The 72,089-nt window shown below is 41.4% G+C and overlaps 1 protein-coding gene across 1 annotated transcript; it reads left to right on the forward strand.

Annotated features, from left to right (window-relative positions):
- Positions 1-2,434: 2,434 nt before the first annotated feature.
- On the forward strand, positions 2,435-26,981 carry LOC134338296 (stathmin-like). The gene is made up of 4 exons (XM_063034047.1): positions 2,435-2,509; positions 16,244-16,407; positions 19,647-19,838; positions 26,787-26,981. Exons 1-4 carry the CDS (start codon positions 2,497-2,499, stop codon positions 26,862-26,864), a joined length of 447 nt encoding a protein of 148 aa, XP_062890117.1. The 5' UTR covers positions 2,435-2,496; the 3' UTR covers positions 26,865-26,981.
- Positions 26,982-72,089: the final 45,108 nt, after the last annotated feature.

Here is a 72,089-nt window from a genome sequence, read left to right on the forward strand (position 1 = left end):
AATGCAGTTTCATGCTGTTTTCTCAGTTGAAAATTTGGTAGCAGTTATGACTGAATAGTGTAACTGCTAAATTAAAAGCATCTGTACAAGCTGAGAATTATTTGTCCTGCCATTTTCTAAATATTGGACAAAATCAAGTAAAATTGAGATTTGGGTCAATATTCTCTGGTACAGTTCTTTGTGATTGTGATTAAAAGTCTGAAATACAGACCTCACTAGGAGCTTCTGTGGAAATTATTTATTTCACTTTCCCTCCCTTCAAATTCTGATTGGTTTACAGTTCACACTTCTAATTTCTATGTTATTACTGGCAGTGCGTTAGTGAAAGAAGTAATTTTGGAAAGTAGGTTGAAGGCAAATTTGTTATTATATCTCTTGACCATTTGATTAACACCAGTAATATTATCATTCCATAATTAAGTGTGTACTTAATATTTTAAATTGACTCATGCTAGATTTGATCAAAATTGGAGAATTACGGAACTGTGCAGCAATCTTAAGCAGCACAGTATCTATAGGTAGGGGGTCTAAGACTTTAGAGAGCGAGTTTGTAAATCTGGTGGGAACAAAAGATGTTGGGAATGGCGAGCGTGGAGTGCCACGGGAGGGATGTGGTACAGGTGGCAGTGAAGGAGTGCCAATGGAGGAGGCAGCGCTGGTGCAGACATTCTCAGCTCTGAGAGACCAGGCACAGTCATTTGATTCTAAACAAATGGTTTATTCATCATTACAGAACGTCTCTCTGGTGCCTCCTTCTCCCTTCCCCTTTTCCCAACAATGATTCTCCTCTCCCACTCTCAGAGACCCATATCAGAATCTGATTCATCATCACTCACATATGTCATGGTTTTTTTTTGCAGCAGTATAGTGCAATGCATAACATTACTACTTTACTGTGCAAATGTCTTGGGCTCCTGACCTATATATATGTGCCTAAGATTTTTGCACAGTACTGTATAGAGAACCATGTAGGATCCATTGCATGGAAGAGAAGCACATGAGGATTCTGGGCTCACAGGATATTTAACTTGATATTATTCAGTTCAGAATTCAGGAGAACATTTACTTTCATAATCACAAAGAATTTTGCAGCAAACTGCCCAGACTGTAAGACAAATTTTATCCTTAATTTTCTCCTTATAGCAGATGAAAGGAAACTCTTAAAAATGAAGATATGACGTGCATAGTTATGTTTTTTTGGAGACAGAAAATATATTTCTTGGGAGTTTTATCTAATAGATTCCAGTCTGAGAATCATTAGCATCGATTCTCTTTCCACTCCAGCACTGGAACCCTAGGGATCTTTGGACTTTTATTTTCCACCCTGCAATCTGGATGAAGATCTTCACTGCCCATCTGTGTCTCAACAGCATCACCACTGATAGAATTGGCAGCCTGAATTATATAGTTTCCAGGCAGTAGATGAACCCTCATGAGGCATTAACCTCTTGAATTTGATTCGAGTGACCTGCCTGGCGTGCAGTGGCCAATCCTGCATTGACAGCAGTGACAACTGCACAGTGCTCTAAAGAAATAACATGCAGTGTGATGAAAGAGTAGTAATGGATGCACTAAAATTTTCAGAAAGCGTTTACTATAGTGCTCCATCAGAGATTATTGTACACAAAAAAAACATGAGGAAGTAATATATTGTGGAGGATAGAGGATTTACAGACTAACTGGAAATGGAAAGCAGATATAAATGGGTCTTTTGTTATTTACAAGATGGAATGTGTGGGATGTTATCTCGTAATTTGTACAAATGATGTGGTATAGTCCCTAAATTTGCGACTGCCATACTGCTATAATTCTACTGCCATAATTCTACCTCTGCAAAATGATCTGGCTCCAACACTACTTCAATTTATCTGCTGGAAACGATATCCATTCCCTGTTATCTCTCTACTCGACCATTCATCCAAAACTTTGTATCCATATTTTAATTCTTCAATTCTTGCGTTCATTTATACCTTTTTGTATGTTGGATTGCATTAGCTCTCAGTTCAAAACTTCATGCAATCTCGCCTCCATTTCTGTAATTTCCACAAATGCACAAATATTTCAGAACTTTGTGTTTTAACAATTCTGACTTCTTGCATTTTCCCTATTTTAAATGCTTAATGATCAGAGTGTATGCTTTTTGCTGCCTTGGCTGTAAAATTTGGAATTCTCAAAACCATTTCATCTGCCCTTATATTTTCTATGGCTCAACAATTTTGTTTTTACAGATGCCAAACTTGCTAAGTGCATTGTAACGTTTTACTGTTATGAAGTCACTTTAATATGCTTCATTGTTGAATCACTTAGTGATTTAACAATAGGCAGATTAGTTTTCAATGTAGCTTTTATTGTAATTGATTTAATCTGACTTGCTGCTTTGAACAAATTTCAGAATTGAGTATTGTTCTGATTTCTTTTATGCTCATTTTACAGATTCTCTTGCATTGAATCTTTTCCTGAATTGTAGAACTTAGTTCTGTGTTTTCTCTAAAGAACATGGCTTGTACTGGTAAGTGTGATCTCAGTTTAATAGATAGATAGATAGATATACTTTATTAATCCCGAGGGAAATTTGGTTTCGTTACAGCCGCACCAACCAAGAATAGAGCGTAAATATAGCAATACAAAAACCCCCACAATCAAACAATAAAATGTAAAACTATGCCAGATGGAAAGTAAGTCTAGGACCAGTCTATTGGCTCAGGGTGTCTGACCCTCTACGGGAGGAACTGCATGTTCGATGGCCACAGGCAGGAATGACCTCCTGTGCCGCCAGGTGTTGTATCACGGTGGAATGTGGCCGAAGTCCAACAGTAAAAAGTTCAATATCCAGTCTGCAAACACATTCCTCGATCGTAATATACCCCAGATTGCACCATCCGTTGTTAGCCAGATCAGTAAGCAACCCACTCCTTCACGCCGCTTACCACTCTCGGTGCACTTCAGGTCAGGCAGAACGGTATTACCCACCGAACTCCTCTTCTCCAAAAGTCTCTGTTGTCTCGACCTGGTCCTCCTTCCTCGGCTTTGTGATCCCACTCTGTGTGTTTTCCTCCGGATTTCAGCAGGGGTGTCTGCCGCTCTGTTCGCTAAGCTGACCGGAATTTGCTGGTCTGTGGAATACCCAATGCGACCTTGCTTCTGTCCCGCATGTCGGGATGTAACCATTTCCAGTGCTAAAGAAAACCCAAATAAAACTCTCTCTAGCAGCATATTAGAGAGGGTGCAGCTTCGACGTGATATCGTGAGAAAAAAATACAAAAAATAACGTAAATTAAAAAGTAAGAAGAAGAAAGTAAAAGAATAGATCGGAACGGCTGTACCAGGCTGCATGCACAACCGGCGCATGCGCACAAATGTGTGTTATTCTACATATTGGGATGTCCTGCTATAAAATCGTGCAATTTTCTTTGGAATTTCCACATCAGGATCTTTTGGGCTGATGTCATTTCCTGTGCAACACTCCTTTTGGAATATTGTAGGGAAAATTGGACTATGTTGGCCTGGGGATGCTTGTGATTAGGTAGTCCTATAACTATACGGTCTCGGACATGAGCAAGTTCATGTATTGTATTGTATTGTTCCTGCCCTTAAAGGGGGAGCCCACTGCACTGATGACTGATATTCCTGAATCTATTTATTATGTTTAGAATCACACAGCATGGAAACAAGTGCTTTGATCCACTGCTCTGGGGCCAAGATGCAAATCACAGTACCAACAGTCATTCACAGCCCAAGGCACATATAGCACATATAAGACTGCAGTAAAATACAGTCACACAAAAAAAATAGTCCATGTTCCTGAGTCCATTAATGTTGCAGCAGTCTGCAGTCAAATACAATACAGTTTGTCTTTTGCTGAGCAAACTCTGGGGGGCAGATTAGATGCTGCACCTCTTCACCCCAGCACTCCAGTGGAGCACACCAACTCCAATGCCTCTCTCCTGGGCGGCAGTAAACAGACGACACCGCAGCTTGATGTCTTGTCCTTGCTATAACCAAGGCCATGCATTTCCTCTACCGTCTGCCAATAGATCTGTGAAATGGATGCAGCATTTCACATTAATAATGTCCAACGGTGTCCTGTGATCACAAGAAGAGTGACTAAGACAGTCACTCGCTATTGGACTGCGCACTGCCTTGGTACACTGACTCCTCCGATGCCTCTCTGATGCAGGTAGCGGTACAATCTGCACCAATTCCAGCTCCTTCAGCTTCTCCACCAACAGGCAACTCACTCATGCAGTAGACCTGCAGTACTTTCAGTTCTTAATATCCAGCAAGGTCTTGCAATCGTAAAAAAATGTTTAAAAAAAGGCAGTAACATCTTTGGTTAGCCCGGTAGAAGCTGCTACATAAAATAATATTAACAGATTAAAATTTTTGTAGATATATGTACAAGTTGACATAAAGTACATATAAGACGTAGAGTAAAATATACAAAAGAATAATGCTACTGACACTGTCATAAATAATGGGTACCGGAGTGGTAGCAAGATGTTCAGAAGTCTCACAGCCTAACAGTCGTCCACCTTATACTTCGGTACCATCTGCCTGACGACAGAAGGTCAAAGTTACACACACACAATGCTGGAGGAACTCAGCAGGCCAGGCAGCATCTATGGAAAAAAAGTACAGTCGATGTTATGGGCTGACACCCTTCAGCAGGGCTGGAGAGAAAAAGCTGAGGAGTCGATTTGAATGGTTGGGGGAGGGGAGAGAGAAACACCAGGTGATAGGTGAAACGTGGTGGGGGAGGGATGAAGCAAAGAGCTAGGATGTTGATGAAAGAGACAGAAGGCCATGGAAGAAAGAAAAAGGGGAGAGGGAGCACCAGAGGGAGGTGATAGGCGGGCAAGGAGATAACATGAGAGAGGGACAAGGGGATGGGAAATGGTGGGGGGGGGGCATTACTGGAAGTTTGAGAAATCGATGTTCATGCCACCAGGTTGGAGGCTACCCAAACAGAATATAAGGTGTTGTTGGCCTTATTCCGACAGTGGAGGAGACAATGGATGGACATATCGGAATGGGAATGGAAAGTGGAATTAAAATGGGCGGCCACTGGAAGATCCCGCTTGTTCTGGCGGACGGAGCGTAGATGCTCAGCGAAGCGGGGTCTCCCAATATACGTCCGGTCTCACCAATATACAAGAGGCCACACTGGGAGCACTGAATACAGTTTATGACCCCAACAGACTCACAGTTGAAGTGTCGCCTCACCTGGAGGGACTGTTTGGGATCCTGAATGGTATTGAAGGAGGATGTGTAGGGGCAGGTGCTGCACTTGTTCCGCTTGCAAAGATAAGTTCCAGGAGGGAGATCAGTGGGGAGGAACGAATGGACAAGGGTGTTGTGTAGGGAGTGATCCCTGCGGAAAGCAGAAAGTTTCCACTTTGAAAGAACATAAGAAATAGGAGCAGGAGGAGGCCATCTGGCCCATCAACCCTGCCCTGCCATTCACTAAGATCATGGCTGATTTGTCCGTAAACTCAGCTCCATCTACCTGCCTTTTCCCCATAACCCTTAATTCCCTTACTATGTAAAAACCTATCTAACTGTTTCTTAAATATATTTTGTGAGGAAGCCTCAATTGCTTCCCTGGGCAGAGAATTCCACAGATTCACCACTCTCTGGGAAAAACAGTTTCTCCTCATCTCCTCATCTCCTTAAATCTTCTCCCTTGAATCTTGAGGCAATGTCCCCTAGTTCTAGTCTCACCTACCAATGGAAACATCTTTCCTACTTCTATCTTATCTATCCCTTTCAAAGCTTTGTATGTTTCTATTTGGGGAAGTAGTTGAAAGACCATAAGACATAGGAACAGAATTAGGCTACTCAGCCCATCGAGTCTGCTCTGCCATTCCATCATGGCTGATTTATTATCCCTGTCATCCCCATTCTCCTTTCTTCCTGTAACCTTTGACACCCTATTACAACTTTATATTCACTAAAGGAATGTAGGCTTCACAGGGTGAACCAGCATTTAATTGCCCTACCATATATGCTCATGAGAAAGTGCTGGTGAGCTGTCTTCTTGAACGACTAGTCTTTGAGGTGTGGGTATGCCCACAATGCTGTTAGGGAGAAAGTTCCAGGAATTTGACCCAGTGACAGTGAAGGAGCAGTGATACATTTCTGTGTCAGGATGGTGTGCAGTTTGGAGGACAATTTCCCATGCTCTTGCTGTGCTTGTTCTAGCTGGTCGAGGTTCTGGGTTTGAAAGGTAGTGTCTAAGGAGTCAGCCTGTAGATGGTACTAGCTACCGTTACTGTGCACCACTGAAGTGGGTCTCAGGAAAAATGGTGTCACTGAGGCAGCATGGAAGTGTAGCAGAGAGATCCAGATAGATCCTTTGGAACTAGTGTAATCATTGTCTGCAAAGGATAAGTGAGAGTGGGATCTATTGAGGGTTACCTTTGCAATTAAAGTTTCTGACTGCTAAGGGTTAATTTTGGATTTGTTTCTCTTTCTCCCCCCTCCAACACAATTTCCACCCCTTGTCATGGCTTCATTTTGTGTTGAATTTGTAGTGTTTATAATTAAGTGGCAATAAACTTGACTTAACTTGGCACAGTTTCATTGAACTAAACATACTTTGGTACTTTGGACAGAGCAGAAATCTCTCAGAAGTGTTGAAGGTAGTGGTGTGTGATGGGCTGTATTTAAGATGAACTGTTAATGATTTGTTGTGTTAAACATTGCAGTGCTTTGTTTCAACTCACTGGGCCTCTTGCTCTCACACTCTTGATTTCAACTCACTGAAAAAATTTAATATGACACTGCATAACATCTTTATAGTTTTACAAAAAAGCTGAATTGAAAGTGTGCTGGGTATCGGTTTATTATTGTCCCATGTCCTGAGATGCAGTGAAAAGTTTTTGAAGGGTACAACAAAGAAAATCATGTTTCACAATCTTTTTCTCATCTGCTTTATTACAAATCCATTGTCTATAAGCACTGCCCAGATTAATTTTGCATCCAGATGAAAGATGCATCTTAATCAGCATTTGATCATCCAGCTGTTCCACTTCTAGTCTATTTTTCGATTTACATTTGATTCAGTTTATGAATTCACTTTGTAGTCGGTACTAGAAGCTTGGAAAGTTCCAATGATGTCATCAAGAACTGATGGTTCTTCAAATTCTTCGTTTCTAAACACATAGTTCAACATGTCAGTAAGCGTCATAATTGAAAAGGCCTTAACTTTCTCAGAAACAACAAATTTGAAATCACAATATTGCTGCGATATTCTTGACGCAACAGTTCCATTGTAGTTCATAATACTAGCTGAGTATTTTTTGTCAGAAAATTTATGGATTATATTCATTAACACATAATTAGTTACAGGGTATTTCAAAACTATATTAACATTATATAAAATAAATTTCCAGCTGCATGGCAACAAAGGCCACAAGAACATGAGAAATAGGAACAGGAGTAGGTCATCTGGCCCGTCAAGCCGGATCAACCATTCAATAAGATCATGGCTGATCTGGCCATGGACTCATCTCCATCTACCTGCCTTTTTCCTTAATTCCCCCTGCTATGCAGAAATCTATCCAACCTTTTCTTAAATATATTTACTGAGGTAGCCTCCACTGCTTCATTGTGCAGACTGTTCCACTAATTCGCCACTCTGGGAAAAGCAGTTCCTCCTCATCTCCATCCTACATCTACTCCCCCGAATCTTGAGTCTATTTCTCCTAGTTCTAGTGTCAGCTACCAGTGGAAACAACTTTCCTGCCTCAATCTTATCTATTCCTTTCATAATTTTATATGTTTTTGTACGATCTCCTCTCATTCTTCTGAATTCCAGCGAGTACAGTCCCTTTGTAGTCTAACACCCTCATCACTGGAATCAACCTGGTGCACCGCCTTCAAAGCCAGTATATCCTTCCTCAAGTAAGGAGACCAGAACTGCATGCAGTACTCCAGGTGTGGCCTCACCAGTACCCTGTACAGTTGCAGCATAACCTCCCTGCTCTTGAATTCAATCCCTCTAGCAATGAAGGCCAACATTCCATTTGCCTTCTGATAGCCTGCTACTCTTGCAAACCAACCTTTTGTGATTCATGCACAAGCACTCCCAGGTCCCTGTGCACAGCCGCATGCTGCAATTTTTTTTTTACCATTTGAATAATTATCTGCTCTTTCATTTTTCCTTCCAAAGTGGATGACCTCGCATTTACCAGCATTGTACTCCATTCGCCAGACCCTTGCCCACTCACTTAACCAATCTATATCTCTCTGCAGACCTTCTGTATCTTCTGCACAATTTGCTTTTCCACTCAATTTAGTATTATCAGCAAACTTGGATACACTACGCTCGGTCCCCTCTTCCAGATCGTCAATGTATATTGTGAATAGTTGCGGGCCCAGCACCAATCCCTGCGGCACCCACTCACCATTGATTGCCAGCCAGAGTAACACCCACGTATCCCAACTCTCTGCTTGCTATTAGTTAACCAATCCTCTGTCCATGCTAATATATCACCCCCAACTCTATGTATCCTTATCTCATGGATAAGTCTTTTACGTGGCACCTTATCGAAAGCCTTCTGGAAATCCAAGTAAATAGCGTCCATCCATTTCCCTCTATCCACTGCGCTTGATATATCCTCAAAGAACTCCAGTAAGTTTGTCAAACAGGATCTGTCTTTGCTGAATCCATGCTGCGTCTGCCTGATGGTTCCATTTCTTTCCAGATACCTTGCTATTTTGTCTTTAATGATAGTTTCAAGCATTTTCCCAACTACAGGTGTTAACTATAGTTACCTGGCTTTTACCTACACCCTTTTTTGAACAGTGGCATGATGTTCACTATCTTCCAATCTGCCGGGACCTGCCCAGAGGCCAGAGAATTTTGGTAAATCATCACCAAAGCCTCTACTATAACTTCTGCCATTTCTTTCAGTATCCTAGGATGCATTCCATTAGGACCGGAGGACTTGCCTCTCTTTAGACCCACAAATTTGATCAGCACTATCTCTTTAGTGATGGCTATTATATCGAGGTACTCGCCTCCCATCACATCCTTAACATCTATCTTTGGCATATTAGATGTGTCCTCCACTGTGAAGACTGAAACAAAATAGTCATTCAAAGCCTCAGCCATTTTCTCATTACGCAATATCAATTTCCCCTTCTCGTCCTCCAAGGAGGACATTCACTTTAGCCACCTTTTCCCGCTTTATCTAATTATAAAAACTTTTACTATCCTTTTTTTTATATTTTGAGCTAGTTTATTTTCATAATCTAGCTTTCCTTTCTTTATCGCTGGCTTAGAGGTACTTCGTTGCTTTTTAAAATTTTCCCAATCTTCCAGTTTCCCACTACTCTTGGCGACTTTGTATACATGAGCTTTTAGTTTGATGCCGTCTTTTATTTCCTTAGTTATCCAAGGCTGGCTCTCACTACCCTTACTGTCCTTGCTTTTAACTGGAATATACTTTTGCTGAGCACCATGAAAAATCTCCTTGAAAGTCATTCACTGTCTTCAACTGTCCCACTATGTAGCCTGTGTTCCCAGTCTACACTAGACAAATCCTCCCTCATCCCATTGTAGTCTCCGTTGTTTAGGCATAATACACTGGTTTTCGATCGAACTATTGCACCTTCCATTTATATGAGAAATTCAATCATACTTGAATCACTCTTTCCAAGAGGATCCCTAGCTACAAGATCACTAATTTTACCTGTCATATTTAAGATGGAGCCGGCTGGTGGCGTAGTGGCATCAGTGCCGGACTTCGGAGCGAAGGCTCCCCAAGTTTGAACCCAGCCGACTCCATTGCACGCTTTCCATCCGTGCTGGGTTGAGCGTCGAGCTAGCAACTCGGCCTCGTAAAAATAAGAAAGCCTACTAAAAAAACGCCATCATGACGGCATCCCGATGACTCCACTGGGAATTAAGTGCTTTCTTCTTCTTCTTCTTCTTCTTCATCTAAGATAGCATGTTTCCTTGTAGCATCGCAGATGCATTCTGTGAATGATTAACCCAACCTATGTGCAAGTTAAAGTTCCCTATGATAACTGCTGCTCCATTCTTACATGCCTCAGATATTTCTCTGTTTATTGCCTGTGCCACTGTAATGTTATTATTCAGTGGCCAATAAACTCTTCCCACCAGTGATTTTTTTTCCTTTACTATTCCTAATCTCTATCCAGATGGATTCAACATTCTGCTCCTTAGATCTTATATCATCTCTCACTATCGCCCTGATCTCATCCTTAATTAAGAGCGCGCTACTTCACCTCCCTTACCTTCCTGCCTATCCTTCCATATTACCTGATATCCTTGGATATTTGATTCCCAATCCTCTCCACCCTGCAACCACGTCTCTGTAATGGCCAGTAAATCATACCCCTTTGTACTGAGTTGTGCAACAAGTTCGCTGAGTTTGTTTCGAATACTATGGGCATTCAAATAATGCCCTTGCACTCACTGTGCTTTTACAATCTTGTAATCTTTTACTCTTTTACACTTGACTTTTCTTCACTCCACTCTTACTTTTCTTTTTTATTTTTTGCTTTTTCTTTATCTTTATCCACACTTACCTTTTTTACTTTATCTATTCTTCTCCAATCTGTTGAACCCACCCCCTACTATTTAGTTTAAAGCCCTACCCACAGCCCTAGTTATGCGATTCGCTAGGATCCAGGTCCCATCACAATTCAAGTGAAGCCCCTCACATTGGTACAGCTCCCTCTGTCCCCAATACTGGTGCCAATTTCCCATGAATTCAAACCCACTTCTCCCACACCAATCTTTGAGCCACACAGTTAACTCTCTAATCTTCTTGACCCTATGCCAATTTGCACGTGTCTCAGAGAGTAATCCAGGGGATTACTACCTTTTTGGTTCTGCTTTTTAACTTGGTCCCTAGCAGCTCAAATTCCCTCAGCAGAACGTCTTTTCTCGTTCTATCTATGTCGTTGGTACCCACATGGACCCCGACAACTGGATCTTTCCCCTCCCACTGCAAATTACTCTGCAGGTCAGGTAAGATGTCCCGAACCCGGGCACCAGGCAGGCAACACAGCCTTTGGGACACTGTATCCTCACAAAAGAGAACTCTGTCTATTCCCCTGACTATACTATCCCCAATTACCGCTTTACATTTCTCTTCTTTCCCCCCTCTTGAATGGCTCCCTGAACTACAGTGCCACAGTTAGGTTGCATCCTTTCTACAGCCCCACTCTCATCCACACAGGGAGCAAGAATCTCAGACCTGTTGGACAAGCTCAAGGGCTGAGGTTCCTCCAGCACTGTTTCTCGGATCCCACATCCACCTCACTCACAGTTGCACCCTCTTGTCCCTGACCAGAGATCGAATTTGAGGCAGCTAATCTAATGGGTGTGACTACCTCCAGAAACAGAGAATCCAGGTAACCCTCCCTCTCCTTGATGTGCCACAGTGTTTGAAGCTCAGATTCCAGGTTATCAACTTTGATCCCAAGTTTCTCGAGCAGCCAACACTTGTTGCAGATGTGGTCACCAGGACCCACAATGGGGTGCACCAGCTCCCACATCGTGCAGCTACAGCACATCACCTGATCCTGCATCATCCCTACTTTATTTAATTAGCTGTAATTTAGTGACTTTTTATTCAACCACTACAAAAGCCTTATCTGTGCCTCCTCGCCAAAGCTCCAAGTTCCCACTCCTACACTGGTCCACTCACACAGTGGCCGCCCTGCTTTACTTCGAATTGGTCCTGCTAATGAATTGTGAATCGATTGGTCCACTGCTAATGCGCCGATCCTGTGAAACGCTCCTGTTTTAAACTCTTTAAACTCTACTCACCAATCTGTGCAAAGCGGTCTCTCCCTTTGAATCGTTTGGTCCACTGATAATGCGCTGAGCCCTGTGAAATGCTTGTTTTTTCAAACTCTTTTCCCTGACCTGTGCAAAGCTCTCTCTCTTTGAATCGATTGGTCTGCCATGTGCGTAGGAGCATTTTAGTTACTGCACCTGTGCAGCTTAGAGGGAGCGGTGTTTACTACTTTCCTGAGATAGTGGGAGATATAGACAGAGCTAGTGGCCAGTTTGCGTAATGGACTGGGCTGCATTCACAGCTCTGCAATTTCAATAGGAGTAACGTCCAGTAGTCTAGCAGTAAGATGCCAACAACCTTGTGTATAATTAAATGTGATCAAGCCCGGTTTAGAGAATTACGGTGATCAGCAACAATTGGCATGATTGGCCCCTTCGCTACCTGACCAGAGCAAGGGGCCAATCATGACAACTGCTGCTGAACACCCTAATTCTCTCGAAGAAGATTGGAGTCAATGCCTTGTATCATTAGGAGTGGGTGGAGTGGTAAGGATGCCCACAACCAAGGATTAGGGAAGGGATCCTGAGACGGAAAGGTGATGTGGTGGGAATTGGTGAGTTTTGAGATCATGATTAATCACAGATTGAGACATTCCTATATGTAAGTGGAGGGGAAAGGGGTTGTAGTTTGTATGAAAATTGTTGGCTACGTCAATGTCCCTAATTTGCACATCTGTGCATTGCAACTGAATACTCTTGGGGTTTGCCAGTGAATCCAGTTCCACCACCTGAGGATTAATTGGCATTCACAGAACTGCTCTGCTTCACAGCATGGCCACACCAGTGAGGGCTTGGATATAACTGCAGGAGGCAAATCTGCCTACATGACTAACTAAGGATATGTAGCGCATACTCAGAGGTGTTGATCATCTTGGGTGTGAAGGGTTTTGGTCCAAAACATCAACTGTACTCTTTTCCTAGATGCTGCCTGGCCTGCTGAGCTCCTCCAGCATTTTGTGTGTGTTGATTTGAAATACAAAAATAGGTCCCATATATCTGGTTAACCCCTTTTGGGAATAAATTTACTGCTCGATAATTTTGATTCTCTCCATGCATGCAGTGGCACCATTCTCCTCTCCCTGATACTCGATAAGTTTTAATTAGTATTTGTAGAATGAAGAACAAGTAACAGGAAGTAAAGCAGGTTGGGCAGCATCATGCAGAAAAAAAACAAACTGTTAAGCCTTTTATAAGGACTGCTTTGTAACAATTCATGTACCACAGAGTATTTTCAAATTAAGTTAAAGCAAGTAAACATTATGAGTAATCATTGAAACCGGTTTTGTTTTCATTATGTACTTCAACAATTTGGAAATCTCAAGGTTGTATATAGTATATATACTTTGATAACAAATGTACTTTTGAACTTTGAAGTTATCAAGGGAGGTTTATACTGGACTTCTATAACAAAATATATCAAAATGAATTTATTATTTTCCCAAATCAATAGCTGTAATTTGATGTTAGAGCTAACAACAATCAAGGCAAAAAGTAACATTTGAGGGCAGACTGCTGTAAAAGAGCCAGAATGTAAAACAGATTTTCATTCATGCACCATAAATGGACAATGGTTTATGAAAGCAAGAAAAGTGCACTGAGAAACTGGTTAGTCCCTATTCACCCTATTCAGTATGAAATGTTCAACTTAAACCAAATTATATAATACTTCATATCCTGTAGCATAACTGGCTCTTAGAATCAATGTGTCTTTTAATTGGTAAACCAAAAATACCTGGAAATTTGAAATAAAAAGAAGGATGCCAAGGTAAATTAGTTGTTAGTGCTCCTGTCTCGTAGCGCCAGGGATCCTATGGTATTATCTGTGGAGTTTGCAGATTCTCCTCATGATCATGTGGGTATTCCTCCCATATTCCAAGCATGTGCTGGTAGGTTAATTGGTGACTGTCAATTGCCCCTTAGTGAAAGTAAGTAGGAAAAGTAATTAAAGGGAATTTTGTGGTGGGCATGTGAGAGAAATGAGGAGGAAATTGAGGCCCTGGCTAAGAAAAAAAGAGGTGCATTGCAGGCTTAGGCAGGTGGGAACAAATGAGATGCTTCTGGAGTATAAGATGTGCAAGAGAACACTTCAGAAAAAAATCAGGGCTAAAAGAAGGCATGAGGTTGGTTAGTAAACAAGGTGAAGGAGAATCCTAAAGGATTCTACAGATATGATAAGAGCAAAAGGATTGCAAGGGACAAAATTGGTCCTCTGGAAGTTCAAAATGGCAGTCCATGTGTGGAGCCAAAAGAGATGGGAATGTCATAAATGCATTTTTTGCATCTGTATTTACTCAGGAGACAGACACAGAATCTATATAGGATTAAGGCAAAATGGCATCAACTTCATGGACTCTATATAGATTACAGAGGAGGAGGTGTTTGCTGTTTTGAGGCAAATTGGGGTGGATAAATCTCCCGGGCCTGACAAGGTGTTCACTCGGACCCTATGGGAAACAAGCGCAGAAATTGCCAGGGCCCTAGCAGAGATATTTAAATCATCCTTAGCGACAGGTGAGGTACCAGAGGATTGGAGGATAGACAATGTTCCGCTGTTTAAGAAAGGCTGTAAACATAATCCAGGAAATTATAGGCCGGTAAGCCTGACAATAGTAGTGAGAAAGTTATTTGGAAGGTGTTTTAAGGGACCGGATATAAGAGTATTTGGATAGATATGGACTGATTAAGGATAGCCAGCATAGCTTTGTGCATGGTAGGTCATGTCTAACCAGTTTTATAGAGTTTTTTGAGGAAGTTACCAGGAATGTTGATGGAGACAAGACAGTGGATGTTGTCTACGTGGACTTTAGTAAGGGATTCAACAAGGTCCCATATGGGAAGTTGGTCAAGAAGGTTCAGTTGCTCGGCATTAAAGATGAGATGGTAAATTGGATTAGACAATGGCTTTGTGGGAGAAGGCAGAGTGGTAGTAGATGGTTGCCTTTATGACTGGAGGGCTGTGGGTAGTGGAGTGCCATGGTTCCATTGTTGTTTGTCATTTATATCAATGATCTGGATGATAATGTGGTTAACTGGATCAGCTAATTTGCGGATGACACCAATATATGCAATAAGCATATACAACAGTTCATCTTTGTGCCACAGGAGAACACGCATCATAGTACAATAGTCTCTGTTTTATTATTTCGTACATTATTATTGCACATTGGAAAATTATTATTGTGTATATTATAATTCTGTACATTATTAGTTAAGTCTGCACACTGCTAAGTGTGTTTTTAAATGTTACTTAATGAAAGAATTTCCTACGGGATCAATAAAGTACTTATTATTATTATTTTTTTTAATTTTTATTATTAAGATTGGGGGTGTAGTGAACAGCAAAAAAGATAATCGTGGCTTGCAGCGGGATCCGGACCAGTTGGAAATGGTAGATGGAATTTATTGTAGAGCAGTGCAAGGTGTTGCACTTGGTAGGACCAAGCAGCATAGATCTTGCACAGTGAATGATAGGGCACTGGGGAGAGCAGTAGAACAAGGAATCTGGGAATACAGATCCTTAATTCATTGAAAGTGGAATCACAGGTTGATAGGGTCGTAAAGAAACTTTTGGCACATTGGTCATAAATCAAAGTATCGAGTGCAGGAGATGGGATGTCATGTTGAAGTTGTGTAGGACTTTGGTGAGACCTAATTTGAAGTATTGTGTGTGCAGTTTTGGTCACCTACCTACAGGAAAAATGTAAATAGGTTGAAAGAGAACAGAGAAAATTTGCAGGGATGTTGCTGGGTCTGGATGATCTGAGTTACATGGAACAATTGAATAGGTTAGGACTTTATTCCTTGGAATGGGGAAGATTGAGAGGAGATTTGACAGAGGTATACAAAATTTTGAGGGGTATAGACAGGGTAAATGCAAGCAGGCTTTTACCACTGAGGTTGGATGGAACTACAGCAAGAGGTCATGGGTTAAGGGTGAAAGGTTTAAGGGGAACACAAGGAGAAACTTATTCACTCAGGGTTATGAGAGTCTGGAATGAGCTGCCAGGGCAAGTTGTGCATGTGAGCTCAATGTCAACATTTAAGAGGCTAGATAGGCGGAAGGGCCTGTTTCTGTTCTGTACTTTTCTATGACTCTATGAATGGTATTGATTAACAGAAGGTGGCAAGGGCCCGATAGCTTCCTCCTGTATAGTGAATAAATATTTTAAGAAAATATCAGTTGGCCTCTTTCCACAGATGCTACCTGTTTTATTGAGTACTTCAAAGACTTGTGATTTCTCTTTTAAGGCTAGTTATTCTTAGTAAGATCCTCTCTATATTATATATCATCTACTACTATTCATATAACTATCAAATGTATTCTGTAGGTCCAAACCTGTGCAATTAATCAACTTAAGGACTAACCTATGTCTTTTATTTGTTGCGAAACAACTCTTATTTCAGATATTAAAGTAAAGGAACTAGACAAACGTTCTTCAGGCCAAGCTTTTGAGATTATTTTGAGCCCTACAGCTGAAGCAATTCCAGAGTTTCCCCTTTCTCCCAAGAAAGATCGATCACTTGAAGATCTTCAAAAAAAAATGGAAGCTGCAGAAAACAGACGAAAGGTATTAATATAGAATATGAGCTGAACTAATAAGAACTTAAACATAGACACTGAAGAGTCTGTCTAAGTCACAGTGGAGTGGAACTAAAAATACAAGACCATCAGATATAGGAGCAGAATTAGGCCATTTGGCTCATCGAGTCTGTTTCGCCATTTCATCATGGCTGATCCAATTTCTCAGCCAGAATCTCCTGCCTTCTCCCCGTATCCCTTTATACCCTGACCAATCAAGAACCTTATCAACCTTTGCCTTAAATATACATGAATACTTGGCCTCCACAGCTGCCTATGGCAAAGAATTCCATATATTCATCACTCTCTGGCTTAAGAAATTCCTCCTTATCTCCCTTCTAAAACGACGTCCCTTAATTCTGAGGCTGTGTCCTTTGGTCTTAGACTCTCCCAACACAGGAAATATCCTCTCCACATTCAATCTGTGAAAGCCTTTCACCATTCAATAGGTTTCAATGAGATCACCCCTCATTCTTCTGAATTCTAGTGAATATATGCCCAGATCCATCAAACACTCTTCATTTGACAAGCCATTCAATCATTTGAACAGGCCAATCATTTTTGTAAACCTCCTTTGAAACCTCTCCAGTTTCCGAACATCCTTTCTAAGATCAGGGGCCCAAACCTGCTCACAATACTCCAAGTAAAGCCTTGTCATTGCTTTATAAAGTCTCAACATTACATCCTTGCTTTTATATTCTAGTCCTCTTGGAATGAGTGCTAAGATCGCATTTGCCTTCCTCACCACAGACTCAACCTGCAAATTAACCTTTAGGGAATCCTGTACAAGGACTCCCAAGTCCCTTTGCACCTCAGTTTTTTGTATTTTCTCCCCCTATAGAAAATAGTCATCCCTTTTATTTCTTCTACCAAGGTGCACGTCTGTACACTTCCTGACATGGTATTCAATCTGCCACTTCTTGGCCCAACTTCCTAATCTGTCTAAGTCCTTTTGTAGCCTCTCTACTTCCTCAAACCTACCTGCCCCTCCACTTACCTTCATATTATATGCAAACTTTGCAAAAAAAATGCAATCAATTCCATCAACAAAATCATTGATATTTACATTTTAAAAATCGGTCCCAACACAGACTTACCAGCAGCCACCAGAAAAGGCACCCTTTATTGCCACTCTTTGCCTCCTGCTAATCAGCCACTGCTCTATCCATGCTAGAATTTTGCCTGTAATACCATGGGCTCGTAGTTTGTTAAGCAGCCTCATGTGGCACCTTATCAAAGACCTTCCAAAAATCCAACATCAACCAATTCTCCTTTGTCTATCCTACTTATTATTTCTTCAAATAATTACAACAGATTTGTCAGGCAAGATTGTCCCTTGAGGAAACCATACTGACTACAGCCTATTTTATCATGTGCCTCTAAGTATCTTGAAACCACATCCTTAACAATCGACTCCAACATCTTCCCAACCACTGAGTTCAGACTAACTGCCCTACAGTTTCCTTTCTTCTGCCTCTGTCCCTTCTTGAAAAGTGAGTGGAGTGACGTTTGCAATTTTCCAGTCTTCTGGAGCTATTCTAGAATCTAGTGATTCTTGAAGGATCATTACTAATGCCTGCATGATCGCTTCAGCCACCTCCTTCAGAACTCTGGGGTGTACATCATCTGGTCCAGGTGACTTATCTACCTTTAGACCTTTCAGATTCCCAGGAACCGTCTCATTACCCCGATACCTGGAACTTCCACCATACCACTAGAGTTTTCCACCATGAGGACTAATGCAAAATACTAATTCAGTTTGTGTCCCATTTCCTTATCCCGTATTATTACCTCTAGCATTGTTTCCTCCGGTACAATATCCACTCTTGCTTTTCTTTTACATTTTCTGTATCTGCAGAAACTTTTGATATCTTCTTTAATATTATTGGCTAGTTTACTTTTTGTATTCCATATTTACCTTCTTAATGACTTTTTAACTTGCCTTCTGTTGGTTTTTAAAGGTTTCCCAATCATCTAACTTCCCACTAATTTTTGCTGTATTATCTGCCCTCTATCTGGCTTTTATATTGGTTTTGACTTCTCTTGTTAGCCATAGTTGTGTTATCTTGCCTTTAGAGTACTTCTTCACCTTTGGGATGTATATATCCTGCTTCCAGAAATTCCAACCATTACTACTCTGCCATCATCCCTGCCAGTGTTTGTTTCCAGTCAATTCTGGCTAGCTCCTCTGTCATACCTCTCTAATTCCTTTTTCTCCACTCTAATACTGATACATCTGATTTTAGTTTCTCCTTCTCAAATTTCAGCGTGAATTTGATCATATTATGATCACTTGCCCCTCATGGGTTATTTTACCTTAAGCTCTTTCATCAATTCTGGTTCGTTGTGCAACACCCAAACCAGAATAGCTGGTCCTCCGGTGGGCTCAACCACAAGCTGCTCTAAAAAGCCATCTCCTAGGCATTCGAGAAATTCCCTCTCTTGGAATCCAGCACCAACCTGATTTTTCCCAATGTACCTGCATATTGAAATCCTCATGACCATTTTAACATTGCCATTTTGTCATGCATTTTCTATCTCCTGTTGTAATTTGTAGACCACACCCTTATTACTGTATACTTACTATTGTAAAAATATTGGTAATATTGTAAGTGTTGATTATACTGTTACTATTATCAGTACTCGGCAGTAGTTTTTTAAATTTGCATATTGTGGTCACCTTGGAACTAAACACATTCCAGAGTTTAAACATCCATAACGTGATGTACTATACTGTATGATAAGTGGTTGCATGAATACTGTTTTTAACTTGTGATGTGGACAGATGTACTCAGCATTATTGCATGCAAGACTACTGTGAAGATAAAGAGAAAGGTTTGATCTGAACCTGGAAATAAGTAATAGAAAAGCAAGTAGTCAAAGGAAGCACACCAGCATGTTTTTAATCTTGAAAGATTATGCAAAATATTTATTTCATGTTTCCCAAGTTTGTGTCTTTTCTGGTTCATTTCTGTCCTTAACGCGTACTACTTTTATTCGATTTTAAGTGGTTTCCTTCTATATGTTAATAAAGCTTCAGACACAGATTTGTCAGATTAAAAAATTCTGAAGATATTGAAGCATACCTATTGTAACTTTTCTGATTCAAACTATTTTTCTTCACTGAATGCTTTGTCCCATTTGGTGACTTGTATTACTAAATTAGTAAAACAACTCTTGTAGTCTCAATGTTCAGCTGAACAATTGATCTCTATTCTTCCCCCTAAGTCACATGAAGCAGTGGTTCTGAAGCAGTTGGCTGAAAAACAGGAACATGTAAAGGAAGTGCTTCAGAGAGCAATTGAAGAAAATAACAAATTCAGCAAAATGGCAGAAGAAAAGCTGATTTCCAAAATGGAGCTCATTAAGGAAAATCGTGAGGCCCAGTTAGCTGCTAGGCTTGAGCGCCTTCGTGAGAAGGCAAGTTAACTTTCATTTTTTTTTCCTAGTGGAAATAAAATTCAGAATGGCTTATTTTCCAGGGTTACTGCAAGAATTTTGTGTTCCAGTTTTTTTTTAAGCTTATTCCTCCAATTAAGCTTTGACAGTAAATGACATGTTTCTGTGGGAGCTAGCAGCACTCAGACCCAAACCTATGATGTTTGCTTTCATAACAATCGAGATGGATTCTTACAGCTTTTCATTGTTGCATTATCTAATTTCTAAAGATTTGGGTATATAACAATTAGTGGGAGCATGGATAAAACTTTGGACCTTACTCATCTGTTTAGTTTACTGTAGATTACATGTGGTCTTTGAAAGTGTATTGAAATGTTCCTTAATAATGCAGCCACAAGACAAATTGCACAATTGCCTATACTCATTGTACTGTTGATTATTACTTGGAGAAAAAGAATTTTAGTCAGCCTGGAACTATTGCTTAAATATGACACTACCTTGCTGAGAACCACCACAAATTAAAGTAATAGCAGTAAAGTTCTCATGCATTCCACCTGGGATGATAAGATGTGATTAATTAGCAACAACACCAAGTTGTAAGGAAGCATCTTGCTGGAACAAGTGATGTACCTTTGGAGAAACCAAAGAGGAATATTGTTTTTCTTCCTCTTAGCTAAGAAGGACCAGAGAGCTAACAAATCATTTGATTGCATCTCTTGGATTGCAGGTTTCATGTTAAAGAATTCATTTGGATCTGTTACTCATAAAGGCAAAGGAGAGATGGGAATATTTACCACAAGGCTATTAAAGTTAATCATTTGAAATTTTTCTTTTGGAATCAATGAAATCACTTTACTGAGAAGGGACACCTATAATCAGTTGAAAGAAAATTTGTCTGCGTATAGCAGATTTTGGCCACATCTCAAAGCGAATAAATCAATGATTTGCAATAGATATAAATAAACTTTGTGAGTGCTAAAGTCTTTAGTCATTAATGAAACTTTTGTTGCTTGAACCTGAAGTTTTTTTTTCCATGAATATTTAGGACACTTAAGTGTAAGTACGTACAATTTCAGTATTGCATTCAGTAGATAAAGTAAGATTTAATATTTCAGCAACTATATGTTTTGAAGGTTGGATGCTAGTTAAAAACAAAGAATTTCAATGTGTTCTGAGAATCTGAATAGGGATGGTTGTTACATTCAGACTTCATATTCATGTTAGTGAATTTAAGCAACCTGAAAATTTAGGTTTCCAATTCTAACTTCAAGTTTTGTCCATGTTCTTGACGAAGCTCCATTTCTTTTACTGAATATCCCAATATCTGCCACCATAGTTTTTCCCTCTGTAATTGTTGAATTGTTAGAGTACATGTGGGAAATTAATTAACTGATCTTTGTCCCAATTTGCTGAAGGAACGTGACAGTTAGACAAATAGAAGGTGTATGGTGAATGGGGAAGAGGAGTAGGTCTTTTTTAACTACTCCAACACTTAAATGATCCATTTACAAGCATCTATTTATGTATCGACCCTTCTTTTTGAAGAGTTTCCTGACTAAATTGTTAATATTAATGAAAATAATGCTGTTCAGCATTGCAGTAGTAGAGTGACTTTGAGTTCACTGATAATTAAAGATTAAACATAAATTAACGTCTCTTAAGCCACATAAACTCCGAGGATGGATTTCTATGCCTTTTTGGTGTTTGCCTTTCCAGTTCCATTCCTGAGGTAATGAGTCCTTTCTCAAAGCATGTATTGTTTGGTTGAAGTTGTTGATCTGAACACTGTTTAATAAAATGAATAATAACAATTCTATTATTACTTGAAGGCCTTTTAAGAAGTTTATAAATACAGTGCCTATAAAAAGTATTCACCTTCCTTGGAAGTTTTCATGGTTTATTGTTTTACATCATTAAATCACAGTGGATTTAATTTGGGTTTTTTTTACAGTGATTAACAGAAAAAGACTCTTGTGTCAAAGTGAAAATATCTCTACAAAGTGATTTAAATTAATTACAAATATTAAACAAAATAATTAATTGCAGAAATATTCACCTCCTTTAATATGACACACCAAATCATAACTAGTGCAGCCAATTGGTCTTAGAAGTCACATAATTAGTTAAATAGAGCTCAGTTGTGTGCAGTCAAGATGTTTTAATTGATTGTAGTAAAAATATCTGGAAGATCCAACTGCTGGTGAGCCAGTATCCTGGCAAAAACTACACTGTGAAGACAAAATTACACTCCAAGCAACTCCACAGAAACGTTTATTGAGAAGTGCAAATCAGGAGATGGATGTAAACAAAATTTCAAAACACTGACTATCCCTTGGAGTACAATTAAGTCAATCATCAAGAAATGGAAAGAATATGGCACAGCTGAAAATCTGCCTAGAGCAGGCTGTCCTCAAAAACTGAGTGATCGTGCACAAGGGGACTAGTGATGGAGGCCACCAAGAGACCTAAGACAACTCTGGAGGAGATACAAGCTTTAGTGGCTAAGATAGGAGAGGCTGGGGCATACAACTGTTGCCTGGGTGTTTTACTAGTTGCAGCTTTATGGGAGAGTGCAAAGAGAAAGCCACTGTTGGGGGGGGGGCGGGGTGGAATCTCACATGAAATCTCAGCTAGAGTTTGCCAGAAGGTATGTGGAGACTCTGAAGTCAGCTGGAAGAAGTTTTTTATGGTCTGATGAAACCAAAATTGAGCTTTTTGGCCATTAGGTTAAACACTATGTTTGGCATTAGCTAAACACTGCACATCATCAAAAACACAGCGTCCCTACCGTGAAGTATGCTGGTGGCTGCATCATGCTATGGGAATGCTTCACTGCATCAGGCCCTGGAAGGCTTGTGAAAGCAAAGGGTAAAATGAATGCAGCAAAATACAGGAAATCTTGAAGGAAAACCTGATGCAATCTGCAAGAGAACTGTGACTTGGGAGAAGGATTTGTTTTCCAGCAAAATAATGACCACAAGTATAAAGCCAAAGTTACACCGGAATGGCTTAAAAACAACAAAGTTAAGGTCCTGGAGTGGCCAAGTTAGAGTCCAGACCTTAATCCAATTAAGAATTTATGGCTGGACTTGAAAAGGACTGTTACTCGCGATCGCCATGCAATCTGACAGAGCTTGAGCAGTTTTGTAATGAAGAATGGGGAAGATTTGCAGTGTCTGGATAGATAGGCAAAGCTAATAGAGACCTACCCACACAGACTCAAGGCCGTAACTGCTGCCTAAGGTGCATCTAATAAATACTGGCTTGAAGGGAGTTAATACTTATGCAATGAATTATTTTGGGTTTTATATTTGTAATTAATTTGGATCAATTTGTAGAGATCTGTTTTCATTTTGACATGAAAGAGTCTTTTTCTGTTGATCAGTGTCAAAAAAGCCTAATTAAAACTACTGTGATTTAATGTCGTAAAACAATAAAACATGAAAACTTCCAAGGGGGTGAATACTTTTTATAGGCACTGTAAATCCTAGTACAGCACAGAGGGAAGATTATTGGTTCATAGTGGTTAAAGCAGGGGCTCCCTACCTTTTTATAGACAATAGGTGCAGGAGTAGGCCATTCGGCCCTTCGAGCCTGCACCACCATTCACTGTGATCATGGCTGATCATCCACAATCAGTATCCAGTTCCTGCCTTATCCCCATAACCTTTGATTCCGCTATCTTTAAGAGCTCTATCCATCTTTCTTGAAAGCATCCAGAGACTTGGCCTTCACAGCTTCTGGGGCAGAGCATTCCATACATCCACCACTCTCTGGGTGAAAAAATTTTCCCTCAACTCCGTTCTAAATGGCCTACCCCTTATTCTTAAACTGTGGCCTCTGGTTCTGGACTCACCTGTCAACGGGAACATGCTTCCTGCCTGCAACATGTCCAATCCCTTAACAATCTTATATGTTTCAATAAGATCCCCTGATCCCCTCTCAGCCTTCTAAATTCCAGAGTATACAAGCCCAGTCGCTCCAATCTTTCGCCATCCCGGGAATTAACCTCGTGAACCTACGCTGCACTCCCTCAATAGCAAGAATGTCTTTCCTCAAACTTGGAGACCAAAACTGCACACAGTACTCCAGGTGTGGTCTCACCAGGGCCCTGTACAGCTGCAGAAGGACCTCTTTGCTCTTATACTCAATTCCCCTTGATATGAAGGCCAGCATGCCATTAGCTTTCTTCACAGCCTGCTGTACTTGCATGCTTGCTTTCAGTGACTGATGTACAAGAACACCTAGATCTCATTGTACTTCCCCTTTTCCTAACTTGACTCCATTTAGATAATAATCTACCTTCCTGTTCTTACCACCAAAGTGGAAAACCTCACATTTATCCGCATTAAACTGCATCTGCCATGCATCTGCCCACTCACCCAGCCTGTCCAAGTCACCCTGCATTCTCATAACATCCTCCTCACATTTCACACTGCCACCCAGCTTTGTGTCATCGGCAAATTTGCTAATGTTACTTTTAATTCCCTCATCTAAATCTTTAATATATATTGTAAACAGCTGCAGTCCCAGCACTGAACACTGCGGTACCCCACTGGTCACCACCTGCCATTCCGAAAGGGACCCATTAATCGCTATTCTTTGTTTTCTGTCAGCCAGCCAATTTTCAATCCATGTCAGTACTCTGCCCCCAATAGCATGTGCCCTAAGTTTGCCCACTAATCTCCTATGTGGGACTTTATCAAATGCCTTCTGAAAGTCCACGTACACTACATCCACTGGCTCTCCCTTGTCCATTTTCATAGTTACGTCCTCAAAAAATTCCAGAAGGTTAGTCAAGCACGATTTCCCCTTCGTAAATCCATGCTGACTCGGACTGATCCTATTTCTGCTATCCAGATGTGTCGTAATTTCATCTTTTATAATTGACTCCAGCATCTTTCCCACCACTGACGTCAGGCTAACCGGTCTATAATTCCCTGTTTTCTCTCTTCCTCCTTCTTGAAGAGAGGGACAACATTAGCCACTCTCCAATCCACAGGAACTGATCCTGAATCTATAGAACATTGGAAAATGATTACCAATGCATCCACGATTTCTAAAGCCTCCTCATTAATTATCCTGGGATGCAGACCATCAGGTCCTGGGGACTTATCAGCCTTCAGACCCAACAGTCTATCCAACACCATTTCCTGCCTAATATAAATTTCCTTCAGTTCATCCATTACCCTAGGTCCTTTGGCCACTATTATATCTGGGAGATTGTTTGTGTCTTCCCTAGTGAAGACAGATCCAAAGTACCTGTTCAGCTCGTCTGCCATTTCCTTGTTCCCCATAATAAATTCACCCGTTTCTGTCTTCAAGGGCCCAATTTTGGTCTTAACTATTTTTTTGCTTTTCACATACCTAAAGAAGCTTTTACTATCCTCCTTTATATTCTTGGCTAGTTTATCTTTGTACCTCATTTTTTCTCCACGTATTGCCTTTTAAGTTACCTTCTGTTGCTCTTTAAAAGTTTCCCAATCCTCTGGCTTCCTACTTGTCTTTGCTATGTTATACTTCTCTTTTATTTTTATACTGTCCATTACTTCCCTTGTCAGCCACGGCCTCCCCTTACTCCCTTTAGGATCTTTCTTCCTCTTTGGAACGAACTGATCCTGCACCTTCCGCACTATTCCCAGAAACACTTGCCATTGCTGTTCCACTGTCATCCCTGCTAGGGTACTGTTCCATTGAACTTTGGCCGGCTCTTCCCTCATAGCACCATAGTTCCCTTTGTTCAACTGTAATACTGACACTTCCGAGTTTCCCTTCTCCACTTCCGAGTTTCCCTTCTCCCTCTCAAATTGTAGATTAAAACTTATCATATTATGGTCACAACCTCCTAATGGCTCCTTTATCTCGAGGTCCCTGATCAAATCCGGTTCATTGCACAACACTAAATCTAGAATTGCGTTCTCTCTGGTAGGCTCCAGTACAAGCTGTTCTAAGAATCCATCTCGGAGGGACTCCACAAACTCCCTTTCTTGGGGTCCAGTACCAACCTGATTCCTCCAGTCTACCTGCATGTTGAAATCCCCCATAACAACTGTAGCATTACCTTTGCAACATGCCAATTTTAACTCTTGATTCAACTTACACCCTATATCCAGACTACTGTTTGGGGGCGTGTAGATAACTCCCATTAGGGTCTTTCTACCCGTAGAATTTCTCAGTTCTATCCATACTGACTCTACGTCTCCTGATTCTGTGTCCCCCCTCGCAAGGGACTGAATATCATTTCTCACCAACAGAGCCACCCCACCCCCTCTGCCCATCTGCCATTGATCCTTGCCATTAACTGAGGGGTTTATGAACCCAGGTTGGGAACCCCTGGGTTAAAGAAAGAGACAATAAGATTCAAGTCCTCTAATTTTCCTTCTGTTACTTTGGACAGCACTTCTTTCACCAATCCTAACACAACTGATCCCTGAAACAACATATTCCTCCCGTTATTTTGGTTTCTGCTAGCTGTCCTGTTTCCTTCCACATCCTAAAGTTATGCTGGTAGGTTAAATGGCAATTTTAGATTATCACTTAGTATTGGTAAGTGGCAATAGGGATAAATGGGGAAATATTGGGCATGTTAGAGAGAATATTAATGAAAACAAGCCCTCTGAAGGACATCCCATTAATAAACAGCATAACATAGGTAAGGCTATTTAACTCCAAGCCCTCCCACCGCATGTTTGGGATGGGGTTGGAAATCAGAGCAGAGGCAGAAAAGGCAGTGTGGTCATGGGGAGACCTCCACACTGATGGATTCCTCGAACCATGAGGCAACAGTACTAATTGCTGTACCGTTGTGTCAGCCTATCAATTTAAATGTCTGATATGACCTAATCTATAAAATTTAGAATTGATCCATCCAAAATCTAGTTATTCACAAATTTGTACTTTGTACTTGTGTAGCAGAAAATAATATTGTTAAGCAGTTTTCCAAATAAAACTTCTCTTTGTACAATTTAGGACAAGCACCTAGAGGAAGTGAGAAAGAACAGAGAGAGCAAGGAAACTGAAGAAATGGTTCAACAATGTCTGCCCTAGTAATTGAATGTATTCAAATAGTTTTTAAAGAGCACTTGCAGCCAAAGTGTTGAGTGCAACTCTTTTACAATACTATTAAAATTGGTGGCCAAGAATAAGAACATACATAGTTTTTGAATTGGGAGGTGGGTGGTTTCGGGGAGGGACAGGGAAGATCAGAAGGGGGAAAATCTGGGATATTATTCACTCTCAGTATTGTCTGCGCTAGGGCATCTTTTCCACTTTTGCATTGCCTATAGTACACAGAAATAGTGCCATTTTCAACTATTCTGCCCAGGATATCTGTCATGCTAAATGTTCTATTTTTAGTCTTAGTGTGTACTTGTCCTAACATGCCTAAGTGCAATCTCTAAATAAAAGTGAATAATTCCAGCCTACATCGACTTATTTTTGCCTCTAATTCATTTTAGATTGTGCGTAGACAATGCATGCTTGTGCCTGAGACAAGTGTGGTGGGTGTTTTTTTTGGTGCCATTAGCATTCTGTCCTGTGGGCTTGAATTTAAATTGAAACTTTTCATGATCTAAATATTGAATGGTAGGAATTTTTCAAAAATTTGAAAGGTTTTTGGGGATCAGCAGATTAAGGTTTCTCAAAATTCAACATATTTGAATATCTTGATCCTAAATGTACATATAGTAGCTCCAAACATAAAGCCCATTTACAAAAGAAAATCCTGCAAAACTTCCCTATTTGTTTGTCGCGCATTGGTCCCTGCAGCTCAGGAGAATGTAGTTACTTGACTTCATTCTAATTGGGATATTGAATACGCAAACAGGATTTATTAATCATGGTTAATCTAGTCTGAGCACTGATAAATGGAAAGTGAAATACTACTGGTTTTGGAAATAGGAAACCGAGAAAATGTTGAAAACATCAATAGATGCTGCCTGATCCATTGGATGGTTTCAACAAGCTAACTCTGAGTGCAAGCATTCAAAACTGAAATAAGTGAGAGACTCTGTTGGTTGGGCCAACCATGGATGGTACATCCTAGCTATCATACACAAGCCGGGCAGTGCAATATGGAGGGCAAGTTGTTGTGCATGTGATTGGCTCCCCTTCTCCTCACAGCTGATGAATCCAAAGGAACTTCAGAGACTGATAACATTTGGCACCATCAGCATCGCAGTAGTTGCTAGTCAGTGTTGAACTCAATGTAGGACTGCCTTAGAGACTCCTGCTTCAGATTTTTTCTCAGGGATTATTCCCGAAGCCTTCCCCTTCAGTGGATATGGCTACAGGGCAGTGGAGACGTGAGATCAGAGTTTTCCTTCTTCTAGATGAGCTGTCAGCCACAAGCCCCATCTGTCCGTAGTGACTGGTTTTAAGGCACTAGTAACCTGCCTTTGTCCCTTCTCCTGTCAGTAGATACTGACAGGAAAGGGGGCAGGAGCTGAATTTGGTTGAGGGGCTATTTGAGACACACACCATTGGGAGCATTTAATTGATAGTGGGAGCTTATCCTCACTACCACCCCTATCTTTGACAACCTTGGGATCATGCACAAAATACTGGAGGACTCTGGGTTTCTTGTATTTGCATAATCTCTTGTGTTTATAGTTATATAGGTGTATTCATGCAGTCGGTGAAAGGAAAATATGTGCACTTAAAAAATGCATCTGATCAAAGTTCAAATTAAATTTATTATCAAAGTATATGTCTGTCACCATTTACAACCCCGAGATTCATCTTCTTGCAGGCAACTCAATAAAACCATAAAAGAATAATAACCTTAATAGAATCAATGGAATACTCCACTAGCTTTGGTGTTCAACCGGTGTGCAAAAGGCAGAAACAGTATAAATACAAAAAGAAAGAAATACTAATCACAAATAAGCAAGAAACATCGAGAACACAAGATAAAGAGTTCTTGAAGAGAGTCTGTAGGCTATGGGAACAATTCAATGAAAGGGCAATTGAAGTTATCCCCTTTGTTTCAAGAGTCTGATGGTTTAGGGATAGTAACTAGTCCTGAACCTGGTGGTGGGAGTCCTGAGGCTCTTATACCTTCTTCCCGATGGTAGCAGTGAGAAGAGAGCGTGAAATGTGTGTAGTCATCAATGATCTGATATAATATGTTAATTTTTTGATCAAATGTTGCCTAACATATTTCAATATTCTACATTAATATGCATTAGATATCTCCTTTTCTTACATTGAAATATAGTTGACCATTGTACGCAATTCTTTATAGTCAAACTTCATGAAGCCCATGTGTAAACCTATCTTTTTCAATCAAAAATGTTGATCTGTCATGCTGCACATTCCCAAAGTTGTGGGCTGCACAGTCTTTTATCAAAGTAATGACTCTTCATCATTGTTTTCACCTGTGTAACAGTGTGGAATGTAACAACTGAAATAAAGGCAGAAAATACTGGAAAAGCACAACACTTGAAGCACGATCATCCACGTTTTGATTTCTAATCCAACATTTCTCAATTCATGCTCTCTGACTTTGAGTATTTTCAGCATTTGTTTTTTGTTCCCAGAAAAGCAGAAATAATCGTAGAGCCATACAGCACAGAAACTGCCCAACCCCTACTTTAAACCTATACCCTCTACTTCTAAATTCCCCTGTCCTAGGAAGAAGTCTATCCACCCACCTATGAACCTCCTAATTTTATAAATGACAGTGCTATTGCTAAAGCACAATAGAATGCTTAATCTGTATCCTAATGTTTTAACAGATCATACACCAAACCTGAATATGATACATATAGTTTGTACTATTGGGTTTAGGTGGCAATGGTTACTTATCAATGTCATAGCAGTTGTGAGAATGAACATTTTCTTCTCTCCTTTATATATCAAAATATACTCACTAACTAGCAGACCTCTGCTTTATTATTTATATCAGAATATGCCAGTGATCAAATATGTATCTTTATACACACCTAAATCTGTTTGGATCCATTCTGTTTTTTACTGGTACAAATGGTAGGCTTCTACATGTTTTCTCTGTAATTGGCAGAAACATGAATTTTGAAATTATCCTCCTCGTGAAGAAGGTTGGTTGACAGGAGCTTAAAAAGCGAGATCATATGTGACTAGATCTAATTTGTGAAGCCTTCAGTAGCCAAATAGTATGTTGTCAAGGAGGTCCTACAATTTGGTTGAAGTATGGTAGTACACTTACACAAGAGTTAATATCTTTTTGTTTAAATGGAAGAGTTGAAAGTTAGTGGATGATAAAAATAGATTTCTCAACTGTAGTTTTCTAATTGAACAGCAGATGGAGGCACTTCCTAAAAGAAAAACATTTCAAAAACAGACTTATCTTTGAAATAACATTTCTTTTTTTAAAAATTCTCAGATTCATTAGACTGCAAATGTCTGTCTGGGTAAATATTCTGGTGTGCATCAGGAGCTCATGGTCAACATCAAAGTGAAAAGTTTTCTCCTTTGTCAATGGAGTTACTGAAATATTTTCTGAAATATAAGCCATTTCTTACTGGTTTTTTCAATAGAGATAGTACAAATCACCTGAACAGCTATTGCCTTCCAAAAGATTGTTTATTTTTTTCTCTTTAAGACAGTTGTACGTTGAAATTTTTGGCTTCTAATTCTAAGATATTTGCTATTACAAATGTACATACTTTCCAGGCCTGCTGCTAGAAGACTTGTTCTTTTTATTCTGTATTGTACATCTGGATTTAGTTAGCCAGTATTTATCACCCAGGGTTGAAGCATCTAACATCAGAGGGCATAATATTTAAAGTAAGAGAGGGTAATTTCAAATAAGATGTACAGGGCAAGTATTTTTTGTGCAGAGAGTGGTAGTTGTCTGGAGTGCACTGCTAGAGGTGTTGGGTGGTGGTAAATACAAATGAACAGTGAGCACGTGAGTGTTCAGGAAGTGGAAGAGTTTGTGTAAGCAGAAGGGATTAGTTTATTGGCAATTTGTTTATTAGTTTGATTGGTTTAGCACAAAACTGAGGGTTGAAGGACCTGTTCCTGGGCCGTACTATTGTACATTGGGTCGCACTGCATAAAACAAAGATCAGCAACATCTGTTTTTGCCTGTTTTTATATGTTCCCCACTTGTGCAGCATTTCTACCTCATGGAATTTTGAAGAACCAAGTGTGATCTTAATGAAACATGTAAGACTTAAGGAAATTTGACAGGATAGATGCTGAGAGGATGTTTCACTTGTGGGAGAGCCTATGGGGACAAGCTGGAGATGAGGGGGATTTCTATGAAGGCCAAGAATGTTTGGGCCTTGCTTTGGCAGAGAGCTGTACAAACAGAGATTGACAGATTTTTGAACTTTGGGCATGCTGAGCAAAATGGGGAGAGGACGGCTGAGGCTGAGCTCACCAAGAATGATCTTCTGGAATGGAGCAGACTCATTAAGTTATTAGCCTACCACTCTTGTACTTCCTGAACTTTCCTCTACAGCATCTGGATGCAGTCTACATGTCTTTGTAAGGCATAATGAAATGGTGGATGGGCCGAATGGCCTACTTCTGCTCTTATGGTCTTATGTTCTTATGTCCCTGATGTAGAAGTTCAAACTTTTTTTTTTATGCCATCGACTCCTACCATTAACCAAGGGGTCTGTGGACCCCAAGTTGGGAATCCTTGCCCTAATGTTTTCATGTTTGTTGTCCATACCCAACAGATTATTTCAGCTTTATCTTTCAGTTTGCTTTAACTTTTATAACAGTTTAAATTAGATTTTCCAGTTTGTGTTTTATTAATCTGGTCTAAGTTTTAAGGTTTTTCTTAGCTGAAAGTTTTTCTCTCTCCACCCTGCACCCAGCCATATCTATAGTTATCTAGTAATTGCTTAATCTCATCCCAGTTTATAATTAGAATTAGTTTGTTTCTTTGCAGCTTTTCAGAGATACACTCTTTTGATTTGGGCATAGCATCGATATTTTGGTTCTGCAAAGCAGTGTTCTTTCAGCTGTTTTAATTGTTTCACCAAATATTGAAAGTTTACTTTCACTAACAGTTTTGCCTCAGTGAATCCACTCCCATTCTTTATTTCTACAATGACATTTATTCAACGGAGCACAGGACTAAACAGCTATTGTTAAATTTCAGTTGCTGTTTGCTACCAACATTTGCATAACTGATATATTTCCTTTTGAAAAACAAAATTCAAACAGCAAATTCCTTTCGTACATCATTTGATGTTACATCAGCATTTTCTTGCTTAATTTTTCTGGTATCAATGTTTATGTTTTCTTTCAATTTCAAAGATATTTGAATCACTTAATGTCAACCTCTGAGGAACACCACTTATTTTGTCCTATCCTATTGTAGGGCATTGGATTTACATGTGTACTGTTTTCTTGTATAAAAGATTCCTTAACACTATCGGTACACCTCTAATTCTATTTTGAATCTTTGTTGCTTTTCAGTTAATTAAAAGTATGTAATGTGGATTAGACTTTGTTTAGTCTCAAATCAAGAAAGCATTTTAGATGGAATCTTTCCAGTTGCTATTGTGGTGGCTTTTAGAGTTCTGTCGTTAGGAACGGTTCCATTATTTGACCAAATATTGGAAAGCTAGATGGATTAAAATTGTCCTATATCTCAACAGATTAGTTGCCGATGATCTAATCCATCTCCGATCTCCTTCGGTCTGTACAATATTTTCTAATTGTGGAGGAGCATTGGTGGATCTAGAGTGGCAATAATTTGTTAAGCACCTCTACTGAAGGATTTGTAGAGTTATGCAGAAATCTTAAGCTGAGAATGTATGTTGTTTTCAGTGTGTTATTTTATATAAATTATTAATTGTACCACACACCAGTATGTTTTAAGAATTTTTGAGAACTATTCCCCCTACTCTTTTCTCTTGAACCCACACAATGTTCCAGGTCAGAACAGCACTGTGTTAAATAAATATGTGCTATAATTAAATGGATTTAATTCCAGAAAAGTAGGTGAATGGAACCTTTTAAGATATTGTTCTGTCAACAATTTAAACATCAAATGACTAAAATTTAACTCAGATTAAATGAACAGCAAATTTCAAATACTGTTTCCTGTGTCTTTAGTAGTTTTGACAATGAATTATGAGTCACATTTTGAATGAATGAATGAAATATGGAGTACTTTTTGCCAATGCAGTGTTCCTTTCCCTGTACCATAGAGTGCTGGTGTTCTGCATCAGTACAGCAGGAGTATTGTTTCCTTTGGGCAAAAGCTGTGGTATCAGCCAAAATACTGGCTTCAGCTGCCAAGTATAAAACAGCTAGTTACTTGTGAACTCCAAGATTTCAATGCAAACACAAGAAGTAAATATCACAACATTACTGAAGAGTGATTGCAATTTTTTATTATGTTATTAATCTTGAGCTGTACCATGAATATCCTCTGGAACAATACTAATGTCCTAGAATATAGAACAGGACAGAACAAGCCCTTCACCCCACAATATGACCTTAATGCCACATTAAACTGATCCCGTTTGCATGGAGATAATCTATATTCCTCCAGTCCTTGCCTGTTTGCATACCTGTTGAAAGGTTTCTTAAATATTATAATGGTATTTGCTTAACACTGTGCTGGCAGCATGTTCCAGAGGTCTACCATCCTTGTAGCAAGCAATCCAGGGAATACACTGGTAAACCACCTCTGCACCCTATCTAAAACCTCTGCATCCTTCCTGTAAGGCATCAACCTGAACTGCACGTAATACTCTAAATGTAGCCTAACCATGTTGTCTGCAGTTGCAAGATGACTTCCTGATTTTTATACTCAACATACCGGTAGTGTCGTGGTTAGCACGATGCTTTACAGTACCAGTGACCTGGGTTCAATTCCCACCATTGCCTGTAAGGAGATTGTATGTTCTCCCAGTGAGATAACCTCCCATAGTGTCCTAAAACATATCAGTTTGTAGGTTAATTGAGTTAATCCCGTGATTAGGCTAAGATTAAGTTTGGGTTGTTGTTGGGCAGTGTGGCTGGAAGGCAAATAAATCAAAAGAAAGCTGGTATACCAAATGCCTTTTTTATCACCCTATCTACTTTCAGGAAACTATAGACATGGACTGCAATATCCCTCTGCAGATCAATACTCCTGAGGCGCTTGCCATTTAAAGCATAGAGCAGTACAGCACTATATGATCCCTTTGGCCCACAATATTGTGCCAACCTTTTAACCTACTCTATGAACAATTTCACTCTTCCCTCCTCCATAGGCCATAACCCTTCATTTTTCTATCATTAGAGTGCCTGTCTGAGAGTCCCTTAAATGTCCTTAATGCATCAGCTCCCAGCAGCACGTTCGACATCCACCCCTCTGTGTATATATAAAAAAACTATCTCTGACATCTCTCCTAAACATTCCTTTACTCACCTTAAAAGATGTCCTCTGGTATTAGTCATTGCTGCCCTGGGAAAAAGCTGCTGGCTGTTCACTCTATCTATGCCTCTCATGTTCTTGTACACCTCTATCAAGTCACCTTTCATCCTCCCTCATTCCAAAGAGAAAAGCCTTGGCTTGCTCAGCCTTTCTTCAAAAGACATGTTCTCTAATCCAGGCAGCATCCTGTTAAATCTCCCTTGCACCCTCTAAAGCTTCCATGTCCCTCCTATAACCAGAACTGAACGTAATACTCTGAGTGTGCTTGAACCAGAGTATCATAAGAGCTGCAACATTACCTTACAGCTCTTAAATCCAGTCCCCTGACTAATGAAGGCTAATACACTGTATGCTTCCTTAACCACCTTATTAGCTTCAATGGATCTATGGACTTGGACCCCAAGATTCCTCTGTTCCTTAACTTACACTTTCCTTTTATATTTGACTCTCAGAATGCAAAACATCCCCCTTGTTCTGATAACACTCCCATCTGCTGTATCTCTGTCGATATCTCCTACTGGTGAATATCCTGCTGCATCATTTGGCAACACTCTGGATTCTTTCAAGAAAGAGTTAGACAGAGTTCTTAAAGATAGCGGAGTGAAGGGTTATGGGGATAAAGCAGGAAAGGGGTACAGATTGTGGATGATCAGCCATGATCACAGTGAGTGGTGGTGCTGGCTCGAAGGGCTGAATGGCCTACTCTTGCACCTATTGTCTATTGTCTAACACTGCTCATTATCCACAACACCACTAATTTTTGTGTGTGCAAACTTACTATTACGTGAAGGGATAGTTTACTTGTCGGTCGAAAGGCGCTTCTGCTGTACCAGTTATCGATTGGCCCATCCGAAGGATGCAGCAGCTCTTTCCCAGTGGTTGCACTGTGTACCATGGCACCAGTGTCTGGTTTCAGGCACCTCAGGGGCTTTTTGTTTGCCTCGGAGCATTCATTTTCACACTAAGATCACAGCCAGTGCTGAAGAACCATTGGGAGAGTATGCTGCAGACAAAAGAGGGCCCACATGCTCTCTTAGCTAACTATCTGCTGAATGTTTAATTTTGTAGTTGTGTAACTTGGGGAGACTTAATGAGGTACCTGCTGAACTTGAGGTGTTACTGAATGTTTCGTATTGCAGCTTATATAACTTAGGGTGGTTTGGATGTCTGGTTGAATGCTTTACTATTTGTCTATAAATAAATGATTCGTATGCTTATTTGTAATTAGTGTCCTCTGTCTCACTTACCAAACCTGTGAACCTGCTTCCTTGTAACACTTACCAATAGGCTCAACTACATTTTTGTTGCAAATCGCAAGCAATAGCGATTCCACTGGTTACAGAACTCCAGTCAGAAAAATACCCCTCTGTCACAAGTCAATTTTGAATCTAATCTTCCAAGTCACTATGAATCCCATGTGCCGTAATCTTTTGTATCTGCTATCCATGAGGGACTTTTGTGTTTTTAACTATACTAGCTTTTGTATCCCTCATCTTCATATCATGTTGATAGTGGACATTCTCCAAATGTGAGCTGAGCCCTATTAATGGTAGGTGGAAAGTCAAAGGAACTGCAGATGTTCTGAGGTCTGGAGGCACAGATCATTCTGTATAAACATCACTTCCCGTACGTACTGTAAGCTGTTTCTTTAATATCATTTCCTGCACGGATATTGTTTTGAAGCTCATGGTAGGAAAATATGCATCTCCATCCCCTCTATTTGCCCTTGAAACAATACCTTTGCATCTTAAGTTTGTTATTATCAGTAGACATTTAGTAGATATATTTTGAAGGAAGTATTATGTTTATCGCTTATTATTGTTTAAATATTGTTGTGCCACGACCTTACTCTTGTTCACACAGCATGATTATGGAGTGTTGCATGTGTGTATTACCTTGGTTAATGCCGATTGTGAGAATAATCAAGTTCAAGTTTAATTGTCATTCAACCATACATGAATATCCAGGAATACAGTCTAACGAAACTGTTACTCCGGAAACAAAGTGGAAAACACAGTACCGACAGTTACACACAGCACAAGGCTCATATAGCACATATCAGATAGCGACCACATATAAGATACCAGTAAAATACAATAACACAAAAAATATAGTCCATGAATGTTGCAGAAACCTGCAGTCAACCATATTAGTATATTCAGGCATGTGGCGATTCTGTATTGAGTTTAATACATATTTTATGTAACTTTCTGCAGTTTCACTGGTAAGATCTCATTAAAAACCCTGAAGGAAGTTTTCGTCTCGCGTGATTTTTTGAAAAGGTGTTTGACTCACTGCATAGTTTTGTATATAAGGTAGTAGAACAGATGTTACAAATAATCTGAAATAATTGCAAAATGCTGGAAAACAGCAGATCATACTGCATCTACATCAATAAGCTCACATTCTCTCCTCGATGTGTGCAAGCATGCACACCTCGCTGCTGAAATCACTGAACAGCCATGAGACCAGCAATTCTCCCTTACACAGAGTTCTAAGACAAATTAACCTCTTTCTGTACCGTGTGGCTAAATTCATAACTGTCATAATATATGGTTCAAACCAGAGTCTTTCAGGTATGCATAGCTGAGTACTAGTGTTGGTGGTGTGAGTCCTTCCTCTAACTATTGACTAAAGTTTGGTCAAATTTTAGGCATGGTCAGACTGAAAAATATCCATATAAAACCTATCATCTTCCCTACGTTCATCACATCACTAACATTCTTTGTGAAATCCAGCAAGTCAAGGAAAATAAGCATCTTCCTGTTTATTGAGACCTCACCAATATCTGTCACCTTCATTTGAAGTCATACAATTGTTCCTGGACACATGCAGATGGATCCTGACTTCAGATGTCCTCATATCCTGGGCATCGCTGAATCACACACCACAGGCTATTCTTGAGACTGGAATGTGAGGTCATAGGTTTAGGGTGAAAGGTCACATATTTAAGGGATGTCTTGGGAGAAACTTCTTTACTCAAGGGTGATCTGAGTGTGGAGCGAGCTGCCAGTGGAAGTGATAGATATAGGTTCAATTTTTACATCGAAGACAGGGGTTCCCAACTTGGGGTCCATGTCCCCCTTGCTTAATGGTATTGGTCCATGGCATAAGAAAGGTTGGGAACCCCTGATCTAAGAGATGTTAGTATAAATACATGGATGAGAGAGGTTAGATGGGCTATGGTCTGAGTGCGGGGTCTATGGGACTAGGCAGAAGATCAGGTTGCATGGACTAGATGGGCCAAAGAACCTGTGATACAATGACATGGTAGAATCCATGATACACAAAGGAAAAATAAATCCTCCACTACGGTTACTAGAACAGCTTATGAAATGCATGATAACTCATTGCCTTATCAACAAACTTGATGGTGTATTGCACTTGCCATCACTGAGGAAATGATGTGGTTTAACTGCACTTTTACATTTAGGCTTTGCTCATCAGTTAAACCTATTCTGCAAAATGCAAGATAATTTTTTCTGCTGATACACAGTATACTGTGAGTGATGTGGAACTGATGGTCTGTACATAGATGAGGCTGCAATGAATTTACAGGACTATAGAAGTAGACCATGAGACCCTAAGACCTAGGAGCAAAACTAGGCCACTCAGCCCATCGAGTCTGCTGATTTATGATCCCTGTCAACCCATTTTCCTGTCTTCTTACTGTAACCTTTGACACCTTTACTAATGAAGAACCTATCAACCTCCAATTTCAATATACCCAATAACTTGGCCTCCACAGGTTCATCTGCTCATATAGCTAAAGAAATTTCCTCCTCATCTCTGTGCTAAAGGGACCTTCTTGTATTCAGAGGCTGTGTCCTCTGGTTCTACATTCTCCCACTATAGGAAACATCCTCTCCACATCCACTCAATCTGAGGCCTTTCAATATTTGATGGGTTTCATTGAGATCCCACTCATTCTTCTAAACTCCATTGAGTACATTCCCAGAGCCATCAAATGCTCCTCATATGTTAACCCTCTTATTCCCGGGATCATTCCCGTGAACCTCCTCTGGATCCTCTCCAGTGCCAGCACATCCTTTCTTAGTCAAGGGGCCTAAAACTGCTCACAGTACTCCGAGGATGGTCTAACCAATGCCTGATAAAGCCTCAACATTACATCATTGCTTATACATACATGTTAATATTTGAAAACTTGAGAAGACATTTTTGTATGGTAACATCCAACATGTACTGAGTGGCCACTTTATTACATACACTTGTACACCTGCATGTTAATGCAAATATCTAATTAGCCAATCATGTGGCAGCAACTCTATGCATAAAAGCATGCAAACATGGTCAAAAGGTTCAATTGTTGTTCAGAACAAACATCAAAATAGGGAAGAAATGCGACTTTGATCATGAAATGATTGTTGGTGTCAGACAGGGTGGTTTGAGTATGTCAGAAATTGCTGGTCTGGGATTTTCATGCACAACAGTCTTTTAATTTTACAGAGAATGCTATGGAAAAACAAAAAAAAACATCCAGTGAGTGGCAGTTCTGTGGGTGAAAACACCTTGATAATGAGAGAGATCAGAGAAGAATGGTCAGACTGGTTCAAGCTGAGAGGAAGATCACAGTGACTCAAATAAGCACATGTTACAACAGTGGTGTGCAGAAGAGTATCTCTGAATGTGTGTTGATCCTTGAAGTGGATGGGTTACAGCATCAGAAGACCACAAATGCATACTCAGTGACCACAAACATGGGTTGAGTGCATCTGCTGACTCACCTCTATATTTAATTTTCTTTTGTCCCACCATCAGTAGCATAATGATAGCTGCCTCATTAATATTCCTTTCCTGAGACCCTGTTGTCACGCCTCTACTTCCCCAACAACGCTTTGAAAGTCCATCTCTTTGACAAATCCCCTCTGGGTCTTTTTCTCATGGATTTCTCACGACTTTCTAAGGAATGCTTTACGTATGCAGCAAATTAATTTATTCAAAAGTTGTTGGATTGGTGGACTGAATTAAATTTTTGAGGACTGAAAAGGGTAGCGTTTGGATCCCATAGTTACGGTATGTTAGTGAGTTGCATATTGTTATAAGCATTACACTGTATTCTAGAGCTGATGCAGTATTTACGCATGTCCTTGTTTAACATTCAAGTCAAGCTCAAGTTCAAATTCAAGTTCAAGTATATTGTTATTCAACCATTAACATGTGTCCTGCCAAACAAAACAACTTTTGTCCTGACCAAGGTGCACAACACAGTACATATAACTTACACACAACACATGAAGTAATATTACCACAAATAAATTAACAAGTAACAAAATATATTCCAGAAGATTAACATTTACATTAGATGCATTTGTAAAGAAGTAAAAAAGTAAATATTATAATATTACTGGTGCTTCATTTCGGATGGGACCTGGGTGGTGACGGGGAGTTCAGTAGTCTCACGACCGGAGAGGAACCAAGCTGTTTCCCATCCTAACAGTTCTTGTCCTAATGCTACGGTACTTCCTGCCTGATGGTAGGGGGTCAAAGAGATTGTTGGACAGATGGGAGAGAGTAGTGACAATGCTAAGAGCTCTACATACAAAGGGCCAGTAATATCATGAAGGATCCCACCCACCTTGTTAATAGGCCATTTGCCCCACTCCCATCAGGGAGGAGGTCACGCAGCATCCATCCTAGCACCACCAGACTCAAAATCAGTTACTTTCCCCAAGCAATAAGGATGATCCCATTAACTCCACCACTACTTTATTATTTCCTGCGAGTCACCCCATGTACAGCCGAGCGTCACTTTATAAAATCAGTCTATGTATATAAGCTATCTTATTGTGTGTTTTTATTATCATTATTATTGTGTCCTTTAACTTTTGTGTTCTTCTGTATGTGCTGCATCAGATCCAGAATAGCAATAATTTTGTTCTCCTTACCCCTGTGTACAGGAAATAACATGAAGCAATCTTGAATAGCAAGCCTCTCACAGATGAGGATGTCTACTTAAATTCACGCACTCAAAAGGCACCACCCCTTTTCACCATCTCATTGAACTCTCTCCGATTCTAGGATTTTACTTCCCGTCACTGTCCAGAAATGAATTCTTCGTTTTGAACACAGGAACCGGTAGAGTTGGCTCCACTCATCGGCCCAATCTCTAGTTAGTTAAATCCATTTCGACATCATTTACCTGCTCTCATTCTAGGATCCTACCCAACAAAAAGTAATCAATTATTAATTTCAGATGTTAGCTATGTGAGGGAGATGAGTCCAGATTTTGAGAGCTGTCTGAGATTACCCCGAAATTACTCTAATGTTCGAACTTTTGTTGTGGAATTTCCACCTGCAGAAATAATTTATCCAACCCTTTAATTATCTTTAATACCTTAAGTGGATGAACTGTCTCAAATTTTCTCTGCTCAAAGTCCCTTGGGCCTATTTAATGTAATCTAGTTCATTCCAGAGTTCTGTGCAATTTCATCCTAACAGTCCTATAATTCCCTGCTCCTAACACACACAATGCTTCTTCCATCTGTTTGCCCACTGTTGGTATCGAATGGACAGAATTTTTTTCTAGGATGATCTTGCAAAACCCTTCCTACTCATCCATAAAAATCAATTCTTTAACAAGATCTTAAGACACTTCCCCTCTCTCCTTTGGGTCTACTGTTTAAATTCTATTTTGTGGCCCATTTCTGCAATAGTAGCTGTAATATTATTTGGTGATGTTGCCGCCATGGTACACAGAAAGGAGAACAAACATGCTCTCACATTATTCCTGCTAGTACATATATCCTGACATATCACTATCAAGACCAAAATGCAACAGATTTGTTGGGGATTAAGCAGATTAATATTTTTAATTAAGTAACTAAAATGGAGGACCCATGGTGCGATTCCATATTTCCCTCTGCATACTTTCAGCAGCAAAACACTGCCATCTGGTGTTGTTGCAATAAGTGTTCTTTCAATTTTAATCATTATCTTAACATGTATGAACCCAGAGCCATAACACAGGACACAAACCCCTTACAGATGCTGGCCATGGTTTTAATTTATCCATAAAACACTATAACACTGAATTAATTCCACAATGTAAGTGCAATTACAAAGCCAGCACGTCAGCACTTCTACTTCCTTCAGAGTTTGTGGACAATCAGCGTGACATCTAAAACTTTGATAAGCTTCTATAGAAATGTAGTGGAGAATATACTGACTGGCTGTATTACAGTCTGGAATAGAAGCACCAATGTCCTTAAGTGGAAAAATCCTACGAAAAGTAATGGATATGGCTCGGAACTTCACAGGTAAAGCCCTCCCCACCTTTGAGCACATCTACGTGGAGTGCTGTCACAGGAAAGCAGCATCCGTCATCAGGGACTCCCACCACCCAGGACATGCTCCCTTCTCACTGCTGCCATCAGGAAGAAGGTACAGGAGCCTCAGGACAAACAACACCAGGTTCAGAAACGCCTCAAACGTCAGGCTCTTGAACCAGAGGGGATAATTTCTTGCCCCATCACTGAAATGTTCCCACAACCAATGGACTCACTTTCAAGGCCTTTTCATCACACGTTCTTGATATTCGTTGCTTATTTATTTATTTACTTATTTATTATTGTTTCTTCTTTTTGTATTGCACAGTTTGTTGTCTCCTGCACACAGGTTGAAAACCCTAACTGGGCAGTCTTTCATTGATTCTGTTATGGTTCTATAGGTTTGTTGAGTATACCCACAAGAAAATGAATTTCAGGGTTGTATATGGTGACATATATGTACTATGATAACCATATAACTATTAACAATTACAGCATGGAAACAGGCCATCTCGGCCCTTCTAGTCCGTGCCGAACTCTTACTCTCACCTAGTCCCACCGACCTGCACTCAGCCCATAACCCTCCATTCCTTTCCTGTCCATATAGTTGTCCAATTTAACTTTAAACGACAACATCAAACCTGCCTCAACCACTTCTGCAGGAAGCTCATTCCACACAGCTACCACTCTCTGAGTAAAGAAGTTCCCCCTCATGTTACCCCTAAACTTTTGCCCTTTAACTCTCAACTCATGTCCTCTTGTTTGAATCTCCCCCACTCTCAATGGATAAAGCCTATCCACGTTAACTCTATCTATCCCCCTCATAATTTTAAATACCTTTATGTTCCAAAGAATAAAGACCCAATTTGTTCAACCTTTCTCTGTAACTTAGGTGATGAAACCCAGGTAACATTTTAGTAAATCTTCTCTGTACTCTCTCTAATTTGTTGACATCTTTCCTATGATTCAGTGACCAAAACTGCACACAATACTCCAAATTTGGCCTCACCAATGCCTTGTACAATTTCAACATTACATCCCAACTCCTATACTCAATGCTCTGATTTATAAACGCCAGCATACCAAAAGCTTTCTTCACCACCCTATCCACATGAGATTCTACCTTCAGGGAACTATGCACCATTATTCCTAAATCCTTCTGTTCTACTGCATTCTTCAATGCCCTACCACTTACCATGTATGTCCTATTTTGATTAGTCCTACCAAAATGTAGCACCTCACATTTATCAGCATTAAACTCCATCTGCCATCTTTCAGCCCACTCTTCTAACTGGCCTAAATCTCTCTGCAAGCTTTGAAAACCTACTTCATTATCCACAACTCCACCTATCTTAGTATCATCTGCATATTTACTCATCCAATTTACCACCCCATCATCCAGATCATTAATGTATATGACAAACAACATTGGACCCAATAAAAATAATAAAATTTAATTTGAACTTTGAACCTATGAACTCACTTTTAAGGGCACTACAACTTATGTTCTGGATTTTTATTGTTTATTTATTGTTATTAAAAGTTCAAAATTCAAAGTAAAGTGAACCTCAAGGGATAGGGGCTAGTTCTGAAGGAGAGGAAGAGCCATGACCCTGAGGAATGGTAAAGCAATTTCAATGAGACACGCAGTCTAGTCGTACTGCCCAGAGACTAACTCTGAGTGTTGAATTAAGGGAGAGAATGCCATCCATCATCTCCTGCCTTTTGCATTATTCAATCAAACCGTAGTAATATGCATTTCAACCCTGTCTGGCTCAAAGCATTTTCTGAAAACCCTTAGATAATATCCATCTTGGGCTGAATATTTTCTTTTGTCTTTTCAGTCTCAAATTTCAAAGTTCAAATACATTGATTATCAAAGTATGTATACATTAAACAACCTTGAGATTCGTCTCCTCCATGGAGCCACGAAAGAAGAAGCACTAAAGAACCCATTAAAAAAGACCGTTAAACGCCCGATATGCAGAGGAAAAGGCAAATCATGCAAACAATAAAAGTAAGCAAATAGCATTCAGAACTGAAGTGCACAGACGTGAAGCCGGGCATTACTGCAGCCAGAGGAGTCCACAGCCTCAGTTCAGTGCAGAGCTGAGTGAGTGTTGCAGTACAGCAAGCAGAACTGCCAGTTCCTTGCCTCGAGTCCTGCCACCCTGACCTTTTCAATCTGGTCCAGCAATTAAATCGTCCAAGCGTTGGGTCATTTCTCACTCTCAGGGCAGGTCAGGACTCTGACCCGAATCTTGTCTCAGCTCCGCTCTTCTCAACTCTATCTACCTATCCAAATGACTCCTCCCTGGTGCAATTGTATGATATCAAATAAAACCACTTGTCGATCCTGGTTAACTTCTCAGAGTTTATGCCTTGATTCTGCTCTGAAAGTTCAATTTGAAGAACTATTCTAAGGTAGCTTATTTCAATCCCGGTGTTCTCTGTAAGGAGTGTGTCAGTACTATCCACTTATTTATCATTTCCAGATTGTCTTCTCTTGCACATTGTTTGTTTGCCAATCTTTGTGTGTAGTTTTTATTCATTAATTCTACTCTATTTCTCTGTTCTACTGTGAATGCCTGCAAGAAAGTGAACTCGAGGTAGTATATGGTGACACATAACATATTTTGATAACAAATTACTTTAAACTTTGACTATCATTTGGATTGACAAGGATGCTAATTAGAAATCCTCCACACTTCAATAAAAGCTGACATGGAATAACTTAACATTCAAATTATGCTGAAGGTCCTATGGCTGTTCATTACTAATGCTTTGCAATAAAGAGGGTCACACCAACTCCCAAAGGGGTTTTGATTTAATCCCTCCCCCCTTTATTGTGATGGACACTTGCTTCCAGAGCCAAGGGACCTCTTGCGTTTGCCAAGCATGGCTTTCTAAGCAGCAGCTGCCACTTGCAAAATCAAACAGTGTAAGTTAAACTTCCAACTATATCCTTTGTTTTCCTTCTGGTCATAAACGGGGGGCAATCTTCAGTTCTTAAAAAGTAAATTGCAAGCAGTAATCAGCTTTAAGTTAAAACAAAGCACTGGCTAAAGAGCACCTTTGCAAGCAAGCTCTGTATATAGCAAATGCACTGTCTGTAGAAAGTAGGATGTTAGTCCCTGCACCTGGTTTATCGCTGCTCGTCAGTTGCAATACAAAACAATGTTTTTTTTAAAAATTTGGCTTGCTTCAAAACAGACAACACTGTCTAAGTTGTTGAGTTCAAAGAAGCTTGCAGACCAGATGGAAACAAATCACATAGCACATCAATAACAGATCTATCAATAAATTGGTATTTTTGTGTACTCAGGAAGTTAACTTCAAAACATTAATTGTGTCTAGCTGGCATCTCTGTCTCCAAATAGGTTTTAGACCATTTGTGTAAACAGGTTATCTGAAGAAATATTATATAGGTGTGAAGTCACCCACGTGACAAAGAAACTGTATAAATGTAGATGGGAATTCAGGCTTCTCAGGAATGGGGTAAGGAACACCACGAAGCACAAGAGAAACATGGGGTGAACTAGAATCCATTCCCTTAGTTTCAATTTCTGTGATGGATGAATAATTCATCTGCATCATTGGTATGTCTTTGTAGTGTATAGGAATTGTACCTGTGTTTTGGAAATCCTTTGAGCTTTGTGCATTATATTTTGTGTTTTAGAAATGTTTTGTAATTTGTAATTGTTTAAGATAGAGATCCTTTGTGAGTTTTAAATGTTTTAAGAGTGTTGTTTGGATTCAAATGTGTATCACTGAAAATAAGTAAACTGGATTTTAAAACTACTTTGATAGCTGGAAGTATCTTCGCCTTGGTAACGAGGGGGACCCACCACTCAAATAGTGGGTATTGTCCACCGCTCTGTTCACTAAGCCGGCCGGTATTTGCTGGTCCATGGAATACACAATGCGACCTTGCTTCTGTCCCGCGTGTCGGGATGTAACCATTTCCAGCGCTAAAGAAAACCCAAATAAAACTCTCTCTACCAGCATGTTAGAGAGGGTGCAGCTTCGACGTGTTACCGTGAGAAAAAAAATACTAAAGATAACATAACTTAAAAAGTAAGAAGAAAGTAAGAATAGATTGGAACGGCTGTACCAGGCTGCATGCACGACCGGCGCATGTGCACCATTCACCCCAAAGATTAGGTAGTTACAGTATAATCTCCCGGTAGTGAGAGGACTCATGGCTATTTATATTGGCTAGGGGTTAAAGTATTTTTTGGAGTTTAGAATTTCACAATCCGTCAACCCGATACAATCACCGTGATCTCCACTTGGATTTTTTTTGCTACTTTTCGACAATAAATGGCAAGTTATGGAGAACTAACCTACCAGGAATGCTGGTGGACATTGAGCACCCAGTCAAAACTAGTGTGGGCACAGAAAGAACATGCAAATTCCATACACAGAGTACTTGAGGTCAAAGTTCTTGGCCTATTGAATTTAGACAGGAGGTACCTGTGCAAAGTTCATAGATAAGGAGCAGGAATTCATGTGGGTGTAATTTCCCTTCCCATGCATCAACACAATAGCACACTGATATTCACTGACAAGCCCTACACGAAGCACAGCCACTGAAGCTTATCCTGGGACAATTATTTTGAACATACAAAGCATCCAGGAGAGCCAAGGAGGAAATGGGGAATTAAAATATAAACTGTTGCACCACATGTTTGGCACTGTACAAAAATTCCCTTAATAACTCTGCATTAATTTTAAATAAGTGCTGAGGGGTGCACTTTCTTGTAGTTTCCACACACCTTCCTCACATCTCATTCCCACCTACCCAAAAAACAGTGGCAATTAAAAATTATGGAGTCCTGAGGAAGGGTCTTGGCCCGAAATGTTGACTGTTTATTAATTTCCATAGATGCTGCCTGACCTGCATACTTCCTTCAGCATTTGACTCTGTTTCTATGGACTCCCTTGTTCTCCTTACAAACTTGTTCCTCTGCAAGGCAAGTAAAATTCCAGCCTACTGGCTGCAATTCCATTTCTCTTTGTTTTCTTCTCTTACGTACCCCGTAACTGGGTTGCCAAACCAGCAGAAATGGATCACTCTGTTGGAGTCTGGATTACTAGATCTAAGAAAGTTTTATTAAAGAAACAAGCCACACAGTAATCGAAAGGATAATAAATGCAACAGTTCAGCAATGATAAACACACATGTGCACAGAATTAAGATAACAGCATCAATCAAGCTCTATCGTTGCCTAGGGGTAAATGACCAAATTTCAAAGTGACACAAAAGTTCAGTCCAATTTAGTTCAGTTTGCAGTAATCGTTGCCATGGCGATGGACAACGTGGGGAGAGGGAGAGAGAGAACAAGAACGAATGATCATTCACAACCGCTTCCACTCACAGACTGGCGATATTGCTCACAAGCAGCTTTCGGGCGGGTCCTTGGTGATGTCACCTGAGGTCACCGACTGTGACCCCTCCTCCAGATGCGGTCGATCCTCTGCAGTGAACCCGGCACCCAGGCAAGGGCGGACACACACCGGGTTCCCGCTGATCGTACCTTTCCACCCTGGGCATTTAAGGCTGATCCCCCGATTAGCCTTCCAAGAGCTTCCCACCGACTCGTGAGAGGCGCACCGCTTCCAGGGTCTCGTTACCTCGGGTGTCGTGTGTGCTGCCTTAGCGAACCTGTCCCTTTTTATCCCCCTGCTGGGGTATCGCCTGTCCATCACTTCAAACAGTTCAGGGTTCAAAGGGGGAGCCGCTCCAGACAGCTCTCTCTCCCGTCCCTTCATTACACATCTCCAGACGCTGCTCCATTGTTCCTCATCTCTCCTTCCCCTGAGGACAGGTGGCAGACCACTTGCTGATGCCACTGATGCTAACCCAGGCCAGCAAACATCTTAATTTTATGTGTATTCTCGTCACACTTCCAAAAACACGAAGATTTTGCACTTACCTCATTGGTCTTCATGGCATAAGGTCACAAGAGTAGAATGTGTGACAAGAAGTATGATTAGAGAGGTAAAGGATTGCCAGGGAGAGAGGTAAATAGAGAACTCGTATTGATCGTTAATCCAACTTGACACATTCCCTCTATAACAGTCTGCTTTTCAGTTTCTAAATCAATTTTTGACACCAAAAATATTTGAATTTAGCCAAGAAAAAGATAGATTTGCATTTATTTAGAAACAGACTCAGGTTTATTATCACTGATGTATGCTGCGAAATTTGTTGTTTTGCTGCAGCGGTACAGTACAATGTATAAAAGATTACTATGTTACAATAAGAAATATATTAAAATATATAAATAGTGCAAAAGGAGAGTATAAAGTGAGGTTGTTTTCATCGGTTCATGGTGTGTTCAGAAATCTGAAGAAAGAAGAGTAGCACACACAAAATGCTGGAGGAACTCTATGCAGAGGAATAAAGTGTCAACGTTTCTGGCAAAGACTCTTCATCAGGAACCTTCATCAACATCATTTAGTCCCGATGAAGTACCTCAGCCTGAAAAGTCAACTCTTTATTCCTCTGCTTAGATGCTGCCTGACCTGCTCTGTTCCTCTAGCATTTTGTGTGTGATATTCTGGATTTCCAGCATCTGCAGAATCTCTTGTGTTTATGATTTGCAGAGGGGATAAAGCTGATCTTGAATTCATTGAGTGTGTGTCTTCAGGTACCTCCTGCTCCAATGGTAGCAATGAGGAGAAGACATATCCTGGATGTTGATAGTCCTTAATCATTTAGTGTATGGGGTATGCAAGGAGGGGTAGCACCTCTGGTGAAGGGGCTTGTCATGTCCATTCCAGGGTAGCTCATTTACCTTTGGTCCTCACTGGACAGTCAGTTCTCACCTGTGGCTCCACGTAGCTGTTTGCATGCGACAGTGGTACACTGCTTGTGTGGTCTAAACGAGGCCGCACACCCCCGTAAGTTAGGAATCTGCCTGTCCCAGCTTGAGAAGTCAGCTCTGGCAGACTGGGTGGATTAGATCCACAGTGAGATACAACGGCCAGGAAGGCAGAACTGACTGCAACACTCCACAGGAAATGAAGGGCATGGCAAGGCGCAGGAGGAGTCACGGTCATCCCCTACAACCAAGGAAGAGCCCAGTGTGTGGTGCTTGTTCGAACCACTGGACACAGATTCTGAAGCGAAGAGAGTGGAGCTGCCCTAGAGCCTTGGGTTTTCCTTTAAAAACTCTCCCGCACAGCTTCTCTGTCATCGTCTGACACGATGGACAACCACCACCACCTCTCACGATATCCTTGTGCTGATAATGATCAAATGATCTGTTCTAGTAATATTCATTAAATAATATCCAGGAAACTGGGTAACCCTCGCGCTTTCTTCAGAAGAGTGCTATGGACTCAGTAAATGAGGACCACCTCAGTGAGGTGAATGTAACATCTCATTTGAAAGGTAAACTATGCAGCTGAGTGTAGCTTCAAAACCACAATGGAGTGTTGTCCTTGATTTCCCCCACTGTATATAACTTAAATGACATCAACAAAAAATGAGTATCATGAACAAAGCGGATGATCAGTACTTGGAGCTGTGATGTTGTGGCCAGTACAGAGACTTGGGTGGCTCAGGGGCGGGAATGGCTACTTGGAGTACCAGCCTTTAGATGTTTCAGAAAGGACCGGGAGGGAGGCAAAAGAGGTGGGGCGTGGCACTGCTGATCAGAGATAGTGTCACGGCTGCAGGAAAGGAGGAAGTCATGGAGGGATTGTCTACGGAGTCTCTGTGGGTGGAAGTTAGAAACAGGAAGGGGTCAATAACTCTACTGATTGTTTTTTATAGACCACCCAATAGTAACAGTGACATCGAGGAGCAGATAGGGAGACAGATTCTGGAATGGGGCAGTAATAAAAGGGTTGTCGTGATGGGGGATTTTAATTTCCCTAATATCGATTGGCATCTCCCTAAAGCAAGGGGTTTAGATGGGGTGGAGCTTGTTAGATGTGTTCAGGAAGGTTTCTTGACACAATATGTAGATAAGCCTACAAGAGGAGGGTCTGTACTTGATCTGGGATTGGGAAATGAACCTGGTCAGGTGTCAGATCTCTCAGTGGGAGAGCATTTTGGAGATAGTGATCACAATTCTATCTTCTTTACCATAGCATTGGAAAGGGATAGAAACAGACAAGTCAGGAAAGCGTTTAATTGGAGTAAGGGGAAATACGAAGCTATCAAGCAGGAACTAGGAAGCATAAATTAGGAACAGATGTTCTCAGGGAAATGTACGGCAGAAATGTGGCAAATGTTCAGGGGATATTTGCGTGGAGTTCTGCATAGGTACATTCCAATGAGACAGGGAAAGGATGGTGGGGTTCAGGAACCATGGTGTACAAAGGCAGTTGAATATCTACTCAAGAAGAAAAGCAAAGCTTATGAAAGGTTCAAAAAACTAGGTAATGATAGAGATCTAGAAAATTATAAGGCTAGCAGGAAGGAGTTCAAGAATGAAATTAAGAGAGCCAGAAGGGGCCATGAAAAGGCCTTGGCGAGCAGGATTAAGGAAAACCCCAAGGCATTCTACAAGTATGTGAAGAGCAAGAAGATAAGACATGAGAGAATAGGACCGGTCAAGTGTGACAGTGGAAAAGTGCGTATGGAAGCGGAGGAGGTAGCAGAGGTACTTAATGAAATCTTTGCTTTAGTATTCAGTACAGAAAAGGACCTTGGTGATTGTAGAGATGACTTACAGTGGACTAAAAAGCTCGAGCATATAGACATTAAGAAAGAGGATATGCTGGAGCTTTTGGAAAGCATCAAGTTGGATAAGTCACTGGGACCGGACAAGATACACCACAGGCTACTGTGGGAGGCAAGGAAGGAGATTGCAGAACCTCTGGCAATGATCTTTGCATCATCAATGGGGACGGGAGAGATTCTGGAGGATTGGGGGGTTGCAGATGTTGTTCCCTTATTCAAGAAAGGGAGTAGCGATAGCCCAGGAAATTATTGACCAGTGAGTCTTACTTCAGTGGTTCGTAAGTTGATGGAGAAGAATCTGAGAGGCAGAATTTATAAACATTTGGAGAGGCATAATATGATTAGGAATAGTCAGCATGGCTTTACAAAAGGCAGGTCTTGCCTTACGAACCTAATCGAATTCTTTTGTGGATGTGACTAAACACATTGACTGAGGTAGAGCAGTAGATGTAGTGTATATGGATTTCAGTAAGGCATTTGATAAGGTACCCCATGCAAGGCTTATTAAGGAAGTAAGGAGGCATGGGATCCAAGGGGATATTGCTTTGTGGATTCAGAACTGGCTTGCCCACAGAAAGAAAAGAGTGGTTGTGGATGGGTCATATTCTGCATGGAGGTTGGTGATCAGCGGTGTACCTTGGGGATCTGTTCTGGGACCACTTCTCTTTGTGATTTTTATAAATGACCTGAATGAGGAAGTGGAGAGATGGGTTAGTAAGTTTGCTGATGACACAAAGGTTGGACTCCCAGTGTAGACTGATCAGTCTACTTTCTAAATGGAGAGAAAATTCAAAAATCTGAAGTGCAAAGGGACTTGGGAGTTTTTGTACAGGATTCCCTGAAGGTTAATTTGCAGGTTGAATCGGTGGTGAGGAAGGCAAATGTGAGGTTAGCATTCATTTCAAGAGGACTAAAATATAAAAGCAAGGATGTAATGTTGAGGCTTTATAAAGCACCGGTGCAGTGTTGCGAGCAGTTTTGAGCCTCTTATCTAAGAAAGGATATGCTGACTCTGGAGAAGCTTCAAAGGATGTTCATGAAAATGATTACAGGATTGAAAGGCTTATCATATGAGGAATGTTTCGATGGTTCTGGGCCTCTACTCACTGGAATTCAGAAGGATGGGGGTGACGTCATTGAAATCCATCGAATATTTAAAAGCCTCGATAGAGTGGATGTGGAGAGGATATTTCCTATGTTGGAAGAGTCTAGGACCAGAGGACACTACCTCAGATTAGAGAGACATCCCTTTAGAACAGACATGAGGATGAATTTCTTTAGCCAGAGAGTGATGAATCTATGGAATTTATTGCCACAGGTAGCTGTAGAGGCCACGTCATTGGGTATACTTAAGACAGAGGTTGATAGATTCTTGATTAGTCAGGGCATGAAGGGATAGCGGAAGGTGACAGAAGATTGGGGCTGAGAGGGAAATGAATCAGCCACGATGAAATAGTGGAGAAAACTCGATAGGCCAATTGGCCTAATTCTGCTCCTATATTTTATGGACTTATGGTCTTAAAACCTCTTTGAAAATAGCGTAAAATCCATTTCAACATATACGAACTCCTGGCCTGTGCTTGCTCAAAGCGGTGAAGGAGCATCCAGGCTGACGTTACCTGGTCATCACCGTGGTAACGTAGCGGTTAACACGACACTATTACAGCTTGGGCTATCGCAATTTGGAGTTCAATCCCGCACCATTCTCTGTGAAGAGTTTCTGTACGTCCTCCCTGTGGAATGTGTGGGTTTTCTCCAGATGGTTCAGTTTTCTCCCACAGTTCAAAGATGTACCAGGCAGGTTAATTGGTCATTGTAAATTGTCTCGTGAATAGGATAGAATTAAATCAGGGTTATAGGCCAGAAGGGCCTATTCCGTGCTGTATCTCTATAAGCAAAATCTTTTTTAAGTTGAAAAAAATTAAATAGTAAAAAACAAAATCATTAAAATAATATTTACTTGAGATTCATTTAAATGATAGAAATTCATTAAAATTAAGTAAACTGATAATATCAAACTGCTTCACTGCAGTTACCTTCTCAATCTGGATTGGTGACCTCAGACAAGTTGAAGGGTTTGCCACAGACACCAACTCCTGACTGGTTGAACTTTGAGCTCTGGGTCTCTGGGCTCTAACTGCAGACTTGGTGCTGGGTCCAGGAGCCAGGAGCCAGGAGCCAGGAGCCAGGCAGACAGTCAGACAGTCAAATTCTCGAGCAACATAGTCCAATCCAAAGTAGATCAGTGGACAGCCTACAATCTGCAGTCACAACAGTAAATGGTGGAAACACTCAGCAGATCAGGTAGCAGATGTGGGGTGTTGGATATGACTCTTCAATTCTTAAATTAGACTTTATTTATTTTCTTTGCAGTTCAATGATGAATTATCTGCTTGTATTTTAAGTAGTTCTTATATGCATGTGCATCAGCTTAGCATGCCTCTAGTGGCTATATGTATAATTCTGGAAAGCTCTGGAAGTTTCTTTGTTCTGCACTGAATGAGTGCTTTTTCATTGATTAACTTTGAATTGAATAATTGGTTATTTCTTACCCATCATTTGAATGGATTTTTTTCTTTATCTATGGGTATAAAATATCTCAACACAAAGCAGCACTAACCTGGTCTTAACTTTTCTCTCTCTCTCTCTGCATCTAGTACACCCCGTCACTGTTCTGTTATTCTTTCCTTTGTTCTATCAACTCTTAATAAAATGATCATGAAGCAACAAGTTTTGTGCCTCTTTCCTGACTTCTGAAAGAACCTTGGATTAAAACACCAGAATCTAACAGTGGAGTGAAGCACAGTTATTGTTTAAGGTTGAAGACAATGTGAAGTCACTAGGCCCTTAGTATCTGAAGAGAGTGTGTGGAGAGTTGAAGAAGCAGGGAACTGTTCTCCTGCATAGAGTATATAGGGAAATAAGACAATGCTGGTTAAAATAATGAAGAGTTCAACGGGGCAGAAAGGGAGTAACTGGCCGATGGTACAAGATTGGAACCAGAGCTCTGCTTTAAGATAATAGAAGATTCAGTGGAGGGATGGGAGAATTTTTTTAAAATAGTACATCATTAAAACACAATGAAATGTGTCTCTGCCTGGTAGAACCGGCCCTCACCCTCAACAAGTTTTCCTTCAGCTCCTCCCACTTTCTCCAGACTCGAGGGGTAGCCGTGGGAACCGTGTGTGCCTTTCACTGGCTACATAGAAGAGTCCATGTACCAGGCCTTCCCTGGTAACGCTCCCCAACTCTTCCTCTGTTACCTTGATGACTGTGTTGGTGCTGCTTCATGCACCCAGGCTGAGCTCGTCAATTTCATTAACTTTGCCTCCAACTTCCACTCTGCCCTTAAATTCACTTGGTCCTGGTCTATCTCTGACACCTCCCTCCCCTTTTTCGATCTATCTGTCTCCATTTCTGGAGACAAGTTGTCGACTGACATCTTTATAAACTTACTGATTCCCAAGATTACTTGAACTATACCTCTTCCCACCCTATCTCCTGTGAAAACGCTATTCCCTTTTCTCAGTTCCTTTGTCTCTGCCTCATCTGTTCCTAGGATGCGGCTTTCCATTCCAGGACATCAGAAATTTCCTCCTTCTTCAAGGAACAAGATTTCCCTTCCTCCACCATTGAAGCTGCCCTCACTCACATCTCCACCATTTCTCGAACATCCCCACCACCCCCCATCTTCTTGCCACCTTAACAGTGATAGGGTTCCTTTTGTCCTTACCTGCCACCCCATGAGCCTCCTCATCCAACACATCATTCTTCACAACTTCTGCCATCTCCAAAGGGATCCTACCACTAAACATATCTTTACCTCCCCGTCCCCGCTTTCAACAGGGATCTCTTTCCCGGTGATCACCTTATCCATTCATCCCTCCCCGCTAATCTCCCTCTCGACACTTATCCCTGCAAGTGACAGAAATGCTACACCTACCCATTCACCTCCTCCCTTACCTCCGTTCAGAGCTGCAGAATCCTTCCAGTGAGGCAACACTTCGCCTGTGAATTTGTGAGGTTGTCTATTGTGTTGAGTGCTCCCAATGCAGCCTCCTCTACATTGCTGAAACCCATCATAAATTGGGAGATCACTTCATCAAGCACCTCCGCTCCATCCGCCACAAGTGGAACATTTCGGTAGCCGAACATTTTAATTCTAATTCCTATTCCTGTTCCGATATGTTGTTCCATGGCCTCCTCTTGTCCAACAATGAGCCTTTCCTCAGGGTAGAGCAGCAACACCTTATATTCCATCTGGGTAGCCTCCAAGCTGATGGCGTGAATATAAGATCTCCCCTTCCAGCAAAAAAAATCCCCCCCTCCTCTTCTTCTGTTCTCCATTCTGACCTCTGACCTCTTCTTCCCTGCCAATCACCTCCTCCTGGTGCCCCTCCTCCTTCCCTTTCTCCAATAGTCCACTCTCCTCTCTTATCTGATTCCTTCCTCTCCAGCCCTTTACCTTTCCCACCCACCTGGCTTCACCTAGCAATCCTCCTTCCCCCTCCCCCACCTTTTTATTCTGGCATCTTCTCTCTTCCTTTCCAGTCCTGATGAAAGGTCTCAGCCCGAAACATCAACTGTTTGTTACTTTCCATAGATGCTGTCTGACCTGCTGAGTTCCTCCAGTATTTTGTGTGTGTTGCTCTGGATTTACAGAATTTCTCGTAACAATGAAATATGATCTTCTTTCCATGTTATTTCCTCTCAGGTATTTATGCAAATAGAAAGCAAAGTTCATTCCAAATTTCAGTCACACAACCCAATTATCTGTTTGTACATGAACTTCCAGTCAGTGTGTGACATGCAGACTGTGCAAACAGAGCAGGGAGATTCCTGGCTCGAGCTACCAACAATTTAACTGGCTTTCTTCCATATGTGAAATCTACACGTTTGCATTGGCATGATATGATGCTAAACTTCCAAAAAAACTTGATTTGACAACTACTACAGTTCCAGTGTCCAGATTATAGAAGGAACATAGAGCCTTTACAGGAAGTGTGAAAGTTTTTCACACATAGATGACGCTAGAACTGGGAGGTTATGTCTATTTGGAAAGATGGAAGGGACAAAGGTTTCTTTTAATAGAATGTGCAGCAGGGTGACTTAGTCATCATCATCATTATGTCCCATGTCATATGATGTGGGTGATCTTAGTCTCATGACCATGATGGTTCTTGGCAAATTTTTCAACAGAAGTGGTTTACAATTGCCTTCTTCTGGTCAGTGCCTTTACAAGAAAGATGACCCCAGCCATTATCAATATTCTTCAATGACTATCTGCTTGGTGTCAACGGTCACATAACCAGGTCTTGTGATCTGCACCGGCTGCTCATACGACCGTCCACCACCTGCTCCCATGGATTCATCTGACCCTGACCGGGGGGTGCTAAGCAGGTGCTACACCTTGCCCAAGGGTGACCTGCAGGCTAGCGGTGGGGAGCAGCACCTTACACCTCCTTTGGTAGAGACATATCTCCACCTCACACCCGTGGAAATGGCTAACACAAGGAGCATAACTTTGAAGCGTCAGGAGGAAAATATAAGGGGGTCTCCGAGGCAGGTTTTTAACACACAAAGTAGTAGGTGACTGGAATGTGTTGCCATGGCTGGTGGTAGAGCTGATGCATTAAGGATATTTAAGAGGCTCTCACATAGGCAGAAGGATGATAGAACAATGGAGGGCTACGTGGGAGGGAAGGGTTAGATTGATCTTAGAGTAGGTTAAATGATCGGCACAACATTGTGGGCCGAATGGCCTGTACTGTGCTCTAATATTCTGTCCTATGTTCTATCCAACACATCATTCTCTGCAACGTCCACCATCTCCAAATGGATCCTACCACCAACCGTATCATTACCTCCCCCTCTCTCTGCTTTTCACAGGGGTCGCTCCCTCTGTGATTCCATTGTCCATTTGTCCCTTCCCACTCATCTCCTTCCCGGCACTTATCCCTGGAAGTGGCCTAATTGCTGCACCAGCCCTTACACTTCCTCCCTCATCTCCATTCAGGGCGCCAAACAGTCCTTCCAGGTGAGACAACACGTCAGCTATGAATCCATTGGGGTCATTTGTCATGTCTGGAGCTCCCGATGTGGCCTCCCCCACACTGGTGAGACCTGTCGTAAATTGGGGGACCGCTTCATCAAGCACCTCTGCTCCATCCATCAGGAGTGGAACTTCCTGGTGGCCGAACATTTTAATTCCAATTCCCATTCCTGTTCCGATATGTTTGTCCATGTCCATGGCCTCATCTCGACACATCCTCAGGATGGAGGAGCAACAGCTTATATTCCATTTGGGTAGCCTCCAACCTGATGGCATGAATATTGATTTCTCCTTCTGTTAAAAAAGTTCCTTCTCCCTCTCCCTCCTCTCTTCTTCTATACCCCACTTTGACCCCTTACCTCTTCTTACCTGCCTATCACCTCCTCCTTCCATTTCTCCTAGGTCCACTCTCCTCTTCCTTCAGATACCTTCCTCTCCAGCCCTTTACCTTTCCACCATTAAATATGCACAGGACTCAGAACAAACCTGTCAGTAACACAGTTGGCTTTCTATAGTTCTCCAATGACACCTGTTGTTTGTACACTCAGTGGCCACTTTATTAGGTACAGCTGTACACCGGTTCGTTAATGCACATAGCTGATTAGCCAATCATGTGGCAGCAACTCCACGCATAAAATCATGCAGACATGGCCAGGAGGTTCAGTTGTTGTTCAGACCAAACATCAGAAAGGGGAAGAAACGTGACCTAAGTGACTTTAACCCTGAAATCATTGTTGGTGTCAGATGTGGTGGTTTGAGTATCCCATAAACTGCTGATCACCTGGGATTTTCACACATCTCCAGAAAGGTGCAGGAGAAAATAACATCCAGTGAGCGGTGATACTGTGAGAGAAAATGTCTTGTTACTACAAGAGCTTCTTCTTTTAAATTTTAATGAAGTGGTCTCTGAGCACATATGAAAACCAATGCAGCTGAGCTCAAAAATCACTATTGGTTTTACTGATTAGTAGAGCAGACATCAGTGGTTCTCAACCTTTTTCTGCTGATGGTCCACTTGTATCTTTCATCTACCTCTGTGGCCCCCCACCCGCCATAGTCTCCATTAATTGCTAAAGGCTTTTTTTCGTCAACTGTACAAACTATTCTAATATACATTGTAATTATTCTAATCTCCTTTCTGGAAAATAGTTGGAACTAAAGATGGTGCCAGAAGGCCATAAAACAATAAGACATAGGAGCCAAACACACCTCATATTTTAACCCCTTCATTCCCAGAATTCCTGAACCTCCTCTGGATTCTGAAATGACAACACATCCTTTCTGAGATATGGGGCCCAAAACTGTTGACTATACTCCAAGTGCAGCCTGACTAGTGTCTTATAAAGCCTCAGCATGATCTCCTTACGTTTATATTCTACTCCCCTTGAAATTAATGCCAACATTCCAGTTGTCTCCTTTACCACAGACTCAACCTGTAAATTACCCTTCTGGGAGTCTTGAATGTTTGAATTTTCTCCCCATTTAGATAATAGTCTGCACTATTGTTTCTTTTACCAAAATGCATTATCACACATTTCCCAACACTGCATTCCATCTGCCACTTTTTAGCCCATTCTTCCAATTTGTCTGAGCTCCCTGCAATCGTATTGCTTCCTCAGCACTACCTACCTGTCCACCTATCTTCGTATCATCTGCAAATCTTGCCACAACGCCATCAGTTCCATTATCTAAATCACTGACAAATAATTTGAAAAGTAGCTGTCCCAATACTGACCGCTGAGGAAAACCACTAGACACTAGCAACCAACTAAAAAAGGCCCTTTTTATTCCCACTTGCTGCCTTCTGCCTGTCAGCCATTCCTCTGTCGATGCCAGTATCTTTCCTGTAACACCACAGGATTTTGTCTTGTTAAACAGCCTCATGTGTGGCACCTTATCAAATGCCTTCTGAAAATCCAGGTAAATGACATCCTCTGCCTCTCCTTTGTCCACCCTGCTTGTTACTTCCTCGAAGAACTCTAACAGATTTGTCAGGCAAGATTTCCCTTTACAAAAACCATGCTGACTTTGACTTATTTTATCATAAGTCTCCAAGTACCCCAAAATCTCATCCTTAATAATGGACTCCCAATACTTTCTCAACCACTGAGTTTAGGCTAACTGGCCGAAAGTTTCCTTTCTTTTGCCTTACTCCCTTCTTAAAGAGTGAAGTGACATTTGCAATCTTCCAGTCCTCCAGGACCATGCCAGAATCAAGTGATACTTGAAAGATCATGACCAATACATCCATTATCTCTTCAGCAACTCCGGGATATAGTCCATCTGGTCCAGGTGACTTATCCACCTTAAGACCTTTGAATTTACCTAGCACTTTTTCCTTTGTAATAGAAATGGCACTCACTCCTGCTCCCTGAAACTCCCTGAGGGGGACGGTTGATACTCTGGCGCACTGCTAGTGTCTTCCACAGTGAAGACTGATGCAAAGTACTCATTTAGTTCATCCACCATTTCTTAGTTTCCCATTACTACCTCACCAGCATCATTTTCCAGTGGTCCAATATCAATTCTCAGATGGGCGACTTCTCCCAGCCCATCTGCGGAATAGTTTAAATTCTGCTTCTCTCGAGTGCCTTTTCTTTCTTTTTCAAGGTAGCTGAGCTCCTGTCAAAGTCCGTTATCTACAGCTGCACTCAAACTCTGGTCCTTCTCGGCGGTAGGTTCCAATCTCAGAGCTCGCCGATCAGCCGTGTTTTGATACCCCCAGGGGAGGCCTGGAAGACGGGCACCTCTGGGGTGCGGACTTGCGTGGCCCTGTGGACGACCTGATTCTCTGCCAGTGTCGTCCGACTGAAGCGTCACGGGAGATTGGAACATCGAGACAGCGGGTGTGGCTGTCAGAGGCCTCTGCACTCGGGTGACTGCTCTCTCTCGCTCTCTCTCGATGGTGAGAGACAGTTTGCTGCCAATTCTCACGTAGGTGGAACTGGAAATAAAAAAGCGACGCTGCGCACTGTAAGATCATAACAGAGAGCTGTTGTCTCCCCTCTCACTGTGGATGGGGTGACACTCCTCTCTCCCTTGTTAGTGAGAGAGAGTCTGTGGCACGTTGAATGGTTGGGTACTGAATGGTTTCGAGGCACCGCAGATCATGGCCTCTCTCTGGGGGGTTTTGCCTTTGCTGGCATGGTGGGTGGTGGGAGGTGCTGATGCCTTTTGCTAGAATAAGTGGGGGAGGGGTATGGTTGATTCTATTGCTGCTGCTCGTTTGTGGGAGGGATGAGGGCATTTAGGGTTCTTACATTTTTCTGTCATTCGTTCTTTAGAGGTTTTACTTCTGTTTCGTGGGTGTCTGCAGAGAGTAAGAATTTCGGGTTGCATATTGTATATATTCTCTGATATTAAGTGGAATCATTGAACCATATGGTCAACATTTATGTTTTAACAGGGTATAGGTATTATGATATGTTAAATATAATGTTACATGTGTATGTGGAAAGTTAAACTATGTCCAAGCTCTGAATAGGATACTTTATTTATAGTATACCATATATAATATTCTTCTAAACTGCAACAAAAAGATGCTTAATATTGTTTCTTTGGGTATTTAGCAAGGTCGGGAGGAGGAGAAGATGGCGACGTGATGCAGCACGGGCGGCCTCTCCGGTGATGAATATCTGTAATCTGTTAAGTAGGATGCCGTGCATAATCCTGATTTGATGGAGACGGACTGAGAACACGGAGGAACATCTGGTGAACCTTCTGAAATGCCTGTTTCGCTGCCGCTGCTACTGTGTCATCTGAAATCTCCGGAGGGGAAGGCCCTGTGTCCTCAGCTTTGCCTGTTGCTCAGCGGCCGGGGCGGGGTCGAAGTGCTCAGCAGAGATGGTGCTCAGTGCTCAGTGTCGGAGGGCTAGGTCGGAGGCTTGAAGTTTTCGGACGGACTCAGTCGGACTGTGGTCGTGTGCTTCCAGGATGCTGCATTGGCAAGTTTGTGGCACTTGGAAGCTCATGGCAGAGAGAGTTTCTTCCTTCAACTGTCTGCGTGAGATGATGGGCTATCGGGACTTTGAGACTTTTTTTTACCGTGCCCATGGTCTGCTCTTATCAAATTACAGTATTGCTTTGCACTGTTGTAACTACATGTTATAATTATGTGGTTTTTGTCAGTTTTAGTCTTGGTCTGTCTTGTGTTTCTGTGATATCATACCGGAGGAACATTGTATCACTTTTTAATGCATGCATTTCTAAATGACAATAAACGAGGACTGAGTGTCCTCATAATCTAATCTAATAATCTAATCTAAAATCCTTGAGATTGATGCAAACTAGCAAATTCTTGAATATCTGGTGCATTTTAGATAAAGATAATCGAAGGTCATCTCTTTTCACAACATCAAGACGGTTATGAGCTTTTGATAGCAGGTGAAGGGCTTGACTAAAACCACATTCGCACTCCCTCCCCTTCCCCCCCACCCCACACACACAGGCCTGACTGTTTGCTGCCTCATTTGCATTATCTAGTATATTTTCCCATTCATTTTATTCAGTGTTCCAATTAAATTACATACATACTGGAACTGGACTCTCTGACGGTGGTGTCTGAAAAGAGGATGCTGTCCAAGTTGCATGTCATCTTGGACAATGTCTCCCATCCACTACATAATGTACTGGTTGGGCACAGGAGTACATTCAGCCAGAGACTCATTCCACCGAGATGCAACACAGAGCGTCATAGGAAGTCATTCCTGCCTGTGGCCATCAAACTTTACAACTCCTCCCTTGGAGGGTCAGACACCCTGAGCCGATAGGCTGGTCCTGGACTTATTTCATAATTTACTGGTATAATTTACATATTACTATTTAACTATTTATGGTTTTATTACTATTTAATTATTTATGGTACAACGGTAATGCAAACCAATTTCCCCTGGGATCAATAAAGTATGACTATGACTATGACTATGTTGAGAACCACTGGCCTATATGGTCTATTCCTTCTCCCAGTTCCTGTGTAAAAGGGGATGTTATGAGCCAAAAGTGCATCTTGTTGCTGTGAATGTGGTTAACTAATCTGACCATTTCCCTTGCAGGGTTAATATTTTAATTGTTCATCCCATCTTGAGCCACTGCAACCTGTACGGCTAAAGAACAGAAGAGTAACCAGAATGAGCCAAGTTCAAGTTTAATTAGCATTCACCCCTAAATGAATATAGCCAAATGAAACAGCGTTACTCCAGACCAAGGTGTAGAACACATTACCAACAGCACACAGCACACAGTACACTGCACACTACACATAGCAGAAATAGCTCATGTGGTTCAGAAAGACATTCATGCCCAGTCATGGCACTGAGCAGAGAACCAGAGATACAGAGAGGAAATAAATGAGACCAAATAGATTGAGGTACGAAGGAAGCTGAGGGCTTTGACTACAGCTCTGTGAAGGCACTCTTGTCTTTTGCTTAAGCCCATTCAAGGGACAAGTGCATGTTGATGCTCCATTTCCAGATCTGAGGGGGTGCTGCACTGCTGGATGAGGCAGCTATCAGATGAATCACTGAGCTGAATCTTCCTGCTTGTTTTCCAAAGATTCAGATTCAGATTTATTTGTCATATGCACATTGAAACATACAGTGAACTGTATGATTTACATTAACAACCAGCACACCCAAGGATGCCCGGGGCAGCCCACAAGTGTCACCACACTTTCCAGCTGCAACATAGCTGGACCACAAAGTTCCACAGAACCACACAGGCAGCCACAACAATGAATCAAAACAAGACAATAACAGCAAAACAAGTTGCCTACCCATCCCTCCTTCCCACACACATACAGTTAGGCCTCCAGCCTTTGTCCCTGGATTTTCAAGCTCACAGACTTTGGTCTCCAGCTTTAGACCACGCCACGATGCTGATCACAGGTTTGTTTTTTGGGCCTCAACTTCTGGACTCAAACAGACCTCCAATCCCAGTGAACCAGGCCCTTGTGACTCCTTCAGGCCTCTACCTTCAGTCTTTGACCTTCAGGATTTGACCTTTGCCAACTGGACTTCGCCGGGTTTGACCTTCAGGCCTCCAGCCTGGCCTCCACCACCTACTCAGCCAAAGCATCTCCTAGACCTACGCAGAGCTACAAGAAGTCCAATGCTGGCTAAACTAATGATATGTGTACAGGATTCATATAGAGTGCAAGAACAGAACAGAGATTTTTGCTTGAAATCCCCAGCATTAATCTGGCAAATCATCTCTTGGATCTCAGACCAGACATAGCATAGGATCAGAGAAGCTATTGATTTCATAGGTGGCACTTAGAATTGGTAATTTATTATGTCCAATTATATTACTGTAATTTAAAGTTTTTAATGATTTGTAAGGATTTTAATATATTTAATGTATTTTACTTTTGAATTTTAAAATAATTTTATTCTCTTGCATTGATTTTAATAGATTTTAAAAGCAGCCTTTCAGGTCAGGTGAGATTCTTTCGGGTCAGGTGAGATTCCTGTTCATACTGTTCTGTCTCTGGAAATGCTCACTCTTATCAGCTGGAAAGACAGCAGGGCATTAATACACTGCAGTGGTTGGCTTAATGTTAACCACGATACATAAATGTATACAGTGTACATTAATATACTGTTGCAGTTTGCGTAACGTTACTATATCACCAGTGACGTGGGTTCAATCCCACCTCTGTCTGTAAAGAATTTGTATGTTCTCCCCGTGACCGTGTGGGTGACCCCAAAGTGCTTCACTTTCCTCCCACATTTCAACGAGATGGTTAATTGGTCACCTGGGTGTAACTGGGCGGACGGGCTCGTAGGGGCCAGAAAGGGGCCTGTCACCGTGCTGTATCTGTAAAGAAGAAACTTTTCTGGTTAAAGACTCCACAATTCCAGCTGGGCATCAGTTCACAGAACCCTGTCACCTGGTGCCTAGCAGGTTGCGGATTCTAGACACGTTTCAAGGATTGAGCATGAGATCCTGGCCAACTGCGCTACATAGGAGTGAGAATGTTCCACTCCGTCAGTGCTGCCGCCTTCCAGATGAGATGATAATTGAAGAACTGCTTTGGTCTTGTGCTTATATATAAAAGATCCCTTGACAACATACTTGCCAAGATCCCTTGGCTCCAGGACAACATCCCAGGCACCATCAGTCTTCAGGCCATGCCACTCAAGCTCTTGTGCTAATATTATTTTGTGACTGTATGTGCTAGATCATAACTCTATGTGCTGTGTACGACGGTATGTACTGTGCTTTGCCCCGTGGCCCCTGAGGAACGCTGTATCGTTTAGTTGTATGCATGTGTGTGCTGAATGACAATTAAACTCGAACTTCACATTATTTAGTAGGGAGAGCATTTCCGCGTCACGTCCCGATTAACACTTTTCCCCCAGTCACTGAAACAGCTCGGGGAGGAGGCACACACTCAGCAAATCGGGAACAGCTTCTTCCCCTTTGCCATCCGATTCCTGAATGGACATTGAAGCCATGAACTCTACCTCACTACTTTTTTATTTCTATTTTTGCATTACTTATTTAAGTTAACTATTTTATATATATATATATATATTCACTGTAATTCACAAGGTTTTTTCTATTACTGTATTAGATTGTACTGCTGCTGCATAGGAACAAATTTCACGACATATGCTGGTGGTATTAAAACTGATTCTGATTCTGATACTGGCCGTATTGATGTTTATTGTACATATTACAACAGAGGCCACACTTGACGGATGGTAAAGTGCTATCAGATATCCTGAATGTGTAAATGATGTTGTGTAAACAAATCTTTTTACCTCAGTAATTGCAACAGAAACATACGAAATTGTCCAAGACCCAAGCAAGCGAAAAGTAGGAGCACTTGATCCACAGCAAATCAGTGTGACGGGGACAACTGCCTCCCAGGCCCCAGCCTTGCCCATTAGCTGTTAATGAACTGTTGCTGTGTGCACATCCCCCTGTGAGACCCACATGAACTTGAGGCTCTGCCCAGTGACATATTTCAGTGCTGACAGACTGTTACATTTGAATCAGGACTTTTGACACAACGTGAGGGATTGTAGTTGGTCAATAGGAATTCTGTTTGGGTCAGCTATGTGATAATCCTATCTCAACTGGAAAGAGGAATTCTTTCACAGAAGCTTTGAAAGAGACCTTTTGTTTCTGTTTCATGATCAAAATTATACAGTGGATGAAGTTTGTGGTCCTCTCGACGCTCAAATTCGCCCCCTGACTGTTGCTGTTAATTATATATTTCACCTTTGCTCTCCGCTACCCTTTTAAAGGTATTGACTCTTAGACAGAACCTTAGAATAATTAACAACAGGTGGAAGGAGGTCCATCAATCCTTCAGCAATCACTGCGAGACCAATCCATTCAATTCTTCCCTACTGTTCCTTCCCTGTAGGCTCAATCTTTGCCTAGATTAAGTATCCGCCCAATTTCCTCTTGAAACAAATAACTCATTTTACTCTCTCACATGGTGATCATGGTTACCCGTTACTAAAAAATAGCTCTCACTGTTATTTATTTATTCAGAGACACAGTGTGGGACAGGCCCTTCTGATCCACACCGGTCCAGGACCCTGATGGTTGTAGGGTGAATAACTGTCCCTGAGACTGATGGCATGGAACCTAAGGCTCCTGTACCTCCTACCTAATGGTAGCATCGAGAAGAGAGCATGATATGGATGGGGAAGGAATTTCAAGTTCATTCACATGGAATGTACAAAAACTCGGTATACAAAGTACATTTATTATCAAAGTATGTATACATTATACAATCTTGAGATTCGTGTCCTTCCATGAAACAAAGAAACTCAATAGAACTCACTAAAAGAAAAAGACCGTCAAACACCCAATGTGCAGAAACAGAAGCAAATCGTGCAAATAATCGAAATAAACAAATAACATTCAGAACTGAAGTTCTCAGAAGTGGATCCACAGCCACAAAGCCAGTTTAGCTCAGAGACGAGTAAACCATATACAGGCAGTTCAAAAGTTCAGCTCCAAAAGAGAAGTCTTCATTTTTGAGAAAAAGTGTGATTTAATAAAAAAGTTAATTTGTTTTTGCTACTGACAAGCAGTTGCTGGTGGTTCAGCAGCTCCACCTTAAACAGGAACTAACTAGAGGAAGGGGAGAACTACTTCTCTATCCACCGACCAGCTGCTCATGTTCTCCCTTTTAGCAGAGTCTGTGCATCTATTCAGCCATTTCGGAAACCACAGGACTGCAGTGGAAGAAAGTCACCCACTATCCCGAGGAATTGGATGGCGACATAATTTCAACTGTAGCTTTTATCTGTAAATTGACAAAAATTGGAGGAGCTTGGGTCCAACAATTGTCTCAACTCTTTCTGAAAGATTTTACTGAGCACAAAAACAACTTTAAAAGGGAATAAATTTCAAAGATTCAAAGTACATGTATTATCAAAATATGTATGAATAACTAAGTAAAATATTTAATCATTTTAACTTCCATTATAGAGCCATACAGATTAGGGGATATGTTAATTTTACCCAATTTCACAGGAGCAGTACATTCCTGCAATAATTCCTGCATCCAGAAATAATGATAGAGGTGAAACAGTTAAAATGATCACAGGAGGTGGGGAATTAGCTCACCTTGCCATCGCTGGTCTTGGAAATACGTACCAGAGATCACTACTCCCCACCTTTTCCCTAGGGCTGGTGAACATTGCTTTTAATAAATATATTTAATTTTGCTTTAATGCTTCAGAAACTGCATTCAATTTAAACTTAGAACATAGAGCGTAGAACATCACACAGACACTAGAGATTCTGCGGATGCCGGAAATCCAAAGCAATACACACAAAATGCTAGAAGAACTCAGCAGGTCAGGCAGCATCTATGGAAAGGAATAAACTGTTGACGTTTCGGGCATCTACTCTGATGGCAAGTCTTTGCACATTACTACATTAAGTTGTCCTTTTTTTAACGGCTTTTTGGCAGTCTTAACAAATCTAACTCCTCTATATCTGCTCTTACCCCAATCCTGTAAGGTTGAACAAGGAGAGGGTTCTCTTGTCCTGTGTCACGGTTTTGTTCGATCAGTCGGGGTTTTTAGCCCTGAACTGAAACCCCAAATCTGGAGGACAGGTGGTGCACACTTAGTCTGGCCGCTGCACTTTGACCTGTTTGACCTTGCTGACGCTACCAAGGCCAAAATATAAAGCCCTGTCTCCAGCCACAACCTAATCAAATTTGAGTAAATTTGCCGAAAGGCCCTTGTTTGTGACTAACAGAGCATATTCTGGCATAGGTGTTGACAAACATAAACTGCAGAATAAGGATATTTATGCCTAACCTGGGCAAAGCGTGATTTGCCGTCAGCATTGGCTTTAGCACGGTGGTGTACTGGTTAGCACAACACTTTACACCACAGTATAGGTGACCTGGGTTCAGTTCCTGCTGCTGCCCGAGAGGAATTTGTACATTCTCCCCGTTATTGTGTGGGTTTCCTCTGAAGACGTACCAGTTGGTAGGATAATTAGTCATTGTAAGTTGTCCCATAAGTGGGCTAGGATTGCTGGGCAGTGCGGCTCGAAGGGCCTATTCCATGCTGTATCCTAATAAGTAAATAAATAAATAACATGAATATCCTAAATAACAACATCTGAAAGACAACCAATGGGGAGCATGGAAAAGATCAGGAGTGCCCAACCTTTTTTTATGCCAAAGACCAAGTTTATTAAGCAAGGGATCATTGGACACTCGCAAATTTCTACAGACGCACCATGGATAATTGAGGCATGCAAGCAATCTGACTGGCTGCATCACCTTCTGGTATGGGGGTGAGGGTGGGGGTGCTATGGCACAGGATCGCAATAAGCTGCAGAGAGTTGTAAACTCAATCAGCTCCATCATGGGCACCAGCCTCCGTAGTATCCAGGTCTTATTCAAGGAGTGGTGCCTCAACAAGGTGGCATCCATCATTAGGGATCTCCATCACCCCGGACATGCCCTCTTTTCATTGCTACCATCAGGAAGGAGGTACAGAAGCCTAAAGGCACACAGTCAATGATTCATGTCTTTCTCTCTATTATTGTGTATTGTATTGTATTGTACTGCTGCCACAAAACAACAAATTTCATGATATATGCCCGTGATATTAAACCTGACTATGATCCCAGGTTGGGAACTGTTGGTCTAGAGGGATATGATCTAAGCAAGGGAAAATTGGACCAGCTCAGAAGGGTATCCTCGTGGTCATAGATGATTTGGGCCAAAAGCCCTGTGTCTGTGCTATGCTACTCTATGAAAAGGGCTATCAATATATGAGATGCTTTTAAAGGTAAGGTTAAAGATTTGCCTTATTTGTTACATATACATTGCAACATCAAAGTACACAGTGAAACACATAGTTTGAGTCAAGAACCAAAACAGTTCGAGGATGTTATGAGAATGCAGGGTGACTTGGACAGGTTGGGTGAGTGGGCAGATGCATGGCAGATGCAGTTTAATGTCGATAAATGTGAGGTTATCCACTTTGGTGGCAAGAACAGGAAAGCAGATTACTGTCTGAATGGTGTCAAGTTAGGAAAAGGGGAAGTACAATGAGATCTAGATCTCCTTGTTCATTGGTCACTGAAAGTAAGCATACAGGTACAGCAGGCAGTGAAGAAAGCTAATGGCATGCTGGCCTTCATAACAAGGGGAATTGAGTATAGGAGCAAAGAGGTCCTTCTGCAGTTGTACAGGGCCCTGGTGGGACCACACCTGGAATATTGTGTACAGTTTTGGTCTCCAAATTTGAGGAAGGACATTCCAGCTATTGAGGGAGTGCAGCGTAGGTTCACAAGGTTAATTCCCGGGATGGCAGGACTGTCATACATTAAAAGATTGGAGTGACTGGGATTGTATACAGTGGAATTTAGAAGGCTGAGAGGGGATCTTATTGAAACATATAAGATTATTAAGGGACTGGACACACTAGAGGCAGGAAACATGTTCCCGATGTTGGGGGAGTCCAGAACCAGAGGCCACAGTTTAAGAATAAGGGGTAGACAATTTAGAACGGAGTTGAGGAAAAACTTTTTCACACAGAGGGTTGTGGTTCTGTGGAATGCTCTGCCTCAGAAGGCAGTGGAGGCCAATTCTCTGGATTCTTTCAAAAAATAATTAGATAGAGCTCTTAAAGATAGCGGAGTTGAGGGATATGGGGAGAAGGCAGGAAAAGGGTACTGATTGTGGATGATCAGCCATGATCACGGTGAATGGTGGTGCTGGCTCGAAGGGCTGAATGACCTACTCCTCCAGCTATTGTCTATTGATGTGCTGAGGGCAGTGCTTGAGTATCGCCATGCCAACATAGCATGCCCACAACTCACTGAGCCTGACCGTACACTTTGGAATGTGGGAGGAAATTGAATCCCAATCTTAAAGCTGGCACACTTAAAGTGTTACTCCAACTGCTACATTACCAGACCGTGAAGTCAGAACTACACTAGCTGAAGATGGAGCAAGGGTGGAAACTGAAACCAAAGTGAATTAAGTTTCCCACCTTGGGCTGAAAACAGGGAGCAGAATTGCTTTCATAATTAACAGGTGAGGGAGGGAACTCCTGGAGAGTTGGAACAAAGAGCATCCTACTAATTCCATTTAAAAATGTGTTTTGCTCGGGCACATTTGGTTTCCCATAGCAACACCTAATACTTGGAGGAAGTAATTAGCATGAAGTGAAAAGCAGTTCGAAATGAGACCAGCTTCAAGATTGCTTGTTGTCATTCTTCCGTACATGAGAGTAAAGGAGAACAAAATGATTGTTAGTCTGGATCTGGTGCAGCATTTTAAAAAACACCAAAGAAAAACAAAAAATAACACATTAAATATAAATATAGAAGCAACCCTATAAAACATAATGCACAAGTAACTGTTAGATGCATAGACAGATTGGTTGTAGATAAAGCAATGTGTATGTAGTGTTGGGGCGGTGGGGTGAGTTACTGGGTGGAGGTGTTGATCAGACTTACTGCTTGGGGAAAGTAACTGTTTTTGAGTCTGGTGGTCATGGTGTGGATGCTATGTAGCCTCCTCCCTGATAGGAATGGGTCAAACAGTCCATGAGCAGGGTGGGTGGGATCTTTCATGATTTTGCTAGCCTTTTTTTTCAGCACCTTTCTGTATATATTTCCTTGATGGCAGGTAGGTTGGTGCCAATGATTTGTTGGGCAGTTTTAATTTTTAGAGCCCTGCTGTCTGCTGCAATACAATTCACTTTCCGTTCTCTCAATTTGTTCTTTTTTGTTCACACATTAAGTGTTTGATGGTCTTCTTTTCTGATGTGTTCTGTTGGATTTCTTTGTTTTGTGGCTGCCCGTAAGGAGATGAATCCCAAGGTTGTATATAGTTTACGTACTTGGATACCAAATGTACTTAGAACTTTGAAGAACACGTTGCTACATGGACTGTGATATTTTGGGAGGATTGCATTTTGTGCTAATCCAGATACTATACTTCTGACCTCCAAGAGCACCATAATCTTGCCATAGGGTCTGAAGATTTGCGTGCCTCGGTGACCCGGAGACCTATGTTGGCTGGAGTCAGAATCTTGTGCTTTGGTTCTTGGCAGGTTTGCCCATGGAAAGCAGGTCAGAAGGTACAGGCAGGACTAAGGGTGGTCCACCGGTCCTCCACGTTCAAGTGTTCAGCTCAGGGCTAACAGCCCGGAATGGCCAGAAAACAGTTGTTACGGAAAGAGCAATGAAGAATCCTTCTCTACAGATAGAAGTGGACAGCCTTCACTGCTGCCCTGAATGCCAGCAGCATTACAGGCAGTATGTAAGTAAGACACCTCTGAAATATTATGACAGTTTCTGCCTTCATTAAAGTTTAAAGTAAGTTTATTATCGAATTACATATATGCCACCAGTTACAACCCTGAGATTCATTTTCTTGTAAACATACCCAGTAAATCCATAAGAGAATAATAATCATAATAGAATCAATGAAAGATCACTTGGACATTCAACCAATGTGCAAAAGAGAACAAGCTGTGGAAATACAAAAAGAAAAAAACAATAATAATAATAAAAAAATAAGCAATAAATATCGAGAGCATGAGATGAAGAGACATTGAAAGTCAGTCCGTCAGTTGTTGGAACATTTCAGTGATGGGGCACTTGAAGTTGAGTGAAGTTATAACCCTCTGGTTGAAGAGTCTGGTGGTTGAGGGGTAGTAACTGCTCCTGAACCTGGTGGTGTGAGTTCTCAAGCTCCCGTATCTTCTTCCTGGTGGCAGCAGTAAAGAGAGCCTGGCCTGGGTGGTGGGTCTCCCTGATGATGGATGCTGCTTCCCTGTGACCACATCTTGTGTTGGTGTCCTCAGTGGTGGGGACGGCTTTACCCATGATGGACTGTCACAGCACGCTGGAGGAACTCAGCAGGTCGGGCAGCATCCGTGGAAACGATTGGTCGACGTTTTGGGCCAGAACCCTTCATCAGGACTGAAGAGGGAAGGGGCAGAGGCCCAATAAAGAAGGTGGGCGAGGGTGGGAAGGAGAAGGCTGGTAGGTTCCAGGTGAAAAACCAGTAAGGGAAAGATAAAGGGGTGGGGGAGGAGTAGCAGGGAGTTACCATCTAGGTAGTCTCCAGCCCCTTGGTATGAACTTTGAATTGCGGTAATTCCCTCCCCCTCAGTTCCCCTTTCCCAGTTTCACTTTGCCTCCCCCAGCTGCCTATCACCTCCCTCATGGTTCTGCCTCCTTCTACTACCCATTGTGTTTTCCCCTATTCTTTCTTCACCTTTCCTGCCTATCACCTCCCTGCTTTCCCTCCCCACCCCTTTACCTTTCCCCTTACTGGTTTTCACCTGGAACCTACCAGCCTTCTCCTTCCCACCCTCCCCCCACTTTCTTTATAGGGCCTCTGCCCCTTCCCTCTTCAGTCCTGACGAAGGGTTCTGGCCCGAAACGTTGATTGATCATTTCCATGGATGCTGCCTGACCTGCTGAGTTCCTCCAGTGTGTTGTGAGTGTTGCTTTGACCCCAGCATCTGCAGAGTATGTTGTGCGCATGATGGACTGTCCCGTATCCATTACTTTTTGTAGGATTTTCCATTCAAGAGCAATATTCCATACCAGGCTGCAATGCAACCAGACAATATACTCTCCACTACTTATCTACGGAGCTTTGGCAAAGCTTTAGATGACTTGCCAAACCTTCGCGAACTCCAAAGGAAGAGCTGCTGCTGTGCTGGGCCCGGGTGAATGTAGTGACCAAACCCCTCCCCCCCACTCAGTCAGTATGTTCAGAATTTCAACTACCCTCTGGGAGAAAACTGCTTCCTTCAAATTCTCTTTAAATCTCTTATCCTTACTGTCACCCAGCACATTCTATTGTTAGATATCTTTGCTGCATTCTTCGTCGGAAAGCCCCGTTGTGTGATAAACACAAGTTTTGTTTCACAGTTTTGGAGTTTATGAATTTGTTTTCAGTCACATGGCAGACAGTAAGTCATGCGGTATTCCTTCTATACAGGCTGCTGCTCCAACTCAGGGGATGCACGCAGCTGCCTAATCTTGAAAACAGGTTGGAAGCAAACCGATGTGTAATTTTATGTTAAAAATACCTCCTCCTAGGCAATGAAAATATTGAGTTTGTAGGAAAGATTCTCCCCTTTCACGTGTCTGACATGCCATTTCCTGACTTCTGCTTGGTTTCAGGAAAACCTTACAGGAAAAACTGATTCAGCAACATATTGGGTTTTATTTGGAAGGTCCAACCAATTACATTCTTTAATTGTAAGAACTCAATACAAATAGCACACTTCAGAGTGAAAAAAAAACAGCCGTGGGTGAATCCAAATAGGGGAACAGGAAAAATAAATCCTGAAAACAAGGAGAGGGTAAACACGAGGAAATCTGCAGATGC

The sequence above is a fragment of the Mobula hypostoma genome, chromosome 26 (genome assembly GCF_963921235.1).
Source record: "Mobula hypostoma chromosome 26, sMobHyp1.1, whole genome shotgun sequence".
Taxonomy (NCBI): domain Eukaryota; kingdom Metazoa; phylum Chordata; class Chondrichthyes; order Myliobatiformes; family Myliobatidae; genus Mobula; species Mobula hypostoma.

Bases quoted from the DNA above. Each gene is read 5' to 3' on its own strand.
- LOC134338296 (XM_063034047.1), top strand. The intron at 16,408-19,646 runs GTATTAATATAG...CTTCCCCCTAAG, and splicing joins CTGCAGAAAACAGACGAAAG to TCACATGAAGCAGTGGTTCT. The intron at 19,839-26,786 runs GCAAGTTAACTT...TGTACAATTTAG, and splicing joins TTGAGCGCCTTCGTGAGAAG to GACAAGCACCTAGAGGAAGT.